This window comes from Engystomops pustulosus, chromosome 4 (assembly GCF_040894005.1).
Source record: "Engystomops pustulosus chromosome 4, aEngPut4.maternal, whole genome shotgun sequence".
Taxonomy (NCBI): domain Eukaryota; kingdom Metazoa; phylum Chordata; class Amphibia; order Anura; family Leptodactylidae; genus Engystomops; species Engystomops pustulosus.
In genome coordinates, this window is record NC_092414.1 from 174,773,146 (window position 1) to 174,840,894 (window position 67,749).

At 42.0% G+C, this 67,749-nt stretch overlaps 1 protein-coding gene across 1 annotated transcript; it reads left to right on the top strand.

Moving 5' to 3' along the window:
- The first annotated feature begins 390 nt into the window (after positions 1-390).
- Positions 391-49,226, top strand: SYNM (synemin). Its single transcript, XM_072148583.1, has 4 exons — positions 391-1,286; positions 33,637-33,761; positions 38,748-38,821; positions 40,980-49,226. The coding sequence occupies exons 1-4, from the start codon at positions 492-494 to the stop codon at positions 45,128-45,130; spliced, it is 5,145 nt and encodes a 1,714-aa protein (XP_072004684.1). The 5' UTR covers positions 391-491; the 3' UTR covers positions 45,131-49,226.
- The last annotated feature ends 18,523 nt before the right edge of the window (positions 49,227-67,749 follow it).

The window sequence follows — 67,749 nt, forward strand, 5'->3', positions numbered from 1 at the left end:
CAAGAATTAAAAAAGTAATATTGCAGTACTTGAGGGGTATATAATAAAGAAAAATGATTGATCGCTACTATATTTATATTCTATTCTATTTCTACTATATTCATTTGTTTAATCTGACCACATAATTACTCTGTAATGTATTATTTTGTTTTATATATATATATATATATATATATATATATATTATATACAAATATAGTTACCTATTACACGTTATAGAGTATTATCCTAAAACACTTTTATTTTACAACATTGCCCCAGCAGATGGCACTATCTTGCCTCTCTCTATCCAAAACTAACATCGTCTTTGAAGTACTTTAAAAAGTTTTCAGATCATCTATGAACTCCTCCTTCTTAAATTGTCACTCCCTGTAGCTGTGAAGGCTGTGTCGCTTCAGCCAAAGGCTTAGATCTCTTTGGGCAGCTTGAGGAAAGGACACCATTACCATAGGAAAATATACAATACATAGAGATCAAAATTAGCTTTAAACATGCTGTATGTAAGGAGAGGGTTTGGGGATGAAAAAACCCAATTAAATGAATTAAATAAACGCCTGGACCAGTACCTCTCAAGAGTGAGACAGCTGGAAGCTGAGAACCAGGTACTGGTGGAAGAAATCCACAGACTTCGCCAGGAAAGAGGAGCAGAATGGGCACAGGATTACTTCAATGAAATATGTCAGCTGAGGAGGAAGGTGGAAGAACTCAGTGTAGAAAAATGTGAAGCAGAACTACAGAAAGACAACCTCTGGCAAGAACTTCAGGACTTGCAAGAATTATGGGAGCAAGTGAAGTCCATGAGACTTAAAATTGACCAACAGCTAGTACTTTACAAGCAAGATCTGCAGCAAGCAAAAAGGAACCAGGCAGCATTGGAAGAACTGTATCTACGACTACAAGGAGAATGGCAAATGCTTCAAACGTCTCAAAAGGAGGAAATGTTTGCCCTAAGAGATCAGGCTCTCCAGATGCCTTTACAAATTACAATGCAGGAGGTTGTGCGACCCAGGCTAAGCATGACGGATGTCCAGAGAATGGCACTGGAGATTTCAGAATCTTGGAAGGACACTTTCCTTGTCTATCAGAAGAAGATTGAGGAATTAGAGAATACACTGAGGTTGGATGTAGAAGACCGTCTTGGGGTGGAAGAGGAGGTCAGAATACAGAAGATACAGATAGAGGAATTGCGCAGAGAGCATGAAGAACTTATGGGAATTCAGAGGATATTGGAGAAAGAGTTGTTACGGATGAAAGAGAAGTACAGAATGGAGGAGGAGGAGTACCAGGTAGGTAGGTCCATAGCATAACTACAAGGGTAGCAGTCATAGCAGCTGCTATGGGACTTGTAATATCAGGGGGCCCGGGACCCAACCTGACACACTAAAAAGTGAAGGAGGTGAATCATTTTATACATATTATGCTGCATAGTGAACAGTGCACATCTTCCACAGTACACAACTGAGCAGACAGATAGGAAATACTGAGGGAGGGGGAAGCAGAATGGCAGGAATTGAAATAAGCCATCTCTAATCCCTGCCATCTACTTCCTCCATGTGGTCAGCAGTTACTGGGCTACATGAAGTCAGACCTATGGCCTCTGACACCCCACAGTGAGTATATACATGTGCGTATATAAATGTATGGACGTGACTAGACTAGACGCACTAGACTTTATGCGCCACAATTTCCCCGGCTGAAATGGGCATTCCAGTGCAAAAAGTGAGTTTCACGGCCCATGTTAAAGGTGCACAAAAATGAGCACTCTATCAAAGCAGTGCAGTTTGCCCTGCTTTTAGTAAATGTGGGCCAGTATCTTTTTAGGATGCACCTTACACCCACCCGTTTTTTTTCCTGCCCTTTAAAATTAATCATTATCAAGTGTAGTTTAAAAACCATAATTTCAGCACCTCCTTATTCTATAAATACCCTATACAGTGGTGTGGCCCTTATCTCAGACCAATCTAGATAGTGAATATGAAGTAGAGTATCTTCACCACTTGCTATTCCAGTACTTGGGTATGCTTGGTGGAAAGGTTTTCTTAAAGGGATTTTCTGCTTTAGCACTTAAGGGGAAGCAATTGGAACAACATTAAAAGAAAATACTGTACTTCTACACTAATTTGCTGCCACAGTATTTTTTGTCCATTTTCTGGTGCTTCCACTTACAATGGGGACCAGGGATTGGTGCTGGATGCACAAAGGACTGGATAGTTGTTGCAGGAGGTGTATGCTTTAATAGACCTCCTTTAATAATCATAGTTAAATCAATATAATTGTAAATATCATTGCAGAATAATACAATTTAAAGGGATTGTTCACTTCCAACAAATTTATATGGTTTGTGTAATGAAAAGTTATACAAAATTTCCTACATGTCCTTCTGTCTCAATTCCTTATGGTTTTTTAGATCTTTTTTTAAGCTTGCTGTCCTTCAATGTTTACTACCGCTGGATTGAAATCTGTCCATGATCTTATGATGGACACTCAGGTGCACGGGCCGTTAGTATCACACGGCTCTGATTACTTTCTGTGATCATAACGGCTCGTGCACCTGTGTGACATCACATGACCATGGACAGATTTCTATCCAGCAGAAGTAAACATAAAAGGACAGCAAGCAGAGATCTAAAAAACCATAAGGAAATTATACAGAAAGTAGATTGGAAAATTGTATTTCTTAACTTAAACCATATCAATTATTTGCTAAAAGTGGACAACCCATTTAAGGAGTTAAAATGGCTTTATGAAAACATAAAAAACAACCCCATTGCTCTTATGGTTCCTATCAGACAATGCTTATTGGCTACAGCTATAACATTCCCTGCAAATAGTAACATAGATGTCATTGCTGCAACCAAATAAGTAAAGTCCGTCCCAGCACAAATTATTTTATATAACCCTTTTAAGACACAAACCCTAATCTCCAATGGCCATGGTGAACCCATTTTTCTTTTTGTGTATAAATAGCTATATATCCCTAACTTTTACATACACTGCCACCCTCATATATACTATATTGTATTTCCAGACATAGTATATAATTGTCTGACCTATAAAAAGATTTCCAAAAACTTTAATCCCCTCCAATCTGTAGTGACATTATTAAAAATCTGCCTGCCGCTCATGCACCTGCCATAGACACAGACAGTCAGGCTGGGTCTGTGTAACTGTAGATGTAGTGGGCAGACAGAAATAGCTTCTCTTGTTCTAAATCTACCGTCTTTGTCGATTGTAAAAAGATTTACTGAGAAATAACATGGATGGACTATGTTTAGTGAAGGCCAATAACGTTTAATCCATGGCACAATTCATATGTAAAATGACTGGGATGTAAAGAGATTACAGAATCATTCTACACTTTAACATACTGCTCAGTTTCTCTAATACAACTTTTCCCTATCAAGTGGATAAGGGATATCCTAGATTTACCGGAATACAACTTTATATTGTTCCATAGAAAAACATAAATTTTTACTTGGATTAGAGATCTAATCACATCTGGGTTTCAGACGAAACACATGCGATCGGTAACTAGCACAACCAAAAAAACAATGCAATGCGCATATGTGGTTCTAGTTATTATTTCAAAACGCATTGGCAATGGAATGTGTGAACGCACCCTAAGGCCGCGGTCACACGTACCACTAGGCGTCCGTTCATAACGCGACACTAGCGCACAGGGGGCGGTCCTCGGCCCGAACGTACATGGGTTTCCAAAGAAACGCATGCAATCAGCTTATTAATCGCATGCATTGCTCTGGAAATGTATGTGCGTTCGGGCCGAGGACCGCCCCCTGTGCGCTAGCATCGCGTTATGAACGAACACCTAGCGGTATGTGTGACCGCGGCCAGGGGTGTACCTAGCCTGTCTGCTGCCTGAGGCGAGCCATTGAGAGGCGCCCCCCCCCCCCCCCCCACACATATATGTAATATATCAGGGAGTGTCAGGACCAGATCCATCATATTGGTTTGGTGTAAAAATAAAGCAATGCAAAATGCATACAGCGTGTCGCATAGTATAAAATGCATACAGCGTACCACCATGTAGTATAAAATGCATACAGCGTGCCACCATGTAGTATAAAATGCATACGGCGTGCCACCATGTAGTATAAAATGCATACAGCATATCGCCATGTAGTATAAAATGCATACAGCATACCGCCATGTAGTATAAAATGGATACAGCATACCACCATGTAGTATAAAATGGATACAGCATACCGCCATTTAGTATAAAATGCATACAGCATACCACCATGTAGTATAAAATAGACACAGAGTACCACCAAGTAGTATAAAATGCATACAGGGTACCGCCACGTAGTACAAAATAGAAGCCCTGATAAATATCACAAATGCTGCATATATACACATATAAAAACAGTAGATACAGCATATATACACACACACATATATACACACACAGATATATATATATACACAGATATATACATTTATACACAGATAGACACATATATACACATATATATAGATACACATATATACACACATATACACAGATACACATATATACATACATATACATACATATATACACACATACATGCATATACATACATATACACACATACATACACACATATATACACAGATACACATATATACACAGATACACAACTACATACATATACACATATATACACACATATATACACAAATACACATATATACACACATATATACATATATACACACATATATACATATATACACAGATAAACACATATATACATACATATATACATAGATATACACACAGATACACACATATATACACACATGAGCGGAGGTATGCGGGTAGTGGGAGGCGGGAGCACATTGTCGGCTGGGAGAACGGTGTCCCCGGCTGGAAAGTGGCGCTGGCCGGCCGGCATGCGGGAGTTTGATGCAGGCCGGCAGGGGGGCGGAACATCAGTGCCTGCGGGGGTGGGCGTAAGGTGGCGGCGATGGGCGGGCGGGCGCAAGGTGCCAGCAGCATCGGAGAGAAAGGTGCCGGACTGAGGGCTGCAACGCGGTCCCATCCGGCGTGTGGAGCACGGTGCCGCCCCCTTGTTGAGCAGGAGGCGCGCCGCCTGAGGTGAGATGCTCAACTCGCCTCATGGCAGGTGCGGCCCTGACCGCGGCCTAAGCCTCTGCCTTGGCCTTCTACTACTGTTTTTGAAGTGCATTTTGAGGAAGATGACTCTACTAAACCTCTTTTTTAATAACTCCTGCTACAACAGATTTGTCAAAAGTTATGGTTTCTGGAAAGTGGCGCTGGCCTAGGTCTAGATGCCTTTTTACACCTAAATAACATTGATGGTTATGTTATATAGAATTGTTTCCCCTAAATCCCTTCCTCATCCAATCCCTTCCCTTCCTTGGTTGAACTTGATGGACAAGTGTCTTTTTTCAACCGTAGAAACTATATATGCACTATATGTAATTCATACAGCGGTAAATACTGCTTCAAGGGACACATGTATCATAAGTCCGGCTTTATCCATCTGTTTTTTGGTGACTTTTCTTGGCTTTTCTGCTGGTCAGATGTATCTTAGCGGTTTTTCCTTATTGATACATGTGGCTTTTGTTCTACAGTGAACATGCAGCTTTTGAAAACAAAAGTTGCAAAAAGTCCCAATCAGTTCCAAGCTATTTTCCAAGCTTGGTAAGGGGCGTCATAGAATTGCACCAAAATGTGCAACTTTTTTGCCACTTTTTAAAAAAAATTAGCAACTTTTATATCTGAATTCAGGTGATAACTCAGGGAACACTGCAGAAAACTAGACAATGGCAGACTATTTTAGACACAAAAAAAAGTCGCAAATATGCACAAGCACCATGAAAAGTCTCAAAAATGAAAGAAAAAGGCAAGCCAAACGTTTGATACAAGTGTCTCTAAGTTTCTGTAGGAGTTTTTGTATGTTACATATTACACAAAGTTCCATTCAAGTCATTGCACTTGGGATCTGAGATTTCTCACAGGCATATGGACCTCACTTGAAAACATTGAACTCATGGTCAGCACCATAGTTCGGAAACGCACAGAATACATGAACTTTCCATTTATATAAATGTGTTAGAAGACTTCAGCTGGCATGTTTCCCTAGAATTTAAAGGGACAACTACCACTAATAATATTATATTAAGATACAACGGCCCACATTTATCAAAAACTGTGCAAACTGTACCATATGCAGTTTGCTTGTGCAGGGAGCACCTGATTCATGAATTGTGGTGCATGGTCTTCATGAATCTGGCGCCCCCTGCTTTGCTCGGGAAGTGGGCACCATTTTTTTGTTCATGCTGCAGAATTGTGGCACATGGTCTGACTAAGCTCTAAGAAATGTGGTGTGAACTCAGCCTTAGTGCTTAGTTGGACTTGGTGCACTTTATAAATTTTACACGCAGTTTGCACATTCTTTTCATTGCAAAGTCAGACAGAAAACTGGCGCAAACACTTTAATAAATGTGGGCCAACATGTCATGTGAATCTGACTACCCGTAACATAATTGACATGAAATCCTAGCAGGTTCCCTTATTACTAAGAGATCAGACTTTTCAGACACATCTCATTATTATCTCTTTAACCCCTTAACAACCTGGTCCTTTTTTGTTTTTTTCATTTCCATTTTTCACTCCCCACCTTCAAAAATCTATAACTTTTTTATTTTTACAGAGATCTGTGATGGTTTGTTTTTCGGCATACCAAATTACACTTCATAGTGATGGTATTTAATATTCCATGTCGTGTACTGGGCGGGAAAAAATTCCAAATGCAGTGAAAATGGTTAAAAACCGCATTTGTGCAGTTTTCCTGTGGGCACGGATTTTACGACTTTCACTATGCATCCCAAATGACATGTCTAATTTATTCTTTGGGTTGTGCGATCACGGGGATACCAAATTTGTATAGGTTTTATAATGTTTTCCTACATTTACAAACAACAAAACCTCCTGTACCAAATTTTTTTTTTGATTTTGCCATCTTCTGCTGCTAATAACTTTTTCATACTTTATTGTACAGAGCTGTGGGTGGTGTAATTTTTTGCGCCTTTTGATAATCTTGCTATCATTTTTAGGACTGTACAACCTTTTTATCACTTTTTAGTGAATTTTTAACATTTTTCAAAATTGCAAAAAAGTGCCATTTTTTGACTTACGGGGTTAAACGCAGCAAAAAAAAAAGTTATTATATTTTGATAGATCGGGCATTTTCGGACACTTACATAAGCTACTTTTTGTTACCTAATGACAGATTCGTCAAGTATTTTTGCCACATCACTAAACAGGCGATGAATGACAGAAGAGATGACCCCTGTAGGGCTGTTACAGTAACCATACAATTCCTTTGCTATATTTATACACCCCTAACACTTAATAGCCAGTGACTGATGAAAGCTGCCGTGTTAAGTATATACAATACAATTAACATGACTGCTGACATGAAGGTTAAACATTTGCTACCATTATGAGCTTAACCTAAAGGTCCCCCCCTTCAGTAGAACAAAGCAAAATCATACTGTATAAAAAGACCAAATACTCAAAGATATGGACAAAAAAAAAATATTCGTATTAGTCTCAGTTCACACCTCCATGTGGCAGGTTCAGTTCACCATTCCTTTATGAAAGAGCAGAAAAAATAGTGCAAGCCAAGTTTGGGTTTTCAGCACATTTTTTTGTGCTGAAAAACTAGGCTTATAATCGGGTATATATGGTAGAAATATTATCATTCTATTCACACAAAAATATTCTAACAACAAAGCATTTGGGAAAATAATTTTTTAAATATTTCTCCAAAGAATACTCACAGCAATGTATATATGTATATATGTGTGTCTGGCCAGTATATAGCATGCCAGAGAACCTTTGACTCATTATTAAATGTTTAAAGTATAACTGTAAAGTTTAAATGTTTTGACCAAATTATTATATGTGATTCCCCCTTTGAAAACAAACAGAATGATGCCCACTTTGTTCCCTCCACCTTTTCTTACCAAAGTTATGGCATTTTCTGTTATGAAAGTGTTTGACAAAAATCTTTCTTACCAGAGGTGAAGTGGGTGGAGACTAATGCCTGTCAGTCCATGCCCTCAAGCTGAGGCCAGTTAACTTGCCCACAGATCCCATGATGCCTTGTGTTTTCCCTCAACGCAAAGTAATTTAGCAGTAAATCCATTTAGTTTCCCACAAGTAAATCCACTGAACATCCATTGCACAGTGCACATACAGGATGTATATGGAGGCCAGCAGGCAGCTTCCATCACATGGAGGAGCAGGGAACATGTAACAAGTGGTAGAAATGATTGTCTTTGCCTGTGTTGTGTGAGTACTAAAAGCTTATCTGCACAAAGCTGATACTGCCTATGACAAGGTGGGGGAGGGGAGCAGGATGAGATGCAGAGAGACAGAGAAAGTTCTGTAGAATCACAGACAGGGATGGAGGGACTATTCTGTGCAGGAGACATCTGTATCCACAGTCTTGAACACATTCAGCTCTGCTACATACACAGCTAGAGCTCTATCACATGACCTCCTCCCCTTCCCCTTCCAGAATTAAATAGAGTTTGTTTATACTACGGACTCCAGGGCTTGTCAGCAAAGCCAGAGGAAGCAGCCATCGCAGCACTGGGATAATCTGAGGGCTATTGCAAAGAAACTGCTGGATATAGGTAACTAAGATAATAGGCAAAGTTGTTTTACATCCCAAGAGCTATTGATTTGTGGGAAAAAAATTATCGTTACTCTTTAAGTTTCCGCAAAAGGAAGTCTACCATCAATTTTGATCATTATAAAGCTGCAGATAATGTTAAATATTGGACCTGGATATCTGTGTCACCATACCCTTGTATGTGTGTTGTTAGTAACAGCAGATGTGTATACAGCTGCAGATGCCACAATAAAAAATCAGAATATCTTGCCGAATGCCTGAAAACAGTATGAACTTAACCTAAGAAATCTCTGCAGCAAATGCCATACTAGAGAATTGTCTGGTTCTTCCTTTCATGGGAGGTTTTATTTAATGCGGAATTGCTTTTTAAGCATCGTTGTTGAATCTCTTATTTCTAGTACAGGCGGTCCCCTACTTAAGAACACCTGACTTACAGACAACCCCTAGTTACAAACGGACCTCTGGATTTTGGTAATTTACTGTATTTTAGCCTAAGACTACAATAAACAGCTATAACAGTTATTAAATGTGTCTGCAACTAAGCGTTATTGTTAATCCTGGTTCTTATGACAATAAATAAAATAAAATCCAGTTGTTACAAAGACCAAAAAAAATTTGTCTGAAGTTACAATGATAAAATATACAGTTTCGACTTACATACAAATTCAATCTTGTACGTAGCCCAGGAACTGCCTGTATTTCTTATTTTGAAGCCTCATAAACTCAGACTTTCTGGCTCCTAATGGTTAAGAGATTGTAATTACTTACAAGCAACTGAAGTAGTAACCTGACATAATTTCCACTGGGGATTACATCATCTGGATAAGTAATTGGTGTTGTAATTTCCTGTGACATAGAATTTTAGATTTCTTTCCTTATTTTTTTACACTGGATTATGGAAAATGTACAAAACAGACTTTTCCAATAGCCTTCATCTTTCCTTGATGGTTGTTTACAGTAAGTCACTATCACAAAGAAGAAACCAAAGCAAAAACTTCACTTTTTATTCATGGTATCATGAATGGATATAGACTTTGTGGTATTAAAGGTGTATTCCTGTATTTATGGCATAACCACCAGATATGATATATGTTGGTACCACCACTAGGACACATCTATCTTGAAATTGCAAACCCTCAACCCCGAGCTTCTTCTCCGAAAATAGGTTTTGTGCACTTCCTGGCTTGACATTTCCAAAAACATTAACCATCTTTGCTTTAAGTTGGGTCGAGAATGGTTTTCTATGTCCAGTTTTACTTTTGGAAAATCTCATAAATCTCTTCTAAGGGAACAGTTTCCTTATACTAACATCATTGGGTTGTAAATGAGCAATGTTCTGAAGGACATCATCTACCAAGGTTCTTATCATACAGTTCCAGCTGTCCCTTCATCTGTGCCAGTAACAAACATATTTTTTTGAGTTGATAAATATTTAGCTTAATGGCAAAATGTTTAACACTTTACAAACTGAACTGAAAAATAGATCATGCAATTAATTTATGACATAAAAGAATTATGAGACTTAGGCCATAATGGAGAGATGATGTTATAAATATGATGTGAACAGGGCCCAAATCTATTTCTAGATATTATTAAGGTACCGGCTGGGTTACATACAAGACAGGCTCTGTAGGTTTGTTTTTAAGTTTATTTTGTATAAATATTTTCTGTATGTAACCAGTGTTGGACTGACCCACCAGAGTATTCCACAGTGGGCCCACACCTGGAGCTAAAGTACAATAAGTACAGTACACCAGGGGTTACAGTGGGAAGAAAGGTCTGCAACATCCCCCACTGGGGCCTAGCCTTTTCTTGGGTCCTGGAGGCAGCCGGGGCCCAGGATATCAGAGTGGCTGGCCAGTGCGGTCTTGGGCGTGCTGATGTCGCGGTGCTTGGTATGGGGACCGGAGGGCTGACCTACAGCTTGGCAGGTCTCCAGCAGGTGGTGTGTGCAAGAAATATGGATGGAGAGGCTAATGTACTGGTTCTCCCTGGGGCAACCCCTGAGTGTCTATAAGATAGGTCCCTGGGTAATGGATGGGGAGCCCGTGGTGGTAGAGAGCCATATCCAGGGATCAGACGGAGGCAACGTTGTGAAAAGTAACTCAGGGTTCTTTATTGAACAAGTAGTAGGCAACGTGCCTAAGCGATCTCACACCAGACCTGGTACTGGGGCGATCGTGGAGAGTGGTCCTCAGCAGTGGCGTAACTAGAAGCTGATCGGCCCAGTGCAAAGACGGTGCCAGGCCCCCGAATCTAATGTATGGTTTATAGTACTAGTCTTTTCATATGGGAAAGTGACACCATAAAAGCCCCTCCACATCTTGGGCCCGGGTGCGACTGCAACCTCTGCAACCCCTCAACTTACGCTCCTGGTCCTCAGGAATAGTGCTGGGACAATTGAGATGGAGCTGTGTCCAAACTGTGGAAGCTGCAGCTCTGGATTAGAGTCTCCTGACTCTGGTCCTGGGGATTGGGGTCTGGGTCAGTACTAAAGGTGTGCTACACACTGTCTCTCTCTTCACTCAGACCATGTGGTCTGGACTGCTGGCAGACTCTAAAGAGCAGACTCCTGAGAAGGAACATGAGGTCTGGAGCATGTGCTCCCACTGCACAGAGGTTTTATACTCCCCCTGGTCAGGCGGTAGCACCTCTCCTATCACACTCCAGTTTACAATACAGCCATATAATTGGATAACATCTTACACCCACTTAACTATTTCCTGTTCAGGCAGAGGTTACAGCTGTTATCACATAATGATCCAGTGCTAGAAACTTACAAGAGGGTTCATGACTCCCTCAGACAGCAACTTGCAGCCTGCTTATGTATTGGCAGGGGTGTTTCAGGTCTGTCTGTAACTAGGAGTTGTACGCAACTTGGGTGTCATTAAAGGGGTTGTCACATTACAGCAACTAAATGTCATTGTTTGTATGATGAAAAAAATTATACAATTTTATCATGGATGGCAAAGACAACTATAGACAACCCTGTAGCTTTTTTGTGCTTTTTGCACTCCTGTTCAGATTTTACCTCACTTTCTGTGCCTGTAACAAATGGATTTAAAATATTTTAGGAGCCCAGGAACAAGGATTGGAAATAGGGCTACACTGCCGATACCTTTTGCTAAATTTTCTTTCCCTTAGTGCAGCGATGGCGAACCTTTTAGAGACCGAGTGCCCAAACTACAGTCAAGACCCACTTATTTATTACAAAGTGCCAACATAGAAATTTAATTTGTGATTTATATTCCCTGCTCTTTCACAGCTTTCATTCATACCAGCACCCGGAGGACATCAATAAAGCAGAAAATAGGAGAAAAATTATCATTGTAGTTTCCCTTCAAGGTCCCATAAACAGGAAGAATTGTCAGGGCCAGAGCAGGAGCTACAATGATAATCCAGATCTGTCCACACCTTCCCACTCCTCCAGTAGTCCCAAGTAGAACTGTCACTTTAAAATAGCGCTGTGCACAGCAAGTCCTGGGCTCTCTGGGACTGCAGGAAGATACCTGGAGTCCTCTCTGGTGATAGCCTGGGTGCCCACAGAAAGGGCTCCGAGTGCCACCTCTGGCACCCGTGCCATAGGTTCGCCATCACTGCCTTAGTGGAAGACTGACATCTTGTTGTCTCAGGGAAATAAAGTGAGATGAAATCTTTTTGGTGAGGACAGCAGTAAAGGCCTCAGAGTGGCTCTTAGGCCACAACCTTGGATGCATGTTGGACAAATGGTTGTTACCTTGAGATCTCAACAATGCATCAGTCCTCAGTTATCCGTGATATTGGATTGTATGTAAGTCCTGATGCTTTTTCCTGTGCATACATGTGCAACAAGATACACAACCGAGACTATCATAGACTGCAGGTAAATAAGGATCCATGTGTTCTTCAGTGCATGTAGCTTTAGTTACCTGGTATTTCAGGCAGCAGGGGCTGCGCATGCATGTGTACGAAAAAACACAAGAGAACCCAGATAACTGAGGACGCATTCCCTGTTGAGATCTCACCAATGCATGGTGACATAAGTAATCTAATGACATATGAAATGAGTATTAAGATCTTATAAATATTATTAAATCCTGCCATGACCAAAACAAGTTTGAATTTTTTAAGATTGAATTATTATTTTTATTATTATTAATTATTATTAACAGTACAGTATGTCACTTTATGTGCCAAATGCTTCCTACATGGTTATACAATGTTCTACATTCTGTATATTCAAAGCTTGGATCATCATGTAACTCTAGCCTTTATTGGAGCTTATCAACTACAGAGTCTCATAGAAACCAACAATATGACCTTGTAGGTGAAGTGCCCTTCAACCCAAGTTGTCTTTCTCCACATAATCTGTACTAAATGGAGAATAATCTTTAGTTAAAAATCTTTAGTTTAAAAGCTTATACCTCTCATTCACGTCTCCAGGATTTCTCCCTAGCTGCACCAATTCATGGGAATGCCCTACCCCGGTCTATCAGACTAATAACCAACACTACAAAGCTTTAAACATGCTCTTTAAACCCATTTATTTGGGAAGGCCAAATTCATTCGCTGACTGCATGCAACTTTAACTCTCTCTTTATTAACCAGTTATGGATTCTCCCCCTGTCTGTTATCCGGGAAAATGCCAGTTACCAAGCTCCAGGCTTCTCTGCAGTCCCACTGACTTTGAACTTTTTGATATAAGATGACGGCTGATGACTGGTTCAAGCAGCAGCATTTTTATTTATTAAATTATTTTTATTCCATTCTCTTATAAAAATGTCGGGACCCTTATACAAGCTTTTACACCTCTTGTGTCACCCCCTCATCCTCATAGACTGTAAGCTCTTGTGTCACCCCCTCATCCTCATAGACTGTAAGCTCTTGTGTCACCCCCCCATCCTCATAGACTCTAAGCTCTTGTGTCATCCCCTCATCCTCATAGACTGTAAGCTCTTGTGTCACCCCTCATCCTCATAGACTGTAAGCTCTTGTGTCACCCCCTCATCCTCATAGACTGTAAGCTCTTGTGTCACCCCCTCATCCTCATAGACTGTAAGCTCTTGTGTCACCCCCGCATCCTCATAGACTGTAAGCTCTTGTGTCAGCCCCTCATCCTCATAAACTGTAAGCTCTTGTGTCACCCCCTCAACCTCATAGACTGTAAGCTCTTGTGTCACCCCCTCATCCTCATAGACTGTAAGCTCTTGTGTCACCCCCTCATCCTCATAGACTGTAAACTCTTGTGCCACCCCCTCATCCTCATAGACTGTAAGCTCTAGTGTCACCCCCTCATCCTCATAGAATGTAAGCTCTTGTGTCACCACCTCATCCTCATAGACTGTAAGCTCTTGTGTCACCCCCTCATCCTCATAGACTGTAAGCTCTTGTGTCACCCCCGCATCCTCATAGACTGTAAGCTCTTGTGTCAGCCCCTCATCCTCATAAACTGTAAGCTCTTGTGTCACCCCCTCAACCTCATAGACTGTAAGCTCTTGTGTCACCCCCTCATCCTCATAGACTGTAAGCTCTTGTGTCACCCCCTCATCCTCATAGACTGTAAACTCTTGTGCCACCCCCTCATCCTCATAGACTGTAAGCTCTAGTGTCACCCCCTCATCCTCATAGAATGTAAGCTCTTGTGTCACCACCTCATCCTCATAGACTGTAAGCTCTTGTGTTACCCCCTCATCCTCATATACTGTAAGCTCTTGTGTCTCCCCCTCATCCTCATAGACTGTAAGCCCTTGTGTCAACCCCTCATCCTCATAGACTGTAAGCTCTTGTTTTATCCCCTCATCCTCATAGATTGTAAGCACTAGTGTCACCCTCATAGACTGTAAGCTCTTGTGTCATCCCCTCATCCTCATAGACTGTAAGCTCCTAGGTCACCCCCTCATCCTCATAGACTGTAAGCACTTGTGTCACCCTCTACTCCTCATAGACTGTAAGCTCTTGTGTCACCCCCTCATCCTCATAGACTGTAAGCTCTTGTGTCACCCCCTCATCCTCATAGACTGTAAGCTCTTGTGTCACCCCCGCATCCTCATAGAGTGTAAGCTCTTGTGTCAGCCCCTCATCCTCATAAACTGTAAGCTCTTGTGTCACCCCCTCATCCTCATAGATTGTAAGCACTTGTGTCACCCTCATAGACTGTAAGCTCCTAGGTCACCCCCTCATCCTCATAGACTGTAAGCACTTGTGTCACCCTCTACTCCTCATAGACTGTAAGCTCTTGTGTCACCCCCTCATCCTCATAGACTGTAAGCTCTTGTGTCACCCCCTCATCCTCATAGACTGTAAGCTCTTGTGTCACCCCCACATCCTCATAGACTGTAAGCTCTTGTGTCAGCCCCTCATCCTCATAAACTGTAAGCTCTTGTGTCACCCCCACATCCTCATAGACTGTAAGCTCTTGTGTCAGCCCCTCATCCTCATAAACTGTAAGCTCTTGTGTCACCCCCTCATCCTCATAGACTGTAAGCTCTTGTGTCACCCCCTCATCCTCATAGACTGTAAGCTCTTGTGTCACCCCCTCATCCTTATAGACTGTAAACTCTTGTGTCACCCCCTCATCCTCATAGACTGTAAGCTCTGGTGTCACCCCCTCATCCTCATAGACTGTAAGCTCTTGTGTCACCACCTCATCCTCATAGACTGTAAACTCTTGTGTCACCCCCTCATCCTCATATACTGTAAGCTCTTGTGTCTCCCCCTCATCCTCATAGACTGTAAGCCCTTGTGTCAACCCCTCATCCTCATAGACTGTAAGCTCTTGTTTTACCCCCTCATCCTCATAGATTGTAAGCACTTGTGTCACCCTCATAGACTGTAAGCTCTTGTGTCATCCCCTCATCCTCATAGACTGTAAGCTCCTAGGTCACCCCCTCATCCTCATATACTGTAAGCTCTTGTGTATCCCCCTCATCCTCATAGACTGTAAGCTCTTGTGTCACCCCCTCATCCTCATAGACTGTAAGCTCTTGTGTCACCCCCTCATCCTCATAGATTGTAAGCACTTGTGTCACCCTCATAGACTGTAAGCTCTTGTGTCATCCCCTCATCCTCATAGACTGTAAGCTCCTAGGTCACCCCCTCATCCTCATAGACTGTAAGCACTTGTGTCACCCTCTACTCCTCATAGACTGTAAGCTCTTGTGTCACCCCCTCATCCTCATAGATTGTAAGCACTTGTGTCACCCCCTCATCCTCACAGACTGTAAGCTCTTGTGTCACCCCCTCATCCTCATAGACTGTAAGCTCTTGTGTCACCCCCTCATCCTCATAGACTGTAAGCTCTTGTGTCACCCCCACATCCTCATAGACTGTAAGCTCTTGTGTCAGCCCCTCATCCTCATAAACTGTAAGCTCTTGTGTCACCCCCACATCCTCATAGACTGTAAGCTCTTGTGTCAGCCCCTCATCCTCATAAACTGTAAGCTCTTGTGTCACCCCCTCATCCTCATAGACTGTAAGCTCTTGTGTCACCCCCTCATCCTCATAGACTGTAAGCTCTTGTGTCACCCCCTCATCCTTATAGACTGTAAACTCTTGTGTCACCCCCTCATCCCCATAGACTGTAAGCTCTGGTGTCACCCCCTCATCCTCATAGACTGTAAGCTCTTGTGTCACCACCTCATCCTCATAGACTGTAAACTCTTGTGTCACCCCCTCATCCTCATATACTGTAAGCTCTTGTGTCTCCCCCTCATCCTCATAGACTGTAAGCCCTTGTGTCAACCCCTCATCCTCATAGACTGTAAGCTCTTGTTTTACCCCCTCATCCTCATAGATTGTAAGCACTTGTGTCACCCTCATAGACTGTAAGCTCTTGTGTCATCCCCTCATCCTCATAGACTGTAAGCTCCTAGGTCACCCCCTCATCCTCATATACTGTAAGCTCTTGTGTATCCCCCTCATCCTCATAGACTGTAAGCTCTTGTGTCACCCCCTCATCCTCATAGACTGTAAGCTCTTGTGTCACCCCCTCATCCTCATAGATTGTAAGCACTTGTGTCACCCTCATAGACTGTAAGCTCTTGTGTCATCCCATCATCCTCATAGACTGTAAGCTCCTAGGTCACCCCCTCATCCTCATAGACTGTAAGCACTTGTGTCACCCTCTACTCCTCATAGACTGTAAGCTCTTGTGTCACCCCCTCATCCTCATAGATTGTAAGCACTTGTGTCACCCCCTCATCCTCACAGACTGTAAGCACTTGTGTCACCCCCTCATCCTCATAGACTGTAAGCTCTTGTGTCACCCCCTCATAGATTGTAAGCACTTGTGTCACCCTCTACTCCTCATAGACTGTAAGCTCTTGTGTCATCCCCCCCCTCATCCTCATAGACTGTAAGCTCTTGTGTCACCCCCTCATCCTTATAGACTGTAAGCTCTTGTGCCCCCCCTCACCCTCATAGACTGTAAGCTCTTGTGTCCCCCTCATCCTCATAGACTGTAAGCTCTTGTGCCATCCCTTCATCCTCATAGACTGTAAGCCCTTGTGTCAACCCCTCATCCTCATAGACTGTAAGTTCTTGTGTCACCCCCTCATCCTCATAGACTGTAAGCTCTTGTGTCACCCCCTCATAGACTGTAAGCTCTTGTGTCACCCCCTCATCCTCATAGACTATAAGCCCTTGTGATCAGGGTTCTCACACTTATTGTTCCATATGACATTTGTACACTGTAATGTCTTATTTTATTTCTATTTGTTCCCCAGAATCTGTAAATCGCTACAGAATTTGATGGCGATATATAAAGAAAGATTATTATTATTAAGTCTATTGGCATGAATACAAGGTACTGGTACACCCTCTGTTGCCAGTTTTATGGGTGAAGAAGGGCACTGTCTATCAAGTCTAAGAGAGTTGCACCATGCATTGAAGCTGGTCAAGAGAGGTACACCCTTTACCTGTAAACAGATTTTCCAGATTATTGAAGACCTGTTCTTAGAAGATCGGTCTGCAGTATCAGCTCTGGGGTAGCAATGCTGCAGCAAGACATGGCCTCTAGCAACCAGGGGACTGTCTGCTCTAGTAAGAAGGGTAATGGGAGCACAGGCAAGGTCAGACAGGTGCTGGTAGTGGGAGATTCCATTATTAGGGGAACAGACAGGGCAATCTGTCACAAAGACTGTGCATACCGAACAGTGTGTTGTTTGCCGGGTGCTCGGGTTCGGCATGTTGCGGATCGGGTTGATGGATTACTGGGAGGGGCTGGTGAGGAACCAGCGGTCATGGTCCACATTGGCACTAATGACAAAGTAAGAGGTAGGTGGAAGGTCCTTAAAAATGATTTCAGGGATTTAGGCCATAAGCTCAGGGCAAGGACCTCAAAGGTAGTTTTCTCCGAAATACTGCCTGTACCACGTGCCACACCAGAAAGGCAGCAGGAGATCAAGGAGGTAAATAAGTGGCTCAAAAGTTGGTGTAGGAAGGAGGGGTTTCGGTTCATGGAGAACTGGGCTGACTTTTCTGTCTGCTACAGGCTCTACAGTAGGGATGGGCTGCACCTCAATGGGGAGGGTGCAGCTATTTTGGGGGAAAAAATGGCTAGAAGGTTGGAGGAGTGTTTATACTAGAGACCTGGGGGGAGGGCAAGTACACTTGTGCAGGGCAAATAGACAGTGTAGATAGAGAGCTGGGGAGAGTCATAGTCCATGGGGGAGGAGGGGGGGCTGGAATGAGATTGGGGAATAAGAACAAAAGGAATACGGACAGGGAAAACCATATAAAGTGTATGTACACAAATGCCAGAAGCCTCACAAACAAAATGGAGGAACTGGAACTCTTGATGTTGAAGCGGAAATATGATATAGTGGGTATCAGCGAGACATGGCTGGACAGTAGCTATGACTGGGCTGTTGCTATAGATGGTTAGAGTCTTTTTAGAAAGGATCGTATAGATAAAAAAGGTGGAGGGGTTTGTTTATATGTGAATTCTTGCCTCAAGCCCATCTTGCGAGATGACATCAGTAACGCAAATGCAAATGTGGAGTCCCTATGGGTGGAGATAAGGGGAGGGAAAAAGAATAATAAAATATTACTAGGGGTTTGTTATAAGGCTCCAAATATAATGGAGGCAGCAGAGGAAATGCTGATAAGTGAAATGGATGCGGCTTCAAAGCAAGGGGAAGTACTTATCATGGGGGACTTCAATTACCCAGATATTGACTGTGGGGCAGAAACCTGCAGGTCCTTCAAAGGTAGCAGGTTCTTGTCAACAACAAAAGACAATTACCTGTCGCAACTAGTCCTGAAGCCAACAAGAGGGGGGGCACTGCTGGACCTTATCCTTACCAACAGACCTGATAGGGTATCAAAACTACCCCCCAGGTTGGGGGGAACCTGGGTAATAGTGATCATAATATCATTGATTTTGTATTACGCTTTACTAAAAACGTTAGTGAAGGGGCAACCAACACTCTAAACTTCAGGAGGGCAAATTTTCAGCAACTAAGGGAAGACCTTAAAGGCATAGACTGGGATAATGTTCTCAAAGACAAAAGCCCCCTCCCCCCCCCCCAAAAAAATGGGACTTTTTCTCATATATTCTGAAAAAGTCCTGTGAGAAACACATACCTTATGGGATAAAGCATAAGAGGAATAAGAAAAAGCCTATGTGGCTAACTAGTCTTGTAAGGAAAGCAATAAGCAAGAAAGATAAGGCGTTCAAGGTGCTAAAACGTGAAGGTAGCGATGAGGCATTACAGGATTATAGATAGAAAAAAAAAATCCTGTAAAAAGCAGATAAAGGCCGCAAAAATAGAGATTGAGAGAAATATTGCCAGGGAGAGCAAAAATAATCCCAAATTATTTTTCAAGTATATAAATGATAAGAAACTAAAAACAGAGAGTGTGGGTCCCCTTAGAAATAACATGGGGGTCATGGTGGAAGGAGATGAGGAAAGGGCCAATCTACTGAATGTCGCCTTCTCAACTGTCTTTACCCAGGAAAATCCCCTGGTGGAATACACAATGAGGAATAATGTAAATTCTTTTTGGAATGTCAACAGTTTAACCCAGGAAGAGGTACGGTGCCGCCTCGCAACCACTAAGATAGATAAATCACCGGGGCCAGATGGCATACACCCCCGGGTTCTGCATGAACTATGTACGGTGATAGACAGACCGTTATTTTTAATATTTGAAGAGTCACTGAGGACTGGTTATGTTCCACAGGACTGGCGCATAGCAAATGTGGTACCAATATACAAAAAAGGATCAAATAGCGATCCTGGAAACTACAGACCCGTAAGTCTAACTGCTGTGGTGGGGAAAATATTTGAGGGGTTTGTTAGAGATGCTATCCTGGAGTATCTCACTGTGCACAACCTTATAACCCAGCGTCAGCATGGGTTTATGAGAGATCGGTCCTGTCAGACTAATCTGATTGGTTTCTACGAGGAAGTAAGTTCAAGACTGGATCTGGGGGACGCTTTGGATGTTGTATATCTGGACTTTTCAAAGGCATTTGACACCGTGCCACATAAAAGGTTGGTATATAAAATGAGACTGCTGGGAATAGGAGAAAATCGGTGTATTTGGGTAAGTAATTGGCTTAGTGATAGAAAACAGAGGGTGGTCATTAATTGCACATTCTCAGATTCGGTTGATGTTACCAGTGGAGTGCCACAGGGGTCGGTATGGGGGCCACTTTTTAATATTTTTATTAATGACCTTGTAGTGGGTTTACACAGTCAAGTTTCAATATTTGCAGATGATACTAAGCTGTGTAAAGTAATAAATACTGAGGTCGATAGTTTAGCATTACAGAGGGATTTGTGGAAGCTTAAGGAGTGGGCAGAGAAATGGTTGATGAGGTTTAATGTAGATAAATGTAAAGTTATGCACTTGGGCCATGGAAACAAAAAGTATAATTATGTTCTAAACGGTCAATTACTTAGTAAAACTGGAGCTGAAAAGGACTTGGGGGTATTGGTGGATGGTAAACTTAATTTTAGTGACCAGAGCCAGGCGGCTGCTGCTAAAGCAAATAAAATTATGGGATGTATCAAGAGAGGAATAGATCCTCATGATAAAGACATAGTTTTGCCCTTATACCAGTCACTAGTCAGACCACACATGGAATATTGTGTACAGTTTTGGGCACCAGTGTATAAAAAGGATATAATAGAGCTGGAACGGGTGCAGAGGAGAGCAACCAGGATTATTAGGCGAATGGGGGGATTAGAATACAATGACAGATTGCCAAATTTGGAATTATTCAGTTTAGAAAAAGACGACTGAGGGGAGACCTCATTACAATGTACAAATACCTGAACGGACAGTACAAGGATCTCTCCAAAGATCTTTTTATACCTCGGCCTGTGACCAGGACAAGGGGGCATCCTCTACGCCTAGAGGAGAGGCGATTTTACCATCAACATAGACAAAGGTTCTTTACTGTAAGAGCAGTGAGACTATGGAACTCTCTGCCGCAGGAGGTTGTTATGGCAGACTCTATGTACATGTTCAAGAGAGGCCTGGATTAGAGATGAGCGAACATACATATTTCGCCCGCTCGAGAAAATGGCAGCTCCCGCCGTTTTGCTTTTTGGCGGCCAGAAACAGAGCCAATCACAAGCCAGGAGACTCTGCACTCCACCCAGCATGACGTGGTACCCTTACACGTAGATAGCAGTGGTTGGCTGGCCAGATCAGGTGACCCTGGGATAGACTAGCCGCTGCCCGCGCTGCTCGGATCATTCTCTGTCTGGATGCCGCTAGGGAGAGAGCTGCTGCTGGTCAGGGAAAGCGTTAGGGTGTTCTATTAGCTTACTGTTAGGCAGGAGTGATTCTAAAAGAACCCAACAGCCCTTCTTAGGGCTACAATAACGTTATCATTTTTTTTTTTTTTATTTGCAGCTAGTACCATATTGTGAGGAATTTGCAGGGGGACTTGCTACCGTTGTGTTTAGCTCTTAGTGACACACATATCCACCTCAAACACCAAAGTGGGAAAATTTATTAGGGGTTTGAGTAGAATTAGGCACAGTCTGCCAGTTTCTTTTTATTTTACGTTTATTGTTTTAATAACTCAGTGTCATCTCATCTGGCATAGTAGTGTGCTGTAATACTTGGCTAGAAAATAGCCATAGGAGAATACAAACGGCTTAATTACGCCTACAGTAGCGTTATATATATTTGATTTCTGGTTGATCTGCTGGTGGCTGTAGTTGTTGCAGTGCATCTACTAGTAAATTGTGAGCAATTTGGAGTCAGACTTGCGACCACTGTGTTTTAGTGACGCACATATCCATCGCAAAGACCGAAGTGGGAAAATTTATTAGGGCCCGGGGTTGTATTTCAATTAGGCACAGTCTGCCATTTCCTTTTTTATTTTACGTTTATTTTTTTCATAACTCAGCGTCATCTCATCTGGCATAGTAGTGTGCTGTAATACTTGGCTAGAAAATAGCCATAGGAGAATACAAACGGCTTAATTACGCCTACAGTAGCGTTATATATATTTGATTTCTGGTTGATCTGCTGGTGGCTGTAGTTGTTGCAGTGCATCTACTAGTAAATTGTGAGCAATTTGGAGTCAGACTTGCGACCACTGTGTTTTAGTGACGCACATATCCATCGCAAAGACCGAAGTGGGAAAATTTATTAGGGCCCGGGGTTGTATTTCAATTAGGCACAGTCTGCCATTTCCTTTTTTATTTTACGTTTATTTTTTTCATAACTCAGCGTCATCTCATCTGGCATAGTAGTGTGCTGTAATACTTGGCTAGAAAATAGCCATAGGAGAATACAAACGGCTTAATTACGCCTACAGTAGCGTTATATATATTTGATTTCTGGTTGATCTGCTGGTGGCTGTAGTTGTTGCAGTGCATCTACTAGCAAATTGTGAGCAATTTGGAGTCAGACTTGCGACCACTGTGTTTTAGTGACGCACATATCCATCGCAAAGACCGAAGTGGGAAAATTTATTAGGGCCCGGGGTTGTATTTCAATTAGGCACAGTCTGCCATTTCCTTTTTTATTTTACGTTTATTTTTTTCATAACTCAGCGTCATCTCATCTGGCATAGTAGTGTGCTGTAATACTTGGCTAGAAAATAGCCATAGGAGAATACAAACGGCTTAATTACACCTACAGTAGCGTTATATATATTTGATTTCTGGTTGATCTGCTGGTGGCTGTAGTTGTTGCAGTGCATCTACTAGTAAATTGTGAGCAATTTGGAGTCAGACTTGCGACCACTGTGTTTTAGTGACGCACATATCCATCGCAAAGACCGAAGTGGGAAAATTTATTAGGGCCCGGGGTTGTATTTCAATTAGGCACATTTCCATTTCCATTCCTTTTTTATTTTACGTTTATTTTTTTCATAACTCAGCGTCATCTCATCTGGCATAGCAGTGTGCTTTCATACTTGGCTATAAAATAGCCATAGCAATAGGATAGCATCGTTTGGTTTTAAAAACTAAAAAACACAAAAAAAAAACAAAAAAAAACAAAAAAACAAAAAAAAAAAATTCAAGTTATAACTCTCATTTTCAAAATGTTTAACCCGAGGGCTAGGGGTAGAGGACGAGGGCGGGGACGTGGGCGTCCAACTACTGCAGGGGTCAGAGGCCGTGGTCCTGGGCGGGGTGAGACACCACCTGCTTATGAGGGAGCAGGGGAACGCCGCAGAGCTACACTCCCTAGGTTCATGTCTGAAGTTACTGGGATTCGTGGTAGAGCACTGTTGAGGCCAGAACAGTGCGAACAGGTGATGTCGTGGATTGCCGACAATGCTTCGAGCAATTTGTCCACCAGTCAGTCTTCCACGCAGTCCACCCATGTCACCGAAATCGGCACTCCTCCAGCTCCTGCACCTCAGCCTCCTCCCCCCCAGTCTGCCCCCTCCCAGCAAAATTTGCCATTTGAACCGGCATACTCTGAGGAACTGTTTTCTGGACCCTTCCCACAGTCACAAACCACTTGTCCGGTTGCTGATGAGCAATTTTCCGATGCCCAGGTTTTCCACCAGTCGCAGTCTGTGGGTGATGATGACCTTGTTGACGTACTGGAAGAAGTGTGTAAAGAGGTGTCCGACGATGAGGAGACACGGTTGTCAGACAGTGGGGAAGTTGTTGTCAGGGCAGGAAGTCCGAGGGGGGAGCAGACTGAGGGATCGGAGGATGATGAGGTGACAGACCCAAGCTGGGTTGAGAGGCCGGGTGAACACAGTGCTTCTGAGACGGAGGAGAGTCCTCGACCAGAACAGGTTGGAAGAGGCAGTGGTGGGGCCAGACGGAGAGGCAGGGCCAGAGCTGGTGCATCAGCGCCAAATGTGTCAACTAGTGAAGCTCCCGTGGCGAGGGCTCCTGCGGCGAGGGCTAGATTTTCAGAAGTCTGGAGGTTCTTTAAGGAAACACCGGATGACCGACGGACTGTGGTGTGCCACATTTGCCAAACCAGGATCAGCAGGGGTTCCACCACTACTAGCTTAACTACAACCAGTATGCGCAGGCATATGAATGCTAAACACCCCACTCAGTGGCAACAAGCGCGTTCACCTCCGGCCGTGCACACCACTGCTCCTTCCCCTGTGTCAGCTGATAGTCAGCCCCCTGCCCAGGACCCTGCCACAAAAACCCCATCGTCGCCTCCACGATCCTCCACAGCATCCACCAGCGTTCAGCTCTCCATACCCCAGACGCTGGAGCGGAAACGCAAATATAGTGCAACCCACCCGCACGCCCAAGCCCTTAATGTGCACATCTCCAGATTGCTAAGCCTGGAGATGCTGCCCTATAGGCTAGTAGAGACCGAGGCCTTTCGCAGCCTCATGGCGGCGGCCGCCCCTCGGTATTCGGTCCCCAGCCGCCACTACTTTTCCCGATGTGCCGTCCCAGCCCTGCACCAGCACGTGTCAGACAACATAATCCGTGCCCTGACCAACGCCGTTTCTGACAAGGTCCACCTGACCACGGACACACGGACGAGTGCTGCCGGGCAGGGCCACTATATATCTCTGACGGCACATTGGGTTAACTTGGTGGAGGCTGGGACCGAGTGTGACCCTGCGGCTGGTCATATACTGCCGACGCCGAGGATTGCGGGGCCTACCTCGGTCCAGGTGTTTGAGGCCTACTATGCCTCCTCCTCCTCCCACCCCTCCTCCACCTCCTCCTCCGAACGACCATCCGTGGGCATGGCGCCATCAGTCGGTAGCTCTAGGCACAGCAGCAGTGCCGTCGCTAAGCGACAGCAGGCGGTGCTCAAACTGCTGAGCCTAGGCGATAAAAGGCACACCGCCCAAGAACTATTACAGGGCATCACGGCGCAGACTGATCTGTGGCTGGCACCGCTGAACCTGAAGCCAGGCATGGTTGTGTGTGACAACGGCCGTAACCTGGTGGCGGCTCTGCAACTCGGCAGACTGACACATGTGCCATGCCTGGCCCATGTGTTAAATCTGATAGTTCAGCGTTTCCTCAAGACATACCCCAATCTGTCTGATTTGCTCACGAAGGTGCGCCGCATCTGTGCGCATTTCAGGAAGTCCAGCACAGATGCTGCCACTCTCAGGGCAGCGCAGCGCCGCCTCCAACTGCCCGCTCACCGACTGTTGTGCGACGTGCCCACGAGGTGGAATTCAACACTGACCATGTTATCCAGAGTTTACCAGCAGCGCCGAGCGATTGTAGACTGCCAGATGTCAACTTCCACCAGAACTGGTAGTCAGGTCAGTCAGCTTCCTCAAGTCTACAATGAGGAGTGGACGTGGATGTCTGATATCTGTCAGGTGCTGAGTAACTTTGAGGAGTCAACACAGATGGTCAGTGGCGATGCCGCCATCATCAGCCTCACCATCCCGCTGCTTGGCCTGTTGAAAAACTCTCTGGTCAGCATGAAGTCGGAAGCTTTGCGCTCCTCACAAGAGACGGGGGAAGAAGATTCCCTTGTTGATAGCCAAAGCACCCTTAGGTCTGTTTCTCAGCGCATATCGGAGGAGGTGGAGGTGGAGGAGGAAGAGGAGGAGAATGTTGGCGAGACACAAGAGGGGACCATTGTTGAGTCCTTCACTGTTGAGCGTGTATGGGCAGAAGAAGAGGAATTGGAGGAGTTGGAGGAGGAGGAAATGGACAGTCAGGCCAGTGAGGGGAGCGAATTCTTACGCGTTGGTACTCTGGCGCATATGGCAGATTTCATGCTAGGCTGCCTATCCCGTGACCCTCGCGTTCAAAGAATTTATTCCAGCACCGATTACTGGGTGTTCACTCTCCTGGACCCACGGTACAAGCAAAATCTTTCCACTCTCATCCCTGGAGAGGAAAGGAGTGTGAGAATGCATGAATACCAGCAGGCCCTGGTGCACAAGCTGAAACAGTATTTCCCTTCTGACAGCGCTAGCGGCAGAGTGCGTAGTTCTGCGGGACAAGTAGCGAGGGAGAGTAGGCGAGCAGGCAGCTTGTCCAGCACTGGCAAGGGTACGCTTTACAAGGCTTTTGCCAGCTTTATGTCACCCCAGCAAGACACTGTCACCTGTCCCCAGTCTCGGCAGAGTAGGGCTGATCTTTACAGAAAGATGGTGAGGGAGTACGTAGCTGACCATACCATCGTCCTAAATGATCACACAGCTCCCTACAACTACTGGGTTTCAAAGCTGGACATGTGGCACGAACTGGCGCTGTACGTCTTGGAGGTTCTTGCCTGCCCTGCCGCTAGCGTCTTGTCCGAGCGGGTTTTCAGTGCAGCTGGTGGCATCATCACCGATAAGCGTACACGCCTGTCGACTGACAGCGCTGACAGGCTGACGCTTATCAAGATGAATAAAGCATGGATTTCTCCTAATTTCCAATCTCCAGCAGGTGAAGGAAGCTCAACCTGAATAATTTATCCACTCCTCCTCCTCCTCCTCATTTTCCTCCTTCTCCTGCTCTTTGTACAGTAAAGCAGAGGAAACTGGCTATTTTTTGACAGGGCCCACTGGCTCTACCTATAGTACTTTATGCATTTAATTTTTCTGGAGGGCCACCGACCCGGTCCTCTGTTTTAAACAATTTTTGGGAGTGCCACATACAGGCACTCAATCTATTCCATTTTTCTGGAGGGCCACCTACCTGCTCCTCTGGTTTAAAAACTTTTTTGGACTGCCACATACAGGCACTCAATCTATTCCATTTTTCTGGAGGGCCACCTACCTGCTCCTCTGGTTTAAAAACTTTTTTGGACTGCCACATACAGGCACTCAATCTATTCCATTTTTCTGGAGGGCCACCTACCTGCTCCTCTGGTTTAAAAACTTTTTTGGACTGCCACATACAGGCACTCAATCTATTCCATTTTTCTGGAGGGCCACCTACCTGCTCCTCTGGTTTAAAAACTTTTTTGGACTGCCACATACAGGCACTCAATCTATTCCATTTTTCTGGAGGGCCACCTACCTGCTCCTCTGGTTTGAAAAATTTTTTGGACTGCCACATACAGGCACTATCCAAATTGAATTGTCTCCATAGCAGCCTCCACACGTTGTCTCCATTGCTACCTCCAAAAGTCGTCCATATAGCTGCCTCCATACATCGTCCCTTTATCAAACGAGGTTTGTCAGGCCGAAATTTGGGTTGTTTTCATGGATTCCACATCAAAGTTGTTAACTTTGTCGCCACCCTGCTGTGTTATCCACAAAATACACTGGCAAACTTTTACCATTTACGGATATTATTTCAGCGCTTCTTGCGCATCTGTTTACATTCCCCTCACCCGCCATATCCCAAACTTATAAGAACGCTACTACACTTGATCTTATACAAAAGGTTCTTAGAAGTGCTGTTTGGGGAGTAGCCTAGAGACAGGGGCTTGGATTGGCGAAAGCTCGCCTGGCAGCGGAGCGCCAGCTCCATGCCAAGAACCAACTAACATAGTTTTAACTGCAGCACCTTTAATCTACTACTAGTTCACTGCCTCCATACATGCCCGCCTTATCAAACGTGCTGTGTCAGGCAGAATTTTGGGTTGTTTTCATGGCTTCCACAACAAACTTGTTAACTTTGTCGCCACCCTGCTGTGTAATCCACAAAATATACTGGCAAACTTTTACCATTTACGGATATTATTTCAGCGCTTCTTGCGCATCTGTTTACATTCCCCTCACCCGCCATATCCTAAACTTATAAGAACGCTACTACACTTGATCTTATACAAAAGGTTCTTAGAAGTGCTGTTTGGGGAGTAGCCTAGAGACAGGGGCTTGGATTGGCGAAAGCTCGCCTGGCAGCGGAGCGCCAGCTCCATGCCAAGAACCAACTAACATAGTTTTAACTGCAGCACCTTTAATCTACTACTAGTTCACTGCCTCCATACATGCCCGCCTTATCAAACGTGCTGTGTCAGGCAGAATTTTGGGTTGTTTTCATGGCTTCCACAACAAACTTGTTAACTTTGTCGCCACCCTGCTGTGTAATCCACAAAATATACTGGCAAACTTTTACCATTTACGGATATTATTTCAGCGCTTCTTGCGCATCTGTTTACATTCCCCTCACCCGCCATATCCTAAACTTATAAGAACGCTACTACACTTGATCTTATACAAAAGGTTCTTAGAAGTGCTGTTTGGGGAGTAGCCTAGAGACAGGGGCTTGGATTGGCGAAAGCTCGCCTTGCAGCGGAGCGCCAGCTCCATGCCAAGAACCAACTAACATAGTTTTAACTGCAGCACCTTTAATCTACTACTAGTTCACTGCCTCCATACATGCCCGCCTTATCAAACGTGCTGTGTCAGGCAGAATTTTGGGTTGTTTTCATGGCTTCCACAACAAACTTGTTAACTTTGTCGCCACCCTGCTGTGTAATCCACAAAATATACTGGCAAACTTTTACCATTTACGGATATTATTTCAGCGCTTCTTGCGCATCTGTTTACATTCCCCTCACCCGCCATATCCTAAACTTATAAGAACGCTACTACACTTGATCTTATACAAAAGGTTCTTAGAAGTGCTGTTTGGGGAGTAGCCTAGAGACAGGGGCTTGGATTGGCGAAAGCTCGCCTGGCAGCGGAGCGCCAGCTCCATGCCAAGAAACAACTAACATAGTTTTAACTGCAGCACCTTTAATCTACTACTAGTTCACTGCCTCCATACATGGTCCCCTTATCAAACGAGCTGTGTCAGGCAGAATTTTGGATTGTTTTCATGGCTTCCATGTTAACTTTGTCGCCACCCTGCTGTGTAATCCACAAAATATACTGGCAAACTTTTATCATGCACCGATATTATTTGAGCGCTTCTTGCTCACCTCCTTTGGTTCCTCTCTGCTACCCATTGGTTTGAAGCCTGAGTCCATTTAGGGTATGTCGCCATGCCACTCTCTAGCCTTCCGCTGCTGCCGCTGCCTCTGCATGCCGTCCCCTATAGTGTCAGGGTCAATTATTGGATGTTTTAGATGCTATCTAGCTTCATTCTGTCACTCTGTCATGGCCATGCTGTTGCCCATAATTTTGGCATAATGGTGCATTTAAGCAGCCTCAGAGGCATCCATGCATGCTGCCCCTGCTGTTTCCTGTCCATTTCCGTGGTGTTTCCATCCTTTTCTGAGGTTCCCAGGTGTTTGGCCAAGCTTCCCTGTGCAGAGCCTTGGTCCCCTTGAAAAATGCTCGAGTCTCCCATTGACTTCAATGGGGCTCGTTACTCGAAACGAGCACTCTAGCATCGGGAAAAGTTCGTCTCGAATAACGAGTACCCGAGCATTTTAGTGCTCGCTCATCTCTAGCCTGGATGCCTTTCTGGAGAGAAAAAATATCACGGGTTATGGGGATAAAACTTTATTTAATTCTTAAAGGTTGGACTTGATGGACTTGCTTCTTTTTCCAGCCTTGTATACTATGATAACTATGACATGAGTTTGGACATCCAACACCCTTATGATCAGATGTTTACATCAACCACTGGAACTGATAATACAACCTGATGCACAGCGCCATTCTGTGTTATGACCATGCTGGTTACAATTGATCAGCCATTTCCTGGACCAAAGCCAAGAATAAGTCATCTAAATATTTAACACAATTGATCTCAATAGCAAATTCTATTTATCCCAGTTAAACAGCAGCCACAATATATGTAATCAAATATATAAAGTATAACAACACCTAAGAAAAGCACATGAGTGAAATCTGGTTCATAGAAATCTCATTATACCGTTTAGTTAAAATTGAATTCATTTTATTTAATCATTACACTTATTTAAAAACAACAGTATGACAATATGATTTGTAAAATACAAACAGAAGTTAGGTTGTCCTCGGGAGTTCCACTAAAGCGTCCACACTCCACAGAAACACAGGAATATATCCAGATTACTGTCCACATATAAATTATTCAAAGATGTATTATAAAGTGCCAGTGCCCTGATATCCATACAAGAAATTTTATCACAAGAGATATTGTAAAGTGCCGGTGCAACAGTAAATAGCAGTACAGCCTGACATAAATATGTGGCTACAGTTTAAGTATTATGTGCCCTTTATGTATTTGTACGGAGATGGCAAAACTGGCTTACCCATGTTTCGTTTAGTGTGGGCGCTGGTATGTACCCATGTTTCGTTTAGTGTGGGCGCTGGTATGTACCAGCGCCCACACTAAACGAAACATGGGTAAGCCAGTTTTGCCATCTCCGTACAAATACATAAAGGGCACATAATACTTAAACTGTAGCCACATATTTATGTCAGGCTGTACTGCTATTTACTGTTGCACTGGCACTTTACAATATCTCTTGTGATAAAATTTCTTGTATGGATATCAGGGCACTGGCACTTTATAATACATCTTTGAATAATTTATATGTGGACAGTAATCTGGATATATTCCTGTGTTTCTGTGGAGTGTGGACGCTTTAGTGGAACTCCCGAGGACAACCTAACTTCTGTTTGTATTTTACAAATCATATTGTCATACTGTTGTTTTTAAATAAGTGTAATGATTAAATAAAATGAATTCAATTTTAACTAAACGGTATAATGAGATTTCTATGAACCAGATTTCACTCATGTGCTTTTCTTAGGTGTTGTTAAGGTTTAATAGAGTGGGTTCGCATAAATTTATGAACAAATGATACGACTTAATTTTGTGCTAACTTTTTGGCTTGGTGAAATATATAAAGTAGAAGTAAAAGCTGGATAAACCAGTAAATAAACAAAAAACAGCACATCCATGTTCTACATCCATGGCTACTTTTTACCAGCTGTCAAGATTATTATATGCAAGTCATGAGATTATTTAATGCAAGTCATGTTCTGTATGTCCAGACCCATGGTACACTGATATATCTACACTGTAAATAGTGCCACTATAAAAGTAAATTCTAGCATGACGAGTGTTGTAGTTCACTACATAGACAGAACACCAGTACAAGCCTATGCTGCTGTCCATGTTCTATAGCACTATATAATGGATAATTAAATAGTTTAGGTCATACAATATTTTTGACCATGTGTATGCTTTTGTTTTCCGTCTGAAGAATTTTTAATGGGGATAATGGGGTTATTGTAATTCTTGAAATTCAGATGATCTCTCCCCTCTGGCAGTCGCTGCTGGCGGGTAATCACCGCACCCCCCATGCATCTTCTGGCACTGCCTCTGTCCAGTTATTTGGATTAAGTTTTCATTACAGAAATGAGTCATGTCAAAAAAACTTAGGACAATTCCTAATTGTGTTCAATCAGTCAGGAGAAGAGGTGGTCATCCTGCGCTTCACTAATTTTGATGTACATATTCTCAGTGGAGGTGATGTATCATTGTTATTTTGTTGTGTTTGGCATTTCTTTGGCGCAGTTGTGGTGCAAATGTTGCACTTTCCATTGCACCAAATGAACAGTGCAAAGTCACTTTGGATAGACCCTGCTTGCACCTATGTAAGTACAATGTGGTAATACATTGTTACTACAAAGTAGATAGGTACACTAGATAGGAACAATGGGGGAGATTTATCATATGCCGGAGCTCATACTACAAAGGATAATGAAAGCCCTGCCCCTCCAGGAAGCGACCAGTGCCCACAGATATGTCAGCTGCTAGCTGATGTAGTTTTGAGCAAAAATCAGGGTGAACGTCAAGATGTTGCCCATGTACGGGGAAGGACACGCTGCTCCGACCCACTCCACCATCAGCCATGACCCCCTTCACGCCCCCTTGACGTAGAGCTGGCTAAAGGGGGTAATAATTGCAATGCCTGGCGATACACGAGGTCTGATAAATGTCCCCCGTATGTCATGTTACTATGGGGCTCTTAAATGTTATGTATACAGGGTACTATGTGATCTGCTGTCTATTTGAATGTTTACGCATATGTACATGGGTAAATATTGTATTTGTACCTCTTGGTATATATATTTTTGTTGCTTGAAAGATAACAGTGTTTCATTACCTGTATGTAGATATGTGTGTTGTGTTCTATTCACATGGTGAGAAATGAATGATGACTTTATACACCAAAAAAAATTAGTTTTTTTCCCTCTAAACTGAAATCGTTTTACCTTAAAATCATTGACCACTTATCAAAAATGTTAACAGTGCAAGGATAAGACCATTGTAGGGTCACTCATTATTTACTCACCCTGATAAAGTTTCCCGTTTGCTAGCAGGAACTGTGGGTCACATGACCCGTGGGCAGCAGGACTTCTGGCGGTTGAAGGGGGCCATGCAATAATTACTGTATGCATTTCTTCTCCATCTCATATCATTGTGGGGGTGGTATGTGGATGTCCTTAACCTGCCCCCCAGTCACTGATATTATGGCGATTATTACAGAGGTAGTGTTGATACTATAATGACTGCATGGCTCCCTCCATCCACCAGAAGCCAGTCGGATATGGGACATCACAGAAAGGGCTCACGTGGGTGATCCTATGAAGATCTTATACTTACCCTGTAAAAAAGGGACCATGACTAACTCGTTAAGACAAAACGCCTAGGCGTCCGTTTGCTGCTAGAAATGTCGATATGGATTTTTAAAATGATTAATTAAAGGAAACTGAATTTACACGCATCCTCCGTGGCTGAATTTCTCTTGGTTTTTTGGTTTACCCTGTTAAAAATGGTCAACTTCTTAAACTGATTTTTTGGGGCTGTTAAAGGTCAATCCAATCCTGCTTTCTGGAAAAGGGGCTAGCAGAATGCAAAACCAAAAAAATAAAATCCCAATTTTTTTGTACATAGGCTGAAATGTGTCAACATTGTCAACTTTTATTTGTCGGATGACCCCCTGCCCAAGGGTTTACAGTCACTGCCTAGATTATTTCAATATACTATTTGTCTTCCGGATAAGGTGTTACATCTCCCTCTTCCACTTTGATGCTCGGCTGAGGAGAACATGTATGCTGAATGGGAGAGGAAATTGCTAATTGTGGCTATCAATAACTGACACATATACTGTTTGACATATAAATGAATAATGCTGGAGTTGCTCTTCATAAAGATCTAGTTGTTCACCACTTGAAATATGACTTCAGTCAGTAGTTTGTTGATGCTCAACAAGCAACAGTGTCTATGGTGATTTCATCAAAGCTAACTGAGATAACATTAGAAAGGGCAACAGTGGGCGAGATAAAAACTGAAGCCAAAACTTATATCTGGATTAATGTAAAGTACAGAGAAAAGCAGATGTGATAAGCACAGACACAGATACTTCATCAATGTAGGAATGAGCAATGATAATAACGAAAATCTTTATTTAGTTTCATCATATTCGGAAGCACTTTACAGATCCGAAGTACATATAAAAACATAGTAAGACATTACAGAGGAATAGCATTGTCATATCACACAATAGGACTAATAGTCCTGTCCACAAGAGCTCACAATCTATGAACCTCAGCCCTATTGGCACTTGCCCAGGTCTCTCTTTTTCTCTGTATAAGTAATGCTCTTTTTTTGCGCCATTTATGCATTCGGAGCTTGATAGTGATAGTGCTATTGAATATTATTTCACCCTAATAAATGAATAATATTATTGTCACATTTTTTTCCTGCAGATCATAATAGAAGAGTTGGAGAATGAAAAACGGTCAATCACATTAACTATCACCGAGCGTCTGAAAGATTATCACGACCTCACGCAAGTAAAAACAGGACTCAGCCTTGAGGTGGCTGCTTATAGGTAATGTGAATTATCAATACCGTATCACTGAGCCATCGTTGCTATAGACCAAATAACTTTTTCTTTTAACCTTATTAGTTGACCACGAAATATCATACAAAGAAGATATGCCCCATCAATACATTTAGAAAAATCGGATAATTTAGCGTAAATATAGTTGCATAGACAGATTGGATGGTACGGATACACTGACTAGCAAATAGGATCATCAAAAAGCACTTCACTAATCCTTAGTATTCAATTGACCTTCCATTCCCTATTGACTTCAGTGTACATAAGGATGCCATCTATTACACTTCTGTAATACTAGCAAAAAAAAGACGTTGTCTCATGCGCTATTTTTTTCCACTATTTGACAACGGAAGGGGGAATGGACCCTGAAATACGCAGGTGTGAACTGAGCCTAATAATAGTTGTCAATAGTTTTTATATACCTTGTTCGGTTGAGTAACCACATAAAGGGTCATTTAACTTCGAATTTTCTCCTATTTTTATTTTATTTTTGAGACTTTTTTTGGGGCACATTTGATATATTTGTGCCTTAATTTACAACTTTTCCACTCGCCTAGCAAAACTGGGCCCTGACAATTTTTCAGTGTTGTGCCTGATATATCTTTAAAATCCAGAAGGGAACAAATAAAAAAGACACACTTTTGGCGCAAATTGAGGTTAAAAAGTCGCAAATAAACTCCAGTCCTAAGCAGGCATAGGAAAAACTTTAAAAGAAGTTGAAGAAGAGTTTGAAACTTTTGTGCGACTTATGAAAATAAAGTTGCAAAAACCCAATAGACACAGCTGCCTGATATATCAACCTCTACGATAAATCAAACAAGTCCAAAAGTTGGAAAAAAACAAGAAAAGACACACACAAATGTCCCGACTAAGGATAAATGACCCCCATAGAGTTCTAGGCCTTGTTTACTTTAATGGATGAGTAATGTGTTGGAAAGCTCTGGATAGCCCAACGTTCATTTCCAATGAAAAACCATTGCGTGAAGGTAGACCAAACAACCATATTTCATTGTTATTTATGTTATGGCATATACTGGAAGGTAATCTATAAGAGATTTAAGAGGTTCTGAGGTGTATGGCAAAGTCATTATTTGACTAATTGCTAAAATGAACTTAATGCCCTCCAAACCCTTTTATGTACAGGAAAGAATTTCCTATACACAGTGTGACTTAGAAATGCATACCCTTGCCTTTATATGTACAGGAAGCTCCATGATATATTGTCGTGTCAGGCAATGGCTGCTTTAATCCATTAATAGAATAAAATATGCTTGTTTTATTCTTAGCTCCTTTATGGTTATTAGCTAAATGGATTCCAGAATGTTATATCATCAGGTGCTATGTGACAGAAGAGGTTCCTGCAACATTACTCCATAGTTAATAGCCACACGCAATGAAGGATACATTCGGGTCATTTGACATGGAGAGTTTTCAGGAAAAACACAGCATTTTTGTGGCAGTGTTTATGATATATATATATATATATATATATATATATATATTTATATTTTCACATATAAATTACTATATGGACCCGATTTAGTGATCACTTGATTGCTGCTATATCTATCATATTTCTATGGATATAATGCTGACCGCTGCACTATTATATCCTCAAACTATGTAGCAGCAGAAAAGGGACAAAAGATGCGGTTCCCATAGCACGCCAGGGAATTTTTTTTGTCCTAAGTCACACTTTTCTCCACCCTCAAACAGTATAATTATCCCTTAATGCCTACCATCTCCCCCTCAGAAATTTTTATTACCTCGAGCTCCAAGTCAGATTGTGGTCTCCTTCTCCTCCGCACATTGTTGCCCTGCGCAGCTCCACTCTTATTGTGCCCCCCAGCAACTTTCCCTCTTATTGTCCCCAGCTACCAGTTTCCCCTCTCATTGTACTCCTCACAGCAGCTCCCCCTTTTATTGTGTCACTAAGAAGTTCCTCCTCTTGTGACCCCATCAGCTCTGCCTCTTATTGTGCCCCCATCAGCTCTCCCTCTCTTTGTGACCCCATCAGCTCTCCCTCTCTTTGTGACCCCATCAGCTCTCCCTCTCTTTGTGACCCCATCAGCTCTCCCTCTCTTTGTGACCCCATCAGCTCTCCCTCTCTTTGTGACCCCATCAGTTCTCCCTCTCTTTGTGACCCCATCAGCTCTCCCTCTCTTTGTGACCCCATCAGCTCTCCCTCTCTTTGTGACCCCATCAGCTCTCCCTCTCTTTGTGACCCCATCAGCTCTCCCTCTCTTTGCGACCCCCACCTTTTTTTCTTGCTGCTGCTTAATCCAAAAATAATAAACACAAATACTTACCTCTCCTCAATTCACTTCTTTTTCTGCGTGTAATACTGAAGGCAGCAGGCAGATGAGAACAATAATAATAATCTTTATTTATATAGCGCCATCAAATTCTTTAGCGCTTTACAGATCCTGGGGAACATACAAATATAATAATACATTACAGAATAACAACATAACTCATTTAAAAGAATAGGAGTGAGGGTCCTGCTCATAAGAGCTTACAGTCAATGTGGATGAGGGGGATGACACAAGAGGTATAAGAGCTTGTATAATGGTCCAGCTTTATAAAGGAACAGAATGAAAATAATTCAATAAATAAAAATGCTGCTGCTTGAACCAGCAATCAGATGACATTTTTTATACAAAGTCAAAAGTCAGTGGGACTTCAGAGAAGTATTTTACGGATAACAGACATGGGAGTACTCAGAACTGATTAATAAAGAGTTATAGTTTTGCATGCAGTTGGCAAGTCTGATAGGCCTGCCTAAATAAATGAGTTTTAAGAGAATGTTTTAAGCATTGGGATTGGGTATTAGTCTGATAGACTGGGGTAGGGCATTCCAGAGAATTGATGCAGCTCTGGAGACGTGCGTGGGAAGTTGGAATTAAGGAAGAGAATAATCTAAGATCACTGGCGGATCGAAGAGCACGGGTTGGGCGATAGACTGACATGAGAGAAGAGAGATAGGGAGGTACAGCATTATGAAGAGCTTTGTGGATGAGGGTTATAAATTTGAACTGTATTGGGAAGGAAACTGCAGATGACATCATCACACTGCTACACACAGCAGAAGCACAGAGATAATGTAGAGAGCTGACGACTCTCTGTATTATCTCTGTGCAACATAACCACATGTACTGTTTCTCTGAAATTACGACCTGTGCCAAAAATCGGCCCTTGCATGATTTTTCTGGATTTTTGGAGTATTCTTCATATAAAAGCCTTACTCCAAAAATAAGACCTTATAACATTTCACTACAAAAAGTGTCCAGGCCGCTATACATGTAAAAAAATGTAAATAGAATAATGCAGGACAGATACAGTAGGCTCTTCATGGAGGAAAACACTCAACCCTAAAAATGCTTGTGTCACCAGGGGGAGCCAGCCACTACACACACCTGCCATGGAAGCAACTGGAACGGCAAGGGGCCGGAAAGTGATTGGCCCTTCCCAGGAAGATGCACATCTGTGTGATAGAGCCAATCCACAACGTTAATGATTAAGGGTCTAAGGTAGTCTGGTAAGGTGATTCTTTTCAGGGTGCCAAAAGACAAAAAAAGAAAAAAACATATTGATGTTTTTTTCCCAAAATTGCTATTTCTCTGATGGGCAAAGGTCACTTAGCACAAACCACTAAAAATGTGGCAAGCATATTTGTGGCCAAGGGAAATTAATATCAAAATTCAATCCTAAACCCTAAATGCTATTTACACGGCCCTAAATCTGGAATCATAATGTACAGCACTAAAGCTGAGAAGTGCAGGAAATGGATATGTCTTCTTGTTTGTAGGTATCTTGTTTTAAATGCTATTTATTAAGCTAATTTATTTATATGCTCTGTCAGTGATAGAGATGCATGAGACAAATGTAAATTGAATCTGCCCCTCTCTCCCACCACCTGTCCTCAGGGTCACGTTACATTTCCAATGGCTCCCTTTCCCGCAGGGTGTGGTTGGTATGTTGGCTCTTATTTTTTATTCACACCTCACATACTGAAAAAACATTATCTCACGTCAGAGCGAAGCGGTGAGTCAGTTTCCGAATCCCAGCAGGATGGTGTCAAATATGAGTCTGCTTTTATTTTGGGTCTACAATCTCAGGAGCTTAGAGCTTCAGATTAGTTGTGAGCCCCCGCTGCCACATGTGTGCTGTCCTGCTGCTTATATAGCCTTCTCTATGGCTGTACAAAGTCCTGACAACAGCAGCCAGATCTTCCACACCATCTGTCCAATCACTTAGCGGTTGGAACACGGTGCCCCATTACACAATGCTTTATACATTCTAGGAGGGATTACAAAATGAAAATGGGTTCAAAAACTTACATTGCTTAACCCTTGATTTACTAAAAATCTACCACCAGGATCAAGGATTTTAAGACAAGCACACTGACATACTTATGTGTGCCCCCTCGCCAGGATCCACTCTTCTTTAATCTTCTTATGCCCTTGTTTGTTTTTTTAAACGGCTTTTAAAATTATGCAAATGAGCCTCAGGCTCATTTGCATCACTTTAAAAGCCTTTTTTCTAATAAAAAAAAACCAGGGCATAAGAAGTTAAAAAAAGAACAGATCCTGCCAGAGGGGGTACACACCAGTATGTCAGTGTGCTTGGTTTACACTCCTTCATCCTGGCAGTAGATGTCCTTTAATGAATCTGACAATGGCTCCAAAGACAGATAGACCGGCGTAAGGAGTTGGTCTAATTATACATTGTCTGAATGTTAGAGCTGGCATTGCTTTCCTTATTTCTTTCTGGAGAAGGAAACACTTTGCTTTGATAAGTTATATTACAAAGTTTCATGTATTGGCTTGTTAATGCAAATTCTGTTAAAAAGTTAATGAATATTAATTCCTTTTCTCAAGGGATGAATTTTCTGCAGGTGAACAAAGCATATCACTGTACATGTTATACTTTTGTATCTTACTTTTAATTATCAGTTCTTTCTCTCTATTATAGGGCACTGCTGGAGGCAGAAAGCAAAAAGGGCACAGTAATCTGGACTGAACATTCAGTGAGGGACAGGCCTGCAGGTAGGAATTGCTCTGACAAATCAACAATATGCAGTACTAGTCTCAGGGGAAAAAAGATTTGGGACTACTGCTCTTCAAGACCAAAAGTATATGGGCAACACCATTTATGAGTTATAAAACAATGTGCATACATATTACCTCGCCCCCTATGCAAGAGGTTGTCCAGTGATAGCGGCTAACTTGATGAACAGTGGGGGTCTCAGTTGGACCCCAGTTGGACCCCATGTGCCTGGCTGCTAAATTCCACTCTTTTGGCATGCCAGGGTGGTATGACGGACCCCTGTTCTCATCACTGAGACACCCACCGATCAACAAGTTAGCCTGGTTATAGGGGCTAGCTTGTGAAGGACAACTGTTAGTAGTAGTCAAGTTTAGTGCACCTCTATTCCACACTAAACTTGCAGTACTTGCTAAGGCCATAGCATGAAAATAGCACCAAGCATTTTTTTCTTTCTTATCAAGCTGTAAAATAATACTATTACAATGCTTGGCACTGCACACAGTGATGGCAGGTTAGACATTTGGTGACATATCCAAAAAGTGATATATGACTTTGCTGTAAAAAAGACTTTGTAAAATCCAGTTGAATACTAATGTTTTTCAATGACAATGTCATAGCTGCTTGGTTGCTCTTATCCGCTTGTTAGAAATGAGGATATTGAAGAACTCACTGTATATTAATAGTGCTCAAATACACTTGCACTACAATGTATATAGATGCACACTTCTTATTTGCACTTGATACACAAGTATAGTGTGTTGAAAGATATAGTGGATATATGTCTGCTTGCTGACTATTAGGGCTACCAGAGATTGGGAGTACAGGGGGATAATAATAATAATAATACTTTATTATCCCAAACGGGAACTTAAAGTGTCACATCCGCAATACATCAATCAACAAGACATCACATATATAAAAAACTCACATAAAAAAACATAAAAAAACACATATAACATAGAACAGAAAAAAACACCAATAAACGTAAATATAAATTTCACTTGAGATTCAATAAATAATTAATTAAATGAATTATAAAAAGTAATAAAATAGTACCCTTCTTTCCAATAATCATACATTCTAAAACTTCCCTATTTTACCCCTAATTGCGGTATTTGACAGCTCGAGAGCCGCCGGTATAAAAGCCGTCCATTTAAAATTAAGCACAGTTGCACTTGCTAAACCATTACTTTACTTATTTCTATGGGATCTATGGATCAGTCCTCCTTGTATGATGTCCCTGAGACAGTGGCATAACTAGGAAAGGCTGGGTCCCTACGGCAGACTTCTACAAAGTATATTTTACAAAAATATATACATAATTTTACACACACATTTATACACTCATATATACAAACATTTACTCTTTCTACTTATATACACACACATAAACTTATACACCACACACATAGCGTATGCATTCACTAAGGCAGTCTTCTAATCCTAGTGTCAGAGGCAACAGATGTACTTTAATGCAGCCAACATGGAGGAAGTAGACAGCAGGAAGTAGAGATCAGATATTCCTGTCCTGTCACCCCTTCCCCAAACATTTCTTATCTTAGGTGTTGGAATATCTAGAAGGTGTGTCCTGTTATATACATATTACTGTGCTATGTGCAGTATAATATGTATATAATGGTGCACATGCTCCATTCTTTACATTAGCAGCTCATATGTGTTGGAATATGTGGAAGGTGTGACCTGTTATATACATATTACTGTGCTATGTGCAGTATAATATGTATATGATGGTGCACATGCTCCATTCTTTACATTGGCAGGTCAGGTGACACGGCCCCATGACACCATGGGCCCCAAAGCAGCTGCAATGGCTGCTACAGCTGTAGTTATAAGATCCAAAAAAGCAAATGTGCACCTGTACTCCATTCAGACATTTCAGGAGACATTAGTCCCTCTGTTATTGCTGGCAGTGCCAAGGGTTTAACCCTCAGCAATCAGACATTCATGTCCTATTGTATAGATAGGGTATATGTTTCAATTACAGCGAAATCCTTTTAATAAACACTTGTTGTTTCAGCTATTGATTACATAAAGTCCCGGGACTTGTATATATGTATTATTATATTATGCATAAAAAAACAAAGCATGCCACACAAAAATCTAAATGATGACTAATATTTGGTATATTTTATCTAGGATACATAACATCAACCTTTGAGGAATCAACAAAATACTCTCACAGAGGAACAGAGTACCCTCCTACAAGATGCAAAGAAGGAATGAGAAATAAAGACACCATGCATGTAGACAGATTTTTAACCCGCACTGTACCACAACAACAAATTACACCAAAATACTCAAGCCTGGGTAATGCAAGTAGTTCTTATGTATCACGTGTGTATGAAAACACTGCTCAAGACAAAAGCAGAAGATGGGACACAGGAGTCTCTTCACGATATAATATAACAAGCACAAATGATTTCCCACAGACTGTATATCGCCCAGTGCAAACCACGGTTTTCACACCATATTCATCAACACAGTCTACAATAATAAGGGAAACAAAAAAAGAGGAGAAAGTTAAAGATCTTAAACCAGTTGCTCGTCCAAGAACTCATTCCAAAGAGGCCAAAAAACTAGATGCACATAGAAGGACAGAAGATAAAAAACAGGATTTCATCACACAAAGGACATTAGAAACAAAAGTAAATGAAGAAAGTAAAGTAACTTCAAAGCCTATTGAAAAAATACAACAGAACCTGGAAACTAATTACCAGTATTCCAAAAAGGATACTGCATTTAGTGAAGAAGCAACAAGTATTGCAGAATCAGTGACAAAAGAAACTATTCAAGAACCTAAACTACAAGAGATTCCAGTCAAAAAGGAAAGGAAGAAAAGAGAACAAGCCAAAAAACGAAAGGAGGAGTTAGAAAAAGTTGAAGATGGTGAGATGAACGTTGCAGCAGGATCAAAAGTAGACACCCATGAGACTACTCATGTGAGAAAATCTGTTGTACTTGGGGAAAATAAATCAGGATCAGACCAGCAAATTGTGTTAGAAATACCAATACAACTAGATGCAAGAAAATCAGAAAGCAGTACTCAAAAAGGTCATATAGAGGATAATACACTACAAAGCCATAAGTATGTGAATGACAAAAGCACTTTCCATGGAAATGTAGATAGCTTTTCTTCTGTTGAGAAGACACAACGGGACATTGGATTTAATACAACTATATCAGGAGGAATTAAGCAGGGAGAACAAATTGTCCTGGATATCCCAATTAAGTATGTAGATAGGAAAAGTGAAGTTAGATCTAAAGTGGAGAACGTGGAATTTCTTGGAAGCTCTAAACAAACTACTGTGAATGAAGGAGCTCCTCTTAAGGATGAAGAGGTAATTCAAGCTCCTCTCAAAAATGACGAAGACACTGCAAAGTACAAAATGGATTCTGAATTGGAAGGTGATTCATCCAAACATAGCGGGAAAAAAGCTATAGTTGCAGATATTCTAAAGCAATTTGGTCAACCCACTGCCCTGGATGATTCTAATGTAACTTATGTAGAAAAGGAGGAGCAATGCAGTGATGGTTTCAAAAAAACACACATTTTTGTGGAGTCAAAAACAACAGAAGAAATAGATTTGTTTGATGAACCTGACCTAACCGATTTATGGAACACAACAACGACTACGTCACCACAAAGAACCGCGCCAGGATCAACTGGGAGCTTACCCGAAGAAATAGAAAGCAGGACAACAAAGAAAACTGTTTTAAAGGATGTCACTGGAGAACAAGCAGAAGAATGGATAGGGAATGTAATCCATTCTGGATTAAAGACAGGGGCAGGGAAGTCGATTAATGTAGAGATACTTGAAGAGTCATTTGGAACAATTGAATATGATAAGGGAGATTTCCCTACACCATTTCATGTAGAAGAAGCAGAGGATTACTACAATATAGAAGAATCAGTAACTTCGAAGCAAGAATCCTCAATACCAACAAAAAAGCAGCAAGATGAACCTCTGGTCAGAGAAAGTTCTTCTAAAGTTGAAGAAGTAACAGAGGGTGGGCATATTGATGAGGAAACAGATTACTTTGTTTATGTTCCTGATGATAATGCATACCTAGAAGAAGAGGAGGAAGAAGAGACTCTACGAGGTCAGATCCACACCGAGGAAGAAGCTCAGCTTAAGTATTCTTGGCAAGATGAGTTCCTACAGGGATCCCAAGGTCGAAAGAGCTTGAGCGAGCTTCTAAAAAATGCCCTGGCCACAGAGCAAAGCTCAGCTGGCAGAGACACATCTGATGAAAACAGAAAGAGCTGGAGCAATGAAGATGAAAAAGAGCAGTTGCACACTGAAAGTATTGTAATTGAGAGAAAAATTGAGGTGCCACAAGAAATGAAGTCATCTATAATTGATCTTCTGTCAAAAGATGTTAAAGATCCACAGGAAAAACTGAAAGGTGCCTTGGACTGTCTACAAGGAAAACTTCCACAAGACCTTGTTGATGAACTGTCAGCACTAACCAGCGGAGAACAAACACAAAGCAGCAGTTTGGCAGTGGATATCAAAAAAGTTGGACAAACTGAAGAAAGCGGCGTGGTCACAATCGTAGCAGAAATTAATGTATCACAAACAGTAGATGCTGATGATATCGATATATCAGAGCTAGCAGAGGGTGTTCAAAGTGAGGTGACAACTATACATGCGTCAAATATAAAATCCTCTGATGACTTAAAATCTTTCCTGCAAAAAGAAAGTCTTTCCTTTGCAAAAGAATCTGATAACTATCAAGAATCGTATCATTTTGTCACCAAAGGAAGCAATAACAATGAGGAGCATTATACCGAAGAGATTAGTGTCAAAGGGCCAACTACCACAAGCATCCATTTCAGTCCTACAAAAGAATTGTCTATAGGGCAACTCTCCACCGATGCAGGTAAATTCATAAAAAACATTGAATTTAGCCCAAATGAGCAAGTCACACATGGGACAGTCGGATCAGAACATGACTCAGCTTGTGAACTGTCTTCAACAGAAGTAAACAGGTCTGAGCATCACTTAACAATTGGAAGCTCTAGGAAGCAGATCATCTTTGAGGGCCCTGTTTCAGATACACTTAAACTGGACTTGGCAAAAAATACACAAGACACTTCAGAGCAAAATGTATCTATTAGACATATCAAAATAAGTCCAACAGAAAATTTTCAAGCAGAACAGATTATATTTCATGGACCTATTTTCAAAACAACCGGCAATGGACAAAAGGTCCCAGGAGACTTAGCCATTAAAGATGACTATGCAGACAGTGTAAGCCAAGTTCCTGAAACATTGGCTTATGGGGGAAATCAGAGTGGAGTTCAAGAGAGAATAATACAGGAGAATAATTATGTTGTTGGGGCCAGTAAAACGGTATCATCTTTTAAGATAAACTCTGGTGGACTGAGTCAGGAAGTTTTATTTGAAGGGTCTATGCCACAACCTCATGATCTTAATATCACTTTAGATACCACTGATAATGAAGTTCCTACTGAATATAACTCTGCTACTCAGAAAGTCCAAGTAGCAAAACAAATTAAGTACCGTGGCTATGTTTCTGAACCACAGTCATCTGAACATACTGTGAGTTTAGTTGAGTCAAAAGATCAGCCCAACATCAACACATCTGTTCACCATATTAAATTAAGTCCAAACCGAGAGCAAATTATCTTTGAAGGTCCAATCTCATCAAATTTTCAGATTAGAGAAGACGGTTCCCATGTGGAAGATAAAAACATATTTATTAGACATATGCAACTGGGTTCTCCTGATATGTCAGAAAGTCATACATCAGAAGAAGTAATGTTTGAAGGACCAACTAAAGAATCCTATGAATCATCCGAGTATATGGTCACATCTCCATCTGGAGAGTCCACTGAGAGTGAGAGATCAATAAAACATATTAAACTGGGTCCAACAGAAAAGTCATTCACATTTCAAATGGATATAACTAAAATTGCCACACATCATTCAGGAGATGATGGCACCCAAGAAAGAAGTATGGTGGTTACTGAAGGACATAGAGACATTAGTCAATCATACAGCGAATTAAAAGATGATTCCGAGGTGGCTGAAAGTGGATATGGGGAGGATGAAATTGCTGTTGTCTCTCAGATTCCTTATAGTGTCACATCCCAACAGGTTGTTGGTGAATTGTCTGAAATTGACAAAACTGTGCAACTGCAAAGAATTGTCCAACAAGGTCACATGGTCACTGATGATAAGAGAGTAGCCATTGTTTACCTTGATGATGAGGAAGATGAAGAGGAGCCTGATCAGGATTATCTACGGCGTTCATTCTGAAATCAATCTCACTAAAGCTGACAAAAGCTACGAACTCACAAATGTATATATATATGTGTGCATTGCAACCCACTGACAAGAGTATATTGAGCCCCTTTACACAGACAGTCTTGATGCATTGACTTCCGTTTTTTTAATGGTAGACTTCTATAGCTTGATCAATCACGTGCTTTGCTGCCATTCCTAGTGCCTAACGATGACATATAGGGTGAAGTGTGTGACTGCATATGTTAACAAGACCTCTTTTGACTTTGACTGGCCGGTTTAGTCAATACAAGTAATCTGATAGACGTAAATGTATTGGTGTTGTAAGGTGACATAGAAGTCTGGTAATGCAGATCATGCAGATAACTATTTAAGCAAAGGTCAGATGCCATATTAAGAAGAATACAGAAACATATGAACATAAGAACACATGACTTCTGTATTAGGTAGATGAGAAGGACTACTTGAAAATTGTTCCAAGCTTATTTTACTCCTGAGTAGAACTTTAAGGAAATCAACCACTGAAAAAAAACAAAAAAAGGCTAGAAATACTCACCTCTGTTTCCCTTCATCAGGGCTGCTAATTATGCACACCCTCGCATCTCCCTCTGCCGTGCTCGGAGAGGGAGCAGACGTAAAGCATCAGGCGTGAATTCACGCCCCTCGGGTGATGTCACCTCCTTCTCCCATTCATTCAGTATAGGAGCGGATGGTTGCGAGGGCGTGCATAATTAGCAGACCAGAGCACTGCACATCTTGTCCCCGCGCTCCGTGCTGCTAATTATAACTTTCTTTTCTAGGGGATCCCAGTGTGTCGAGGCTAACGCCGGACAGTGCCGGAGATCAAGATGAAGGGGAACGGAGGTGAGTATTTCTAGCCTTTTTTGTTTGCTTTAAGTGGTTGATTTCCTACCACTTGTGGCTGCACCGATTACAATACAATGTACAGGCAGTCCCCGGGTTACATACAAGATAGGGTCTGTAGGTTTGTTCTTAAGTTGAGTTTGTATGTAAATCGAAACTGTATATTTTATCATTGTAATCCCAGCCAGAACTTTTTTGGTCTCTGTGACAATTGGATTTTAAAAATGTTGGGTTGTCATAAGAATCAATATTAACAATAAAGCTTCATTACAGACACCTGTGATAACTGTTACAGCTGATTATTGTAGCCTAGGACTAAAGTACAAGAAATTACCAATATCCAGAGGTCCGTTTGTAACTATGGGTCGTATGTAAGTCGAGTGTTCTTAAGTAGGGGACCGCCTGTATACACCTAAACCATATATAAAGTCAGGGACACTGAGAGGTCCTTTTTCAGGGCAATTTTATTGTACATTTTTAGCATAGTATCACCATGACGTTACTACAGTTGTAAACAAGCCTTCACTTGAGACTATTTTTCTCAGTAAATATTTGTCATATTTTAGAGTGTTGTTAAATAATTGATGTAATCAGGTCAAGTAGTACTCACTGTCACTTGGGCAGAAGAAGAGAATGTTATGTTTCGTAGAGTGGGCTATTGAAAAATTAAGTAAGAACAACATAGGGAGGAAATCAGATCTCCATTTTTTATTATTACATATATGAAAGCACATGTATTGCCTATAAATGTGGAAGGTATGAAGGGGTTAAGATACTTTGCTTTTATACTTGATAAAAGTTCACATGTGACTTTTTTCCCTGTTCTGCTCCATCCTAACAAAATTGACATTGGTTGGTTGGCCAGTTCCATGACATGATAGATACCTTATGGTGGCAGCATGCAACTGACTCCACAGATTATAATGAGGGTTTTCAGACGTTACATGGGGACAGACAATTAATAGGACAACATAGGGTAGCATGTTCCACTACTTTGACATTTTTTTTAACAGTTTCAGAAATGGAACCCAACTGCATGAATTTGAATGAAGACTAATCTGATTTTTCTCAGTTTATAAAATATTTCTGGTCTTTCTGTTTTCAAAGATGTGTCTTTAGATATCTAGATAAAAGATATTGCTCAATACACTGATCAGGCTTTAGCAATAACCATTTTTTTTCTGCCAGCAATCTTATAGCTTTGGAATTTGGCAGTATAATAATAATGTTTTTGTTATAATGGTAGACAGTCCACAATTGGGAGCTTTGCTTTATATTTTTGGGCCACATGTATATTATATGTTTCTTGTTTTGGATGGGTGAGCTTTGCATATTGCACAATGTTTGGGAAATCTTGTTCTTTTCATAAAATGCACAAGACATCTAACATGTGGGGATGTAATATATTTTCCTACACATATGTTCACCATTTGTAAAACATGTTGAAACTCATGTATCAAAATGGTCACATAGAAAGAATGACCCTGATATCTATAGAACTCAGAGTTCTGATTGATCACAATAGGCATTATGGGAGCTTTCCTATTAAGGACATATCTGATTGGGAGACTTTCAGCCATTCTGGAAATTCCGCAGCAATCTATGGAACACAGGTTGAAAACTCATCCTCACTTCCAGTTCGGGTAACAGGACAAGTCAATTTTGGAAGTTGTCAATACAGGGAAGCTAAGGGGGACTTGCGGCAGACAGCATGTTATAGTGCAGGAGGAGATGAGTACAGTAATATATAGTTTTAATCTGTACATTGTACATATTACATTGTTAGAAACCTTTGCTCTTTTTATGCTTAGGAGTCCAATGGGCAGTCCTATTCAGTAACTGCCTATCTATTCTGTACACACTTATTTAGAGGATATCCATTACTTAGTAGGACCTCCCACTGGACTCCAAAGAATACAAACAGTGGAATTTAAATAAAAAAATAATAAAGCAACATAGAATCTTTTTTCCACAAAACTGTTGTATATATCTGTCTACTTCCCTGAGTCTGCTCCATAACATGCTTTATTAGGTTCCCTTCTAATACAGGAAAAAATGTAAAGCTTTTTGTCTAGACCGTGTGTAAGGACTTGTGCACACATTGGCCCAGATTTACTAAAGCCCCATGCGCCAGTTTTATGTCGGACTTTGCATGTTCTTTCAAGCGCAAAGACATATATGTGGCACAGCTGCACTATTCTTCACGCAATATAAATTTCTGTATTGAAATGAGCGTCCTGCTGCGTCGGATGTATCATGCAAAATCCAACAGAAGTGTGTTGCACGTCCTATGTTAAAGGTGCACCAAAAAAAAGTCGGAGCAGTGAGCACCAGATCCATGAAGAACGTGTGTCAAAATTCTGAATCTGGTGCCCCCTGCCCACTACACAGGGAAACTGCACATAGTAGACTGCACTGTTCTGAGTAAATGTGCCCCATTTATATGGCTGATCACAGATTCTCTATGGGAGTGCAGGGGTTCTTTATGGTCCTTTAAGCCCTATTGTTTAAGTCCTGTTGGAATATCAAATATAAGTAAATGAGATTTATTTTTGTATCTGATCATGGATTTGCAGCACAAAGTGTTATTGTTTGAGTTGCTTAATAGAATATATCCACCTAATGTCTATCTGAAACACACATTTATTAGAAGAAACTTTTTTGTGGGTGTAACTATATAAAGCCTGTTATTCGTTTTTTTGGTTTTATGCTGCCTATTTTTTGGACTTATTTACAAAAGACCGTTTGCCACGGAACTTACGGCTTTGCACCACCTTACCATTTAAGCCAGTTTTGCTGCTCCTGATATCTCTTTTATATATATAAATATATATATATATATATATATATATATATACATATATACATTTTTAAGCATTATGTCCATTGCCATATAATCACCAGGGCACTGAATTGTTAACTTGTATATTGTTCAATAATAAATTCAGCTTAAAGGGGTTCTCTAAATTCAAAAAATACATTCTTTTTCGTAAAATAAGAGTATCTGAAACATATTGTAAGTTATTTTGTATTCCAAAACAGCAATCCAAACAACTGCAGTCCAAGTCGGTGCCTTTAGTGATAAGTAATATAACAATCAAGTCTTGGATATAGAGAACTCCTTTACTGTGTCACGTTATACATTGCTATTAGACAGATTTTCCCTGGTGTTTTCTTACAGTGAATCAGTTACTTGTGTTTGCACTTATTTCTTTCTGTTTGAATATTAAATGGCTATTGACTATAAGATTATTGGCTATTATTATTATTATTATTGAATATACGATAATATAATCTGGTGTAATTTTCTTAAATTTTTATGTACCACGATTGATTTAAACAAAAGGTATCCTTTATGAACTTGGATGTGTGACTCCTTGGGTATGTCTTTTGGGTGGCAGATATTTTGCTGTGTGTACACTGTGTGCCAGCTAGCGAGCAGTAAACTATATCTCTTTGTCCCTCCCGGTCTGTGAACTAGTTAAAAAATGGTAACAGATGAGATGTTCCCAGCAGCACAGGACACCACATGGGAATAGCTCTTCAGTGAGGAATGCTCCCACTGACAGCTCGAAAGGTCAGGATTATTTTAAAAGGCAGCAGCTTCAGTTCTTGTTTAAATTTTAGCACCCGGGCCTTTAAATCACAGCAAGGGAAGTAGCCCAAGCTTTTCTCCATAAAGCATAGCACAAACAAGAAGTCTATATAAAAACTCCAACGCAAGAACTAATTATAGTCTCTTATATGCTCAATAGGGATTCAATTGTCTACACGACATAGACAAAGCAAAACTTACTGAATGTCATAAGCGCTTTTTATTCTTTTCTTTACTCAATGAATGGAACTTTTTGCTTCTTTTCACTTTCAACCAATAAACATGTGCCATAGCAAAGGGGCCCAAGTACACCTGCACATTATGCTCCATATAGTCATATTCTTCTTTTTGCTCTGTTTGTTTATAAGGAACATGTCTCAAGTGTTATATTAAATAAGGCAGCTCCCTTTGCATCAATGTTGACTTTCAGGAAGCCATGTGACGTGACATGAAATAGTCACAAAACCAGTAAGTTTCTTACAGAAGGAATAAACTGCAGACTTTGCTATTTCAAAATGGTTCGGCTTGGTGAAAGACCATAGAGGAATTCATTAGATTTCCTTTGCAGGTCATCTTTTTAAGCAAGGTCTTAAATGCTGAGTATTCTGGGTAAGGAATAGTTGGGTTGTAGTACACCAGCTTCACTGTGCGACTGCGCTAGAGCACTGGAAAGAGGTAAGTTAAAAGGGAATTGTCCCAATATTTTTTCAAAAATACACCCTATAGCCCTATTAACTCACAGCCTTCTTTTTGTTCAAAATAGCTTCACCTCCTCATAAATCAACTTTATAACTTTGCCTTACATAGAGTCAAATCTAGCAGAAGTAGAGGGGGTGTGGCCCCCTGCAGCTTCTCCCCATGCCTTCTCTGCATCAGCAAAAAATGTCATGTGACCAAGGTCACATCATCTTAGGTCAATTTGCCTGTCTTCTAACATGTGCAACTGTACACCATGCATATATCTAATCAAATAAAATCACAACAGACTTCCATGGACTTCTACCCCTCCCCATTCCCCATGGAGGCATGCTGTGATTTCATGTGATCAGATATATGCAAGAGGTATAGTTCGCAAACGTTAGGAGAGAGGCAGAAGGACCTTAGATGATGTTGCCCTGGTCCCCTTACATTATTTGCTAATGTTGAGAAGGCATGGGGAGGAGCTGCTGGATTCAGCCTGAGGAGGCCACAACTCCCTCGACTCTAGATCTACTATATGCAAGGCGAGGTTATAAAGTTGATTTATGGGGATGTGAGGGAAACAATAATTAGCTAAAAGAAGGCTGTCACTTAGCTAATGGGGCTCAGAGGGAACCTGTTATTATCTATATTTGTGAAAAATGTGGTAATGTTCCCTTTAAAGGTTTTTTATTTTTATAGCGGGTACATAGGGACTTTATATAAGGACCTAAGGGTGGTTTAGTGTCCCAAATCACAATAACATGTTCCCTGCTTTATTTAAGGTAGCATAGATTTCCTTTTCAGGTTGTAGTTTCCTTAATCGATGGCTTGGTGACTTGCAATGGTAACCTCCTTAAGAATAATTAACACTATGAAGACATAATCAGACACAGATAAAGTCTATATTAGGTCTTGAGCAGTGGGCATGCTATGTCACCTAACTGGTTCGGCCTTAGGCCAGTGATGGGGAACCTTTTCGATACAGAGTGCCCAAACTACAACCAAAATCTAGTTTTCTGTTGCAAAGTGCCAACATGACAATTTAAGCAGTAACCTATTGATCCCTGCTGTATTACAAGTTTCAATCATATTGGAATCCTGAGGACACCAATACAATAGAAAGAAGATGGAGAGATTTAGATTGTATCTTCCTTCCTGGGTCCCCTGTAGAGGAAGAATCAGGAGACCCAGAGCAGGAGCTCCAATGACAATCCATCTCTGTCCTCACCTTTGCACTCCTCCTGTAGTCCGGGCACCCAAGGAGGTCTCGCTTTAAAACAGCACTGAGCGTGGTAAGTCCATGGACCGCAGGAGGATGCTTTGAATCTTGTCTGGCAAATTCTGTGCTGGGGTGAAGGCCTGGGTGCCCACAGAGAGCGCTCTGAGTGCCACCTCTGGCACCTGTGCCATGGGTTTGCAACCACTGCCTTAGGCTATTTGCAAGGCCTGTGAGTTTTTCTAGTTACAAGGATCTCTACTGAAATGCAACAAGGTCAACAGATCCCCAACTCTTGGAGAAGTCCTGCTCATAGCTGTCAGCTGACATGTGGGTCAATAGTCATTAGGGGTCAGGCAGAGAAAGGTCAGGAAAAAGGCCAGGAGAAGAGCTGAGACTGGAGCAGGTGTAAGACAATCATAGTCAAAGGTCAGGGCTAATGGCACAGGTTTTAAGCCAGGAATAGCATGGAAGAAGATGAACAAGCTTAAAATACATTAGTCTGGGACAAATTTGAAGATGATGCACTGTTCCTTTAAACAACAGTTGGAGGCAGGTGAGTAACCCATGGCCTGTGACCACTAAGGGCAAGATGCCAGCAGTAATCTAAGGACCCCAGAGCCTAAATAATGAGTGGGACAACTTTTTACTGCATTTTAATGCATTTGCATTTTTTTAGTTTTATCTTAAATCCATGGTGATCTAGCATAGGGGTTACTAATAAAACTGTGTGACTGGTATGATGCAGGGAAGAAACAGAAGCCAACTACCTGCTGACCCCCTGTACTTGAACAGTTTTCTCATGGTTGTATGTCTGTCATGACATAATAAAGTTCAGTACAGTGGTGCAAAAACAGCACGCAAAAATAAAATTCACAAAAACAAAATAATAAACATATATTGCTTTAACTTGTCTTAGTTATAAGGCGCTATATATGGTTAACAAATAATACCTATCTTCACCACAGTCCTAAAAATATTCTTATCATACATGGCTTTTTATTGTCCAATTCAGCATTAGTCATTCTGGTTCCTAGTAGGAATAAAGCCATACATTCACATTTAAGGCTACATATATGTTTTCATCATATATCTCTTATTAGACATGGAGGGACTGTGATGTTCATGCAGAACAGATTCACTGTAGGTAGGGGTATGTTTGTGTGCGACTGTGTTTAGTGTGAAGGAAATCTTGGAATGGGCCCAACGTCTGCATCAGGGAGAAAGCAAGAACTACCAAACATGGTTCTCATGGCTGCATTGATGTCTTCTGCTTTGCTTCGAGCCATAGATGTAACACTGAGAAATACTTAGACAGAGGGGAGGTAATTCTTTTTCCCTGGTTATTTAACCCTGTCAATGACTAGAAAGTTGGCAGCAAACTACTGAGATTAATGGAGCATTAACGGGTATTGCCATTTAGAAGGATGGTGGAGGAGGATAATAGCACAAGACACTTTGGTACAACCCAATAGTAAACATCCTAAATTCTCTGCAGGTGGTGTATTCTGCAGTATTACACTACATGTCATTGAACTTCCACTGTCTGTACAAATCCAAAATCTTCATCTAAATAAGTGGTTAAGCTAAACTTACAAGGACATTTCGGCCAATGTGTGCTCAATAATGCCAATAATGCATAAGAATCATGAACCTTGGTTCAAGTCTCATTATAGGTAATTGTGTTGTCAACAACCCACTTGGCGGAGAGTATTTGCAGCTCCGAAATGCAGAAACACTTGGGATATTTCCTTCTGTGTTTTTTCATGTGTTACTCCAGGATGCTAATTGTTTTTCATACTCTGAGCCTACACTACTCTACCTGGTAGCTCCAACCACTTCTTTGCTCCCTCTGAGGATGGTCTGATTCTAGCCAGACTTACGCTGTCTCTTTACATAAAAACTGTGACACTAAACCCACTTTGGGTTTTGGTATGGTTCCACTAAACCTGTGCCTGCAACCACTGCAGTAATGTCACAATGTCTCACATCTTTCTAACTCCACTCCAAGTAATTTGACCCATGAAGGAGAAGTAGTCACTGACCTGCTGAGAGCTATGTAGCAGTAATTAGGTAGGGGGCATATTAGTGTATCACAAGAGTTAAGATCCTAAATCTGTCTCTGGGGATGTGTACTACTATCTTACAAGCCTACCAGTCATTCCAGTAATAAGTACCCCTTGTTGATTAAAAAATGCACTAATTAAAAGAAATCTACCATTTAATTCTATGCATTATAAACTAAACATACCTTGAGAATGCTGTAGCTACACTGATGCAGAAACATTTCTTTAATGTTTAATCCCTTAACTGAGTGGTTTTGCTGAAAAAGCTATTATAAAATTATGATAATGAGGCTCTGGCACTCCTGTGGCTGCCCCAGCGCTCTCCTCCCCCTAATTATGCACTGCTCATGTCTTGTCCTGCCCAGCATAAGAACACAACATCACTGTGTTGTCCCTGACAGGCTGAAGTAATCAATCGCTGCACCATCCCCCAGCTGCTGTGTATGAGGTATCCAGATCAGGTTTAATATGTTTATGTATGGCAGCCAGCAGCACCCAGCTTTCCCAAGGTCCTGCATTTAATAATTGTTTTTTTGAGCAAAACCACTCAGTTCAGGGATTAAACATTGTTTCTGCGTCAGATTCTGCATAAGTGTAGCTACAGTATTCTCAAGGTATGTTTGGTTCACAATGCATAAAACAAATTGTAGGTTTCCTTTAAGCACAGTATTATATACTGTTACTATTTAATAACAATGTAGATCAAAAGTAAAACTTGCCAGTGAGTATGTGATCCCAGCTCCAAAGGAGGGCTGTAGTTCATGTACAATTAGTTTGTCCATATTTATGACTTTGTTATAGAATAATAACTGAAAGGGAACCTGTCACCAGGGACCTCATTTTCACTAAAGACAGATTGTAAAAGCCCATTACACCTGCAGTTCAAAAATGCCTCTCTGCCTTTTCTGAGCATTTGCATTACAATATAATTGTGTGTTATAACTTACTCTTGCATCCTGACAAAATCCTGGGGTAGTCACAGGGGCTGGACTTTGGTTTGCATGCATTTCAAAAAACAACATGTGACTTGTCTGTGCTGCAGTCTCCATGTTTGTGCTTCTGTACAGCTTGTCCCACCCCCACTGATGTAATCTCACCAGGCTGTAACCTCTGAGAAGGAGCAGGAGGTGGAGCTGTACAGGAGCACAAAGGTGGGGGCCAAGATCTGAGGAGTGAGTCACATGATTTTTGAAATGCATCCAAACCAAAGTCCAGCCCCTGTGACTACCCCAGGATTTTGTCAGGGAGCAAGAGTAAGTTACAACACTCAATTATATTGTAATGCAAATGCTTAGAAAAGGCAGAGAGGCATCTTTGCACTGCTGGTGTGAAGGGCTTCTGCAACCTGTCTTTAGTGAAAATGAGGTCCCTGGTGACAGGTTCCCTTTAAAACTCTGTGGATCCAGCACACAGATTATTCATAGGGTGTTCATAACAATTGGATCCAGTGTCTTCAGCTCTGTGTTCAGCACCAAGAATAACATGTCACATAGCTGTGTATCCAGTGTCGGACTGGTGTACCCTGGGCCCACCAGAGAAAATTTGGAAGGGGGGGGGGGGGGGGCACCGCAGTGTGAATGCACACTAACTGTGTCCTATCATCGCTGGGAAAACATCTTATTAAATTACAGTGTACTGTGGCTGTAGCTCATTGCATAGCTGTGTACTGTGGCTGTGGCTCCATGTATGGCTGTGTACTGCTCCTATAGCTCCATGTATGGCTGTGTACTGCAGCTGTAGCTCCATGTATGGCTGCGTACTGCGGCTGTAGTTCCATGTATGGCTGTGTACTGTGGCTGTGGCTCCATGTATGGCTGTGTACTGCTCCTATAGCTCCATGTATGGCTGTGTACTGCAGCTGTAGCTCCATGTATGGCTGTGTACTGTGGCTGTAGCTCCATGTATGGCTGTGTACTGCGGCTGTAGCTCCATGTATGGCTCTGTACTGCAGCTGTAGCTCCATGCATGGCTGTGTACTGCGGCTGTATCCTCATTTATGGCTGTGTACTGCTGCTGTAGCTCCATGTATACCTGTGTACTGCTGCTGTAGCTCCATGTATGGCTGTGTACTGTGGTTGTATCCTCATGTATGGCTGTGTACTGTAGCTGTAGCTCCATGTATAGCTGTGAACTGCGGCTGTAGCTCCATGTATGGCTGTGTACTGCAGCTGTAGCTCCATGTATGGCTGTGTACTGCAGCTGTAGCTCCATGTATGGCTGTGTACTGCAGCTGTAGCTCCATGCATGGCTATGTACTGCGGCTGTATCCTCATTTATGGCTGTGTACTGCTGCTGTAGCTCCATGTATAGCTGTGAACTGCGGCTGTAGCTCCATGTATGGCTGTGTACTGCAGCTGTAGCTCCATGTATGGCTGTGTACTGCTCCTGTAGCTCCATGTATGGCTGTGTACTGTGACTGTAGCTCCATGTATGTATGTATGTGTGCTACGGCTGTAGCTCCATGTATGTATGTATGTGTACTGCGGCTGTAGCTCCATGTATGTATGTATTTATGTGTACTGCGGCTGTAGCTCCATGTATGTATGTATGTGTACTGCGGCTGTAGCTCCATGTATGTATGTATGTATGTGTACTGCGGCTGTAGCTCCATGTATGTATGTATGTGTACTGCGGCTGTAGCTCCATGTATGTATGTATGTGTATGGCGGCTGTAGCTCCATGTATGTATGTATGTGTATTGCGGCTGTAGCTCCATGTATGTATGTATGTGTACTGTGGCTGTAGCTTCATGTATGTATGTATGTGTTCATGCGGCTGTAGCTCCATGTATGTATGTATGTGTACTGCGGCTGTAGCTCCATGTATGTATGTATGTATGTGTACTGCGGCTGTAGCTCCATGTATGTATGTATGTGTACTGCGGCTGTAGCTCCATGTATGTATGTATGTATGTGTACTGCGGCTGTAGCTCCATGTATGTATGTATGTGTACTGCGGCTGTAGCTCTTTAAGTAAAAGTTTTATTTTCTCCTCAGGACAGTCACAGCACAGGAGAAATGCTGCAGCATTGTGAGTATAGGGGTAATACCCAGTCCCTCCAGTAGCCAGTAAAGAGACAGGGCCTCCCCCCACCCCAGAATAGAAATAGAGCCTTCCTCCCCACCCACACCCCAGGATAGAAATAGGGCCTTCCCCTCCACCCCGGGATAGAAATAGGGCCTTCCACCCCACCCATCCCAGGATAGAAATAGGGCCTTCCCCCCACCCCAGGATAGAAATAGGGCCTCCCCCACCCAACGCCAGAATAGAAATAAGGCCTTGCCCCCACCCCAGGATAGAAATAGGGCCACCCCCCCCCCCCCCGCACACCAGGATAGAAATAGGACCTTCCCCCCCCCCCCCCCAGGATAGAAATAGGGCCTCCCTCCCCACCCCAGGATAGAAATAGGGCCTTGCCCCCACCCCAGGATAGAAATAGGGCCTCCCCCCCCCCCACCCCAGGATAGAAATAGGGCCTTCCTCCACCACAGGATAGACAGACAGACACACATACACAGAGGGCCTTACCATGCAGCAGCTGCGGGAACTCGCCTTCCCAATAAGACACAGGCCGCACTGAGTGTCGGCGCGGATGCAGTGACGTCACCGTCGGAACACAGGATGCTGGGACCCACCAGACCAGCAGCAGACATCAGGCGCGCGTGGCCGCGCTGTCATCGGAGCGCCGGGGCCGCGCTGTCATCGGAGAGCGGGGCCCGCGCTGTCATCGGAGCCCCACAGGCATCGAGACCCACCGAAGGATTCTCCGGCACTCCGGTGGGCCAGTCCGACACTGTGTGTATCACAGAGAACGTTCCTGTTGTTGTTGCAACTTTCCATGTTTATAACTTTTAAACCCCTTGAGATATTGCAAATCTGACTGGGATAATTCTGGTCTGGGCATGAGCACCTTCCCAACATAAAAACTTGCCCTTGATCCAATATGGCAGCTTTTTAAGAAGGTGGCCATGTGTCAGATTATGCCTAAAAGATAGGACAATTAACCCATTACTTGCTGCGTTATATCATTTTCCCTTTTATTTCTGAAACTGGTGTCCTGAAACTTTTACTAACCGTGTACTTTCAAAGGATCAAGAGTGCAGAACAGAACAGATCAGTAACCCCATCTATAAACCAGAATGAAGAGAACCTTTCCTTCTGGTGGACTCAAGCTGACTATGTATAACAAGTGGGCATTCACTACAATAATCACCATGCAATCCTTTATTTTACATACAGGTAGATGCCCCATAAATATCAGCTATTGTCCTAAGCTATTGCTTACATTTTATAAAGTAATTTGTCTCATAAGATAAACCTTTTTACTGCTATTTAGATAGATTTAGGCTCTATAACTTTTCTCCCACTGCTTTATTAATATGCCCTAAGCATTAACTTCAACAGTGTTCATTTTTTAATTTTGATTTCCCATAATCATATTAAAGTACCGGAATGCCTTGTGGGCTGTCAGCTTTCAGAGTTCATATTTTCCTCTCTGAGTCTGGCCTCTTTCCAGTCCATTTGATCTAGGTGGGAAAAAATGGCCAAAGATCCCATTTCCACCAAGACTTTGTTAACAGCGCCAGCACTTTGCAAGGCTGAATCAATGCAATCCTTTGTTTTCTTCAGAGAGCACCAATGATGCCCCATCCAGACACACATATACACACACTTGGAAAATAATAGGCCATGTGGGATACTGGAAACTTGAAGCAATGAATCCTTGCAAACTCATTGAGAGCAAAAATAATGCACTCCTTTTCCTGAAAGCTTGCAAGTCTTTTCCATTCCTACTAGTTTGTACTACTTCCATGGAAACCTCTGCTACTGTTTTGTTTAAATAAAAACTCTACACCCAAAAAGTAGAAGTGTTTCACATGGTGCCGTGTACAGAACAGAAGGGCTGCAGTAGTTCTGGAACACACAGGATTATAAATCACTATGGTAATGTGAGGTTATGTCAGAAAGGGAATTGTGCCAGGGAGGGTGTTCCAGTCCAAATACCAATGGACCATTATCTTATTATGTTTTGTTTGCTTGGAAAAATGTAATTCTATAGAATATTTAAAAAAAGGCCTTTTCAAAGGCACTACAACCCAAACTAGAGTTTATTGGTTACAAATCCTACTGTATAGTGGAAAAAATTACAAAAAATTAAGTTCTCCAACTTCTTAAAATAAAGTCCCAACATTCTTAGAAGATGATTTTTTCCCCAAATGTCTTTCACCATGACAGATTCCAAATGACAGGTCAAACTATTTATAATCTTGATGTCCAGCTGTCCACAGTTTGTCAGATAATATATGGAGGGACTGTTAGTAAATGTTTAGCTTATACGGTCCTCCATAAGGACAAAAGCTATTAAATATATACTGTACAGTTATACACAGTATATACCTCTGCCAGACAGAGGCCAGGCCAGAGCTGCTGCGGGGTGCCCACATGAGGCTGTACATAAGGAATCCATGGAGTTTAGAGGGCTTTATCTAATTAATCCATAGGGTGTGAGGAGGGCATTATATGAAATACCCATGAGGAGGCTGTTTGGTATGATAAACTAGGGAATATTTTAGGGAACAATAGTCTATTCTGAATTTTCTGAATTTTCAATGCCGCCATTTAAGTATACAAAGGGGCCCACTGAGGCTCTGTTGCCCCGGGGGCCTACTGAAACCTGGAGCCAACCCTGTATATACACACAGTGGGCAGATTTATAAAATATGTCCTAAGGTTAGACAGTGCAGAGTTAGACTAGACAGTCTTTTTCTGCACCAGATTCATAAGTGTCTGGTGCTGCGTGATAAATTTGTCCTAGTATAAGACTGTCTAGTCGTATTCTGCACCTCCTATTAGTTGGCTTACTTTACGCCATAAAATTATTTCAGGTCAGCAGTAATTTTGAATAGAGACCACACCCCCTTTTCAGATACCACGCCCCTTTTTTCTGGCTAGTCGTAGGACAGCCTGAAAACTGTCTAAAATCCTTCATAAATGTGGTGCAGACAGTCTTTTACTGCAAACTACAGCAGAATTCTGTCATAGACAGATTAATTAACCTCCCCAGGTATGTAAACATCCATACATTTATACACACATACAGTTTATACACATCAAATTTGCACCGATATTGCAAATTACACATTATATACATATAAAGGAATAAAGGAACTGTGAGTTGATGTTCTACATCTCTTGTCTACATGTGTTCCCTGGCTACCACTAAGATCACGGGCCTCCCCTCTACCATCTACCCGGGGATCCCTTACACACACATACGCCGGAAGTACCCCAAGAAGAACTGCTTCCACCTTCCTCCAGCTTCAACCTCTTCTTGCAATCCGCCTGCTGGATCTTCCAGGTGTGGACAAGGCCTGTTCCACCTGGGCCAAGCAACCATAACCATGTCAGCTATAGGCTGCGCTAAAGCCATTCAGGTACCAGGGAAATCCAGTTACCCCCAAGCCTTTAGGTCAGACCTCGGTGGGGGATGTTGCAATTATAATAGACTAGTGGCAGTGATTACACCAGACTGAGGAGTATCTGGTGGCAGTTATACTAGACTGAGGACTGACAGTGAAAAGTGATTATGCTACACTGTTAAAACTGAGAAACTGTTCATTTACACTGCACAGTGTACTGCCTAATGGTGGTCCACAAGACTCCGAATTGCATTAAAATGGCATTTTATGTTGAGCTTTATTAGCACTGCATTGTACACCACTTAAATATCTTGACTGGGGGACCACTTAAATGTGCTTCACCCCCCCCCCCCCTGTTCTGAACCCATAGCTTTTGGAGGGTCAAGCAGTTAGTAATCTCATCTTGGATTTCGGCCATCTATGTATCTAGCATGTGGGATATTACCATGCCAAAATCACTTGCAGTTTCTCTTTTACTAAATGAAACAGTTGAAGGGCGTCTACCACCATCCCCAAGGCTTTTGAACTCCTGCCAACATGTTCTAGAGCTTATCACTATAAACTAATATCTTTGGTCCATTTCTAGTTTTAATCTGTAAATTGAGCAATTGGTAACCCCAAGACATGTCATTGACACTCATGTCACTGCTTTTCCAAGCAAATTGCTTACTCTCTACCCCCGCTGCTGCCAAGTCTCATGTGTCAATCATCCCTCTCTTCCGACTATTCACTGGACCAGTAAAAACACATGCAAATGCCATAAAATAGCAAATGCCACCTTTTCACTGCTTGGAGATACAGCCTTTTTGTAAAAAAAGAGAAAAACATACAGTACATATTGGGTAGCTCTATAATCATTAAAATTGTTACATGATAATAAACTGATAATTGATGGCCCAAATGCTGGGGCACCCACCAATCACATAGGGGCTTATTTGCTAAGGGTTATGGATCGCACTTTCCTCGGACTTTGCATCATTTTGGGGGATTTCCACGGCTTGGACAGGTATTTAACAAGTGTCTGCACTGGGAATGTGTCGCGCGCAATCGTTTTTTTTGTAGCAGCTTCGCTGGCTTCCATGCGACACATATTGGGGTGCGAGCCATCGGACTATCCGACTGTTTCGGACTGAGCGCAGGATTTAACATTCAAATTGTGTCGTAAGCCCAAGCACTTACATGCACCAGAAAGTAGAAGGAGAACTCTGTCGGACCTGAGCGGGGAAGCGACACATGCAGAATATCAGGCGTACAATCTTAGTGGATCGCAGCACAGTACATTATCGTCGGACACTGCACTTTCTGTGAACTCTGCAGACAGGTTAAGTAAATGTGCCCCATAATGCGACCCACAGGGTGAGCATTCAGCGCTCAGAAATTTCTGCCTCTCCCATACTATTAAATGCAGTGGCAGGTCGCATTCTGAAATGCAGCTCCACTGATAAGTGTTCTGAGGATTTCTGCGAGTCCCTTTCTTGTGATTGGTGAGGGTCTTAGCCTCACCTAATAACTTCTTATGTGTACAGGTGATAAATAGCAAACTTGGCAAATCCCTTTAAGGGGTTCAGGTATTTCAAGTGCTAATAAATGTGTTTAGGGAAAAGAGGGGTACTGTGTTTATTAGGCCTCTTTTTGCTAATTTTGTGCACAGAATGTTCTCAATGTCCCAAATGATCCAACTACTGTTTACTTGCTACAATAAAGAGTTAAGTATGAATCACTTCAGTTCCTCAGGGGTTTCCTCTTTGTTCCACATGGGGAAAAGAACATGAAGCCTGTTGAAAACAGCATTTTGCATCTGTCAGAAAGATTCCAGAAGATGAAAACTGGACATAAGATGCAGGAAAAAAAAGTGTCTGGTACATAACTACAGCTGGATATTGTTTTCAACAGTGGCAGTGCAGTGGTAGAAGCATACACAACTTTAAAAAAAGCAGAATAATTATGTACATAATATTATAAATAAAAAAACATTTCACACAAAGCATATGTACAGTTTTCATGGCCAAGACAAGTAGAGGGGCTGCTCCTCTTTTTAAGTGATTTTTTCTTTTCAATCTGCTTCTGTACAGTTGCCTCAGACCTTCTGGGCTAAGACTAAGCAGCTGTGATTTACTGACCCCTACCTCTACATTAAACTCTTATGTAATCAGAGTTCCTCTCTTCCCTGTGCCAGAAAGACAAAATTCAGCAGAAAATTCAGGAACGGATGGAGAATGACAAGAGCAAAGTAAGTAGAGAGACACTTTCTGTGTATACGTATCTGTTTATAGGAACCGACCTCCCTCTGCTGGCAGCATGCTGTAGAGAAATGAGAGTTCAAAAGTACACTTAATATTTCTGTCATTATGCTGTTTCTGGGAAATTTCCATTGTAATCCATATGCTAATGAGGCAATGTCAGTACTCCAGGTGCTGTTAGTATGCTGTGGGCGCACCAACTGCATCATTAGGGTTAAATTGCAAATATATTGGAAATGGCATAACAGAGAGCAATAAAGGTAACATATATACTCGAGTATAAAAATGTGATATAAAAACTTAATACTCACCTTTTCACACTCATCTCCTCTCCTGTATTGTGGCCTTAAATGCAGCATATTTTTCACCCCTATGAGCACGTATGGTACCATATCCATATGAAATACAGTGGGCTGGCAAATGATGGCTGGATGACAGAATGCACCTCCCACTGGTTCTGGATACTGCATGTATATACGGCAGCATGTGGTGTACAAATGTATGCAGCACGAATCCAGCCCGTATTTTATATGTTCCCATAGACTTCTATGTGGCGTACGGAAGGGAAATACATGCTCTATATTTTTCTACGTCTCAAAAAATGGTACAGTGCACATTGAAATGAATGAGCCGTACGCTACACACACATTTCATAAATTTGTGTGCATGAGGCCTAAGGGTACATTCAGACAAACCTGTGCGAAGGGCCAGGGAAAATACAGGACATTTCCTATATCAGTGGTGGCGAATCTATGGCATGAGTGCCAGAGGTGGCACTCAGAGTCATTTTTGTGGGCACTCAGACCATCACCCAAAGAGTTCACCAAATAGGACCAAATCTTCCTGCAGTCCAAGACAACTTAAGCGACACTTAATTGGCTGTTTCGAACTGTGGGAAAAGTGAGGTGTAGACAGAACTGCATTGTCTTTGTAGCTCATCCAGCTGGACCCACCATTCTTACTCTACAGAGAGACCCTGGAGAGAAGCTACAACAGTCTGATTTGCCTTCCATCTTTCAACTGTATTGGTGGCCTCAGGTGGCCGATACGATTGAAAAATTAAGAAGAACAGGTAGCAATAAGTCACTGCTTAAAATGCCATGTTGGCACTTCACCGTAAATACCGTAAGTGGATTTTAGTTGTAGTTTGGGCACTCTGTCTCCAAAAGGTTTGCCATCACTGTCCTATATGCTCACTGCACTGTGACCAGGCACCATAGTCATGAATGGGGAACGATATCTGGCAAATGGTGTGGCCAGCAATTGGTCCACATTACAGCTGTGCGAATGAGGCCTAAAGCTGTGTATTGCGAAACTAAAACTATAAGGAATACAAATTTGTATGGTAATGTGCTCAGCTTTATTTGCAGACAAAAAATCCTGGAATGCTGAATGTTTAAAACTTAGAGCTGTTTTTGCATCGAAGCAGAACAGATTTTTTAATACATACACCCAACATAGTGTACACATGCAAACATTCAAGGGCTCCTGCTAGATTTACTAGAGCCCCTCCATGCTGCAGATTCCATGCTGCAGACTTGCAGGCTGTTACACTAAAACTAAAGTTTCCTCTGCTGTCATGAGATTACATCAGGTAGAGGGTGGGTGCCCAGCAGGAGTGGGTGGGAGACATGCTGTGGCAACGCCACACAAAGCCTTTTGGCTCATTAGCATAATTATAAAAGTTGCTTTAAGAAGGAAGAAGACCATGGATAACAAATATAAGAAAATTACCACAGTCACTTTACCTGGATCTATGAATAAGTGCCCCTGGTTTATTATGCTTATTATTCATTTTTAACCTCACTACAGGAGCACAGCTCCTAATAAGCATATGGCGCTCTTCACACTGCTGAGGGCTGCCCAGCTGCATTAAGAGTAAATACAACTATAAACCAGTGGTAGATTTCCTTTAACTAAGTACCGTAAATACATGCACAGAATTACTTCCAAGCAGGACCAATAGTATTCCCTTTACTACAGCCAGCAATACGGACAGGGAAATGTTTAGACTGCACAAATATGTAGGAGATGTAATATATAGCTTACATGATGTGTTATATGAGTAAAACCAGAAGACAGATACAATCCTTACACTATAAATAATATAGTACCAACATTCTTATAAAAATGAAATACAGACATCAACAGTTTATATCAACCAGCATGAGTCCATCCAACCAGGGAACAAAGTATGCAATCCCTATAAATAGTGTTAGAATCTTGTCTATATGACAGTGGTGCCCTCTACTGAATCTTTTTGGTATGCTCAGTACATTGATTTATTCCAATTCGTAGGTTAAATGGAGGCAATACCTCCTGGAGCATATATACAAAAAGTGCAATTCCTCATGTACCTTGTCATTTTCCTGAAACATCTATAATATTTCATACTACTACTTCTTTCCTAGTATGAATACTTACTCTAGGAGTAGATGCAACTCCTAGGCAGACCCAGGCATTGCAGAACTGAGGGTCCAGAGGGTCCATAGACTCTTCCCTAAGAGACTCTCTGACAGTTCGTCCCTAAGCGAACTGTGACAGGTGTGACACAATATGAGGGAGGTATGAGAGGGGGCCACAATATGGGGGGGTATAAGAGGGGACCCACAATATGGGAGGGTATGAGAGGGGGGCCCACAATTTGGGGGTATAAGAGGGGTCCTACAATATATGGTGTATAAGAGGGGTTCCACAATATGGGTGGTATAAGAGTGGTCCCACAATATGGGGGGGTGGCATAAGAGGGGGCCCACAATATGGTGGGGTATGAGAGGGCGGCCCACAATATAAGGGGGTATAAGAGGGGGCCCACAATGTAGTGGGATATGAGATATGGCACACAACATGGGAGGGTATGAGAGGTGGTCCACAATATGGTGGGATATGAGAGGGTCCAATAATATGAGGGGAAGATGAGGAGTCACAATATGAGGGGGAGGTGAGAGGTCACCATATGAGGGGGAGATAAAGGGCCACAATATGAAGTGGAGATGAGGGGACACAATATAAGGGCAAGGTAAAAGGTCACAATATGGGGGGAGGTGAGAGGTCACAATATTAGGGAGAGGTGAGAGATCACAAAATGAGGGAGAGGTGAGAGATCACAAAATGAGGGAGAGGTGAGAGATCACAAAATGAGGGAGAGGTGAGAGATCACAAAATGAGGGAGAGGTGAGAGATCACAATATGAGGGGGAGATGACAGGTCACAATATGAGGGGGAGATCACAGGTCACAATATGAGGGGGAGATGAGAGGTCACAATATGAGGGGGAGATGAGAGGTCACAGTATGAGGGGGAGATGAGAGGTCACAGTATGAGGGGGACATGAGGGGCCACAATATAAGGGGAAGATGAGGGGCCCCAATAGGAGCTGGCAGAGGGACTGATTGCTTTCAATAGGTCCTACCTAATGCTTGACCTTACATCCATGTTCACATTTTAGGCGCAACTGGGAAATCTCCTCCCTGACATCTGAATGCAAACGTTCCAGGAGGAGATTTTCCAGATGTGCCTTAATGTATTTTCAAACATTGTGGCTCATTTACTAAGGGTCCGCGGACCACACTATCGTCAGAATATCCGACGATTTCTGATGTGCGCCGCATGCAGTCGGCCGTATTCATAAGGCTGCGGCCGCGGACTGACTAACTCACATTGCCAGCCGCAGCGATACGGCCTACAATGTGATCGCTGGCAGGGGCGTGCTGGGGGTGTGTCGGCCGGCCCCCTTATGAATACGGCCGACTGCTAGGACACAAGATACAGGATCCGATCTCTTAGGGTGAAGACACACGTGGCGTTTTTAGGCCGTTTTTGGGCCGTTTTTAGTTCGTAAAAAACGACAGGTTTGACCAATTATCTTAATTCAAACTGGTCAAAAACGCATGGGTTTTTTACGATCTGAAAACTAAAAACGACCCAAAAACAGCCTAAAAACGCCACGTGTGTCTTCACCCTTATTTGGTAAGGGGTCGGATCTGTTTAAATCAATTTACTGCACGTAAATTAAAAAAAAAAAAAAGCTGGGGGAGGATTACGGGGGGCACATATGGCGGGTGGGTTTTCCAGGGTGACAGGTCCTCTTTAAATAAATCCTTCAATGTTGTGTCAATCCACCAGTAAATGTAAAGCATATTTTCTGCCTCAGAACAGTAATATGAACACATTAACATCAATTACTGTGAACTGTAAAATTATGATAATGAATGATAAAAAAAAAAACCTGCAAAACTGTGTTCAGGCGGTCCCCTACTTAAGAACACCCGACTTACAGATGACCCCTAGTTACAAACGGACCTCTGATTACAATAAATTACAATAAACAGCTATAACAGTTACCACATGTGTCTGTAATGAAGCTTTATTGTTAATCCTGGTTCTTATGACAACCCAACATTTTTAAAATCCAATTGTCACAGAGACCAAAAACAATTTGTCTGGACTTACAATTATAAAATATACAATTCCAACTTACATACAAATTCGACTTAAGAACACACCTACAGAACCTATCTTGTACGTAACCCGGGGACTGCCTCTATTGAGAACAGATAAGGATACCCTTTACAATTTTGTATGGTAATGAGCTCATCTTTATTTGCAGACGAAGAATTCTGGAATGCTGAATGTTTAGAATTTGCTGAATTTGCATAAAGCACAACTGATTTTTTAATATATACACCCAACAAAGGGCAGACATGCAAACATACAAGAACATATACACACATATATACACACCATGACACAAATGTATTCACACACACTCACACGTACAATGACATTTTTTTCCTAAACACATTTCATGTCATATATATACACAGTGTGACATGTATTCAAATATATCTGAATACACATTCACACTCACGGGTAAACATAGACGGGCATAACCCTGCACACACCAATACTTACAGCTGTGACACAAATTATAAATCATTTCGGACTGTTTTATTGCTTTGCTGTTTTGCTTGTAGAAAATATGTTTCATGAAATGCAAATGTTCATACAGAAATGTTCTTTCCTTTCTCTCTCCTCTGTTTAGTTGAAAAATCCCTTTAACCCCTTAACAACCTGGCCTTTTTTTGTTTTTTCATTTGCAAACGCAGACCAAACCGCACCCATCGGGACGGGCCGTCGACCTGATCGCATCCGCGTTTCTATGGTAACACCTGCGATTTGGGAACAAGCCGCCGTTGTTGTGCGTTAATTTAACGCTGATGCGATCGGGCCGCGGCCCGCCCCAGTGGGTGTGGTTTGGTCTGCGCTTGCAAACGCAGCCAAAACGGCATGTGTGCCACCACCCTTTCTGATATGGTTTGTGAAAGGAAGTTATACGAATTTCCAATATACTTTATGTATCCATTCCTCCTAGTATCCTAGATCTCTGCTTGCTGTCCTGTATTATTTGAATTGTATAATAGACTTTTTCTTACATAGCATAAGGGAATGGCTAGTGTCTCCGCTCTTAGTAAATACATGAGCACTTCATTAGGAAACAATTCTAGCACATCATTTTTAAAAATAATTTAGCATAGATTATTATTGTTCCTA

Bases quoted from the DNA above. Each gene is read 5' to 3' on its own strand.
- SYNM (XM_072148583.1), top strand. From the start codon at position 492: ATGCTGTATGTAAGGAGAGGGTTTGGGGATGAAAAAACCCAATTAAAT. The intron at 33,762-38,747 runs GTAATGTGAATT...TCTCTATTATAG, and splicing joins CTTGAGGTGGCTGCTTATAG to GGCACTGCTGGAGGCAGAAA. The intron at 38,822-40,979 runs GTAGGAATTGCT...TATTTTATCTAG, and splicing joins AGTGAGGGACAGGCCTGCAG to GATACATAACATCAACCTTT.